This window comes from Vidua macroura, chromosome 1 (genome assembly GCF_024509145.1).
Source record: "Vidua macroura isolate BioBank_ID:100142 chromosome 1, ASM2450914v1, whole genome shotgun sequence".
In the NCBI taxonomy this organism is placed as follows: domain Eukaryota; kingdom Metazoa; phylum Chordata; class Aves; order Passeriformes; family Viduidae; genus Vidua; species Vidua macroura.
Window position 1 is genome coordinate 88374867 of NC_071571.1, and position 72089 is coordinate 88446955.

Consider the following 72089-nt stretch of genomic DNA (forward strand, 5'->3'; position numbering starts at 1 on the left):
ACGCACTCTGTTTCAAATCAGAAAATAAAACATCAGAAAGGAAGAATGAAACTAGCCTGGCTAGAACCTGATTAGGCTTTGGAAGTTTCTGCAATCTAGAAATTGGCATTCAAAACAGATTTTAGGTTCAGGTTGTGTTTGCAGTAGATCATCTTCACCCAGCTCATTTACCCAGTAACTACAGCTGGCTTGGTAGGTATTCAGATGGTCACCAACAATCAACAAACAGTGAGCCAGTAAAAGCTGCAGTCAATTTTAAAATACTGAATGACAGAAATTCTCAGTGATCCACTACCAACTTCTACAATTTCAATCCATCCCATGGCCCTCTGCCACAAAACCACTTAGGGGAAAACAGGAAACAACACATTTAAACAAGCAACTATCCCCATCAGTTCACGGTCTAGTTTGTGAGACTGATCACTGCAGTTGCTTTAGGGTCTGGGTCTTTGGATCAGGCCAAATTCCTGAGCCTCTGGCTAAATCTAAAACCTATGATACACAATGAAGAAAAGCCTTTCTTTTCAGTTTATGCCCTGAAAAGAAAGATTTGCCAGGACCCTTATAAGTTTTTGGTCTACCCAATAAAGCCTCAATTACTACTACTTATTATAAAAGTGCCTAATTTTATTTTTTTTTTAATTACTCTTGCTATCTATTTGGCTAAGTAACATCTTCTGACATAAAACTCCATAAGTTGATTATACGCTACATTAAAGAGAACTTACTTTAAATGCATTTTTAAATGCTGGGTTTTTATACTATTTGCCAGATATGTAGCATTTCTTCATTCTGTACCTTCCCAGACACGTTCTTCTTTCCTCTCAAGTATACTGTACAGAAAGCAGAGGATGCTTCTGCTTCTCATCTTCACACTATCTCCACTAGACTAGGTCTAGGACAAGAAAACAGCCAAGGGTTTTTCCCAGTATGAACAGCAATGAGATGGGAGTCTGAAAGAGTGAGTTATGTCAGCACCAAGGTGTACATCAAACGAATCTAGCACTAGACAAAGTGAAGCGGCAGGGTGCTTCTCTTTTCTCTCCTAGAGGAAGCTGAAAGTACACATGGTAATTTTTAAGGAAGTACCTCTTCTCAGGACATACTTTAAAGGAAGTGTAATAAGCCTTAATTCTATCTTTCTGTTTCCCACCTGTATGTTGAAGCAGTATTTCTCAAAAGGTGTGAGGTAAGATACCAGTGAAAAATGCTCTGTAAGGTCTAAATACTAAGTCCTCACATGGCATTTATGTACTTGCTGCTATCACACAAATTTTTTAACTAGCATTCATTTCAATAAAGTAGAACCATTTAATGATATGTTGTTCTTGTGCTTAATATTGGATTTACATACAATTTCCTATGTTTATTCTTTTTATCTTGTTGTCAAAAAGCCAGGACAGTGATTTTAATTGTATGACACCTGGCAGAAATCCTCAGCTACCTTTCTGTTACAACAGTGGGAAACAATAGCCACTTCATCAAAATGTGGTTCACAACTGAGCAAAATGCTAAATTGTCAGAATTAGAGATTTCTACCCCTGAGTGACATTTCTCTAGAAATCTAATTATTTCCAGAAAAGTTATATTAGGCAATAAAATACATAGACTTTTATATCCTTTTTGAATCAAGATGTTCAACCAAGACCTGTTTCTTACCAATCTGTCTGTTGAGTCAGTGTTTAGTGATCATGGAGCCCTGATGAAGATGCAGGATAAGGGTCCCATGCTGTAGACTAGGTCAGATAGTACTCTGAGATGTGGAAAAGCTATTTAGAAGAGTAGCCTCAAAATCCACAGTTTCATTAACAGGATGAAATAAGAGCCTGGGAGAGGCTGAAGTCTCCTAACAAGATCCAAAGGATGGATTTTGCATTCTAATCTCCAGTGTTAAACATGCAATGATGCCAATCAATCCATTTTAAACAAAAGAGTTGCACCACAGAGATTTGTGTGACCTACTAAGCAAGCACACATGTATGTCTAGTTAGAGAACATATCCAGCAACCACCTAGCTGGACAAGCCCCAGACTTCAAGCAGTTGTGAAAGCAGACAATACATTTGCCTTTCTTTTCCTTTGAGATGTTTATTTAAACAACAATTTACTCCACTGCACTACTGATTTGAACTACACAAAGACATGTGTGTCACTTTTAATGAAAATTCAGTACATCGTGTTTGGTTTTTTTTCTAAATCAGTTTTTAGACAGAAAATCACTTCTGAACTGGATGGACAGAATCTATCTTCTGCAAGGTTTTTCTGACTCCTGTAGAACCAGAAGATATTTCAGCCTTCAAATAATTTTTCTCCTGAAAAGATAACTAAATTCTTGCTCCTGCACAAAGAGCAAGACAGGGGCTCAAAATCAGAGCATCTGGAATACACTCACAAAGACATAAAAAAGAGCAGAAATATTAGGTGAAGACTGAAAAAACCAGTGGGAAGGTATGCAGAGACAAAGAACAGAACTTTGGTCTCTGAAAGATGGATTATACGCATATATATGATCTAATGTGTTATCCAAAAGGGCGCTAGTCTTTATTGAACAACTTGATCAAAATTCTTTCAAGAAGTTTAAGAAACTAATAATGTACAATGCAAGTTCCCATTGAACACCTATAGTTTGGTGGATTGTAAATCTTAGATCATCTGTTTGATCCCCCCTCCCCTCCATGCTTAAATGATTATTTGTTATCAACTTTGAGGCACTTACAGCTTAACTGTATGTGCTACATATAGATGTTCTTTCTACCTACAGTACACGAGTAAATAAGTTTATAAACTTTATTCTGGAGGATTTAATTCAGTACTGCTATAGGGCCAAAATGAGCATTTACTCAGTTGTTAACAAGGAGTCGGTGGGATTCCATGAAAACTGTTGTGGCTGCTCATGCATATCGAACGGCCCAGAATAAAATAAAAGTAAACAGAAGAAAAAAAAAAAGTTTAGAGCATTTCTGGAGGAATAAAAACCCTTTTCTTCAGGTAAAAAAATGTTTTGAAAGCAGCAAGCAGGATTCATCTAACCTGGCATTTCCGGTGTCTCCTTAATTGAGGTCATAGGAGACCTTTTGCCTCTATTACTTATTGTGTTTGTTGTCAGCAGAATAGCATTTAAAAATGCCCTCAATATTTGTCCTTTTCTGCTTTTGGAGCTTTGCCATGGCTCAAGTTCTCAATTCCTTCTGCTGAGAAGTCAGTAAGACAGGAGGCTAATGGTCAAGCCTATTACATGAGGGCTGAGTTTGTTTCCATGGCATTTGGCATTTCTTTAGGATCGATTCAAGTTTGAAATGACCAAAGCAAAGGTGTAGGGAAATTAACATCAAAAGAGTCAAGCAGGGAGGACATCAGCCTTTATCCTTTAAAGACTTTGCAAGGAAAAGGGGGCTGGAAAAAAATCAAAGGGAAGAGAGAAGTACAGAAGGAAGAACTACTCTCTCACCTGCTTTGCCAGGAACAGACATACAAAGGGTGCATTTAAGAAAGAGTTTCCAAATATTTTTTATTTTTATTTTTTCAGCTTATTTATCACCTGAGCCTACAAATAATCGAAGCTTTCCTTCAGTTTTCTTGTCTTTTATCATGTATGGACTTGCTTGTACAATAGCTACAAGGCAATAGGTCTTTTTCAGCATAGGGCATTTAAATAAACCCTGTGTTTACAGTTCAAATGGAACAAATCCAAGTTCATCCTAAACACGTAATCCTCCCATCCAATTATTCTGAGAAGCTCAAAAGCATTTTGCATGGAAGAACGGTTGCCAGAGCACAGGGCTTTCGCAGTGGTGCAGTGGAGAGGCACCAAGCGCTCGCTGGCAGGGTAACAGCGTGCTCGTACCCACCTGCCACACACATGTCATGTCCAGGTGCCAGGCAGCACAGTGGCAGGATCCTACACCCCAGCAGCAAAAAGCCAAAGAATGACATCCAAAGCCTTGCCCAGATCTGCTCTCTTCCAGTCCCTTTGCCAATTTTTAGCTCAATACTGTCCTGCTTTCATCTTGAATGCAGAGAAAAGCAGATTAAAATGTCTTCTGATGTCTTTTCTGAACTGTTGCATCACTACTATGGGATATTTTCTTCAACACATATAGTTTTTAAGATCCCCTTGCCCTTTTTAAGATCACAATGAATGATAGATCAAGATGCCACCACATGCAGCCCAAAAGCAGTATACAGCATCAGCAGGTACATACACTGATGTCTTTAAACTACTCCTATGATTTAATTCCCCATTTTCCAAATGTGCAGATATCTTATGCCTCTTTTCTCTGATGCAGTTTATCATAACACAATCAAACGGACAATTGTACATCACTGCAAAGGCAACACAATTTGCCCACCTAAGGCATTACAAAACACAAACAACAGATGTCTATTGGCCGTTTCTTACCCCCTGTTTCTATCGAGGGGAGCTGTTGTGTATGTAAAACATGGAGGCCTCGGGAGGCTGTGGCAATGCCATCCACTCCATTAATCAGCTTATGTGTTCTGCCCTTGGAGATGAGGAAACCAGATCACAGCTCAAATTCCCCCAGCCTGCTAGGGGAGATACCAGGTTTACTAGGACCTTGGGGCTTCAGTGTCTTTCCAGCGACTGTTGATAGTCATCTGCACAAATCTCTTTGTTACTGGTTATGGCAGATAATAAAAACAAAGATACAGAATCACACAGCATAGGCATGTATCTTTATGTGCCACTAGTGATCCATATCCTAGGCTGGGTGCAGCAGAAGAGGCCACAGGGAGATACTTTGATTGTCTAAAATGTAACAAAAATGACAGCTAAAAGTTTTCTCCATCTGTCTGGATCTAAACAGAATCATGTGTGCATACAAATTTGGAACTAAAACAGCAGCAGCCATGAGATGAATGCATTTACTATAAACACTGATTATTTTACTCTTCTCAGTGCAAACCTGCTAATCCAGTGCCCGTGAGAAAGTTATTCTGTGGCTGTGCAGGGCTCTGGACAACCCCATGCCTGCCATCCTTTTGGCCACCACATGGTCTCTCTTTTCCCCACTAAAAGAGAAGCCTCTTTACTGGAATCCCAAACACTAATCCCCTGCCACCAGACACAGGTCAGATGTCTTACAGAGCAACTACAAACCAGCATCCTCTTCTCATGCCCCACATCTCATAACACATCCATCCATCCTTGCTTTTATCTTGGCCTAATGTCTAGTGTCCTCAAATTTCTTTCCTGCTGAAAACAGTTCAACTTTGAGAAGCTTAATATTAGCTTGTTTAATGTCTTCCTTCCTGCTAAGGCTATGCAGCTCTGCTTATGTTATTAAGCAGAGCATAGGTTCACAAGGAGAGATTTAAAAACTATTCTTTTAAATGCTTCTGTATCACAACTTGAATAATTTCTTTAGAAAATATGTGAATTGTACAGAATGCAGTGATTATGGCAGAAAGGATTTTTTTGGCCCTTATTTAAGAAGACTTTTTCCAAGGCTCTTTCACTTTTTGGTACCTGTTCCAAATTACTGTCAAAAGGGCCACCTGAAATCTTGCCATCTGAACTACTCCATGTATAAAAAAATTACTGCCCTGATAGGAACTGAAGCATTTAGCAGAAAATGAGCATTCTTTTTTTGGTTTTAGAATGAAATTATCCAACATTCTTTTTATGATTGGTAAAAATAATTTGTGCTATCACATATCAGAATAGAAATTTCAAAATGAAAGATAAAATACAGATGATAAATTAAAACAAACACTCTTTTTCAGAATCTTTTGTTTAAAATATTGAGCAAATTGGGCTCTTGGTCCTCTGTTCAAACTCTATTTGTTAGTTGAAAATCTTTCATTTGACACCATGAATCTTCTCATACTTTGCATCCAATGTAGCAATGCATACACAATATTAGTAACACAGATGCACCTTCAACAGCTTTTGCATTCATGCCTAGTGTAGGGTCATCTTCTCAGCAGTCACAGAACCTGCTTCCAGCACTCCCAGGAGACAGAAGATTTAATGTTGCCATGTTGGATTTATGGGCCTGGACAAAAAATCCTATTAGATAAGTTTTTTTATAGGTCTGTGTATGTGGCAAGGGAAAACAGCAGTTTCCATAGCAGAGGCAATCTACTGTTAATTTTTAAGGTGGCCACCCATTACAGATGCTGCAGGAACTGTGCTCTCCCAGGTGAGCCATCACCACGGGGGAAAGGCACTGCTCCCTGCATCTTGCTGCATTGTGTTTCCACAGAAGCTTCCCTATGGCACAGGTCAGTACTGACAAAAAAAAAGGGACCAGAACTTCACCTCATACACTTCACCTGTGTTCACATCATCACACAGCACGAGATCATTGGCCAAGCAAAGAAGGTTTCTGCTGAGAACTTCTGAGCATGGTCTCACAGCAGGTTAGTGCTACTTGGCATAAGCTACAGTTTAACCTATCCAATGCAGGCTACAATTTGAAAAAGGACTTTTGGGCCACTGAACTTAATTGTTTAGACCTGATTTTGAGCAGCACATTTTAATGGATGTCTCTTGCTATTAGGAGGCAAGCACAGGGAATACAACTATTAACAAAAGCTTTGCAAATTATTAAAGACTCTTCTTTATCCCAGCTGAAGAAACAAATGACTCCCAGACCAAAGGGCATGCAGTTCCTCTCCTAGCAGCAGTGGGTTTCTCTCAGAGGGAGAATATTTTTATTACTTTTTCAAAGGGCCTGGTATAATACTGCTGCACTTACCTCTAATGTGCTGTAAAGAGACTTGAACTGCTGCCAGCAGGAGGGCTGTGAAGGGACTTTTGAGGCACTGTGACAGGCTTTCAATTGACTTTACTAGCAGCTTTTACACATCTCTTTGGAACTCCATTAAAACAGTTTATTTAGTGTTATTTCAATTGCTTTCATTAAAGATCTGTTTTGTGCTGTTCCAGTTGGAGTATTCTCTCAGTCTGGTACTTCTCTGAGGTCTCTGGCTGGGATGCAAAACTATTGCAGTTATCCTGCGGACTGCAGACCGCTTAATTTTTACATAAGTCTCTTATCGTCACATACTTTGAAGTACTTGTTCTTTACATGCAAATCATTCCTACCCACAAATTAAATCTGAATTGCTGCAGCAATGCTGGAAAGGCAGTTATGAATAAGGATATCTTTTATTAAACTTCAGTACACATGGGCTATGGATCTGCTTTACTGACATCAAAGGGAAATACTTCAAGTGAGCCCTGGTAAACTCAAGCTAAAACTGCAGGACAGCTAAGAAGAGCATTCAATGAAAAAGGGGGAGCAATGGGCTGCTCTGAGCCCTCCCTAATTTCATTTTTATGTGGCACGTCACTCTCCATGTGCCAGGGCTGAGTTCAGCCACCTCTGTCTAGTATGAGGCAGAGCTTCAGCTCCTGGAAGAGTCAGGTCTGAAATTACTCTCACTCTCTCTGTTGCTTCCACTTGGGATCTGCAAAGTTTACATTTGTTCTAGTCATTTCTTCCCATCTTTCCCAATCTCCCCTTTCTTGATTGTTAAGTGAAACTAAGCATTTACATGAAGGATGGAGCCTTAAACATCTGAAGAACACCTAGCTTCTGTGCTAGGCTTCCTCTAGAAAGCTACAGAATTTCCTTGGATTTTTCCTACAGCGCAGTGCCCATTTTCATAATTCATAAAAAATTTCACATGGGTAAGCTTTCATGTTCTCTGAGCACACATTTTGGGTTTTATTTCCTTTTTTTTAAATTAAATTTACTCAAGACTCATGAGACTAAAGAACCAGGACACCTTTTGCCCCCCCAGATTTTGTGTGTGCATCTTTGTATAGAACAAGGAACACCATTGTCAGAAGTAGTTTATGATCTAGCCATTTTTCCGACATAAAGTAGCATAAACATCATTAGCAGACACTGCTGAATTGCTGCATTCCTTTTATAACTTTTTTGAAGGTTCACTTTCCTTAGGAAGATCCTGACAACAAATTCTGGACTTGTTTCCAATGACAGCTGGCACCTTGCTGCCAAAAGCACAGTCACTCAACTTCAGGCTGTTCGTGTTCTTTACCATTTGCTCTCCCATGAGCGCATTTGTTGGGGAAAGAACTGCGGCTTGGCTGAGTATCTAAACAGCCAAAATATTTGAGAAGCTAAGCAATCACTCTTGTCATTTAAACAATTCCAAATCTGCATTTGTACTCTGCAGCTCAACTGTGAAACACGCAAGTGATGCAACTAGAAAGGAATATTAAACCTTTCTTCCTCCCTCTCAGTTCCCCTGTGGAATATTTAGGGGAAACTTAGATGATTTTCCAGCTTAAGTGAAAATGAGCCATTACTTACACTATGGGGGCCCAATCTATTACCCTCAGGACATGAGGATAACACCCACTGACATCACTGGAGATTACTCATCTGTAGGGTGGGAGAACAGGAGACAAAGATATTTAGTGCAGACTGCATGTCTAGATCCCAGAGCTCCTCCTAATTTGTCTTGAAATTTCCAGCTGTCAAGCTACTTTGCCAAACCACCCAGTTTCTTGGCCTCTCAGCTCACCTGCTCTGCTTTTTTACCCTCAGTCTTGCTTTTCCCCATTTCATTAGCTACAGTTTTTAATGTGGGTTTTGCAGACTCTATAACTACTCACAGAATCATCAAAGAAAAAGGCAAACACCCAAAATATTGTGTTCTAGAGTGTTCCAAAAATAATAACCATGAAAACCTGCTAACAAAATATTTTTAAAGCAATAGTGAAATATGAACTGTTGCTTTTTAAGCAGTTAAACAGCCACTCCTGAAAATATATTGCTGTTTGGTATTAGAAAGATTTCTATTCTGGATATGTAACAACAGAAGTAAATGAGAGTACAGAAATGGAAAAGTGCCCAGGCTTAGAAATGTTGGAAAGAATGCTAGGAAAACAGGTGATGAATGGTTGGCTGGAGATCCACTTTCAAGGAAGTAGCATAAGGTGAACAAGGCATCTAAGAGACAGATGAAAAATATACTTCCTTCTAAACATTTTCACCTGTGAAAGAAGCTTTGAAACGCTGAGAGTTTTTTCCTTCTAATAACATCTCTTAATTATTGGTTTTCTATTTTACTCTTTTTCCTGAAGAAGAGTCCTAAAATTTGAGTTTACACCAAGAAAAGATCAGGATAGGGAAAACAGCAACACGGGATTTAAATAATAAGTTATTATCTAAATTTAGCTGGAAGTGCACCATATATCCAGCTGCTAGGTGTCAGCCAGTCCCTGGGGCTTTTTTACTCCTTATCTCACCAGCTTTCACCCACGTTCTTCTTTTAGTTCTCTTCCTCTTTCAAGCATCTCTAACACCGTCCCCTTCCCACAGACATTTACAACACTTCCCACTTCCATTCTCCTAAATCACTTGCCCTAGCTGTTGACCTTACTTTCTCCCTCACTTTGTCTCCCTCTGGTGCCTGTATTTTTGACATGGAGAGCAGAGCTGAGAGTGTCCTCATGCCATTGGTCATGGAAGTCATGCTCTACAGGCAGCAGGTGCTTCAAGCAGGGCACGTGTTTTCACTGCTTCCCTCAATGAAAAATGCTTCCCTGGATGATGTGAATGGAGGATTTTTTGAGAGTCGATGGCAGGAAGCTCTCTCTCATGCCTGCAGACAAGGCAAATGGACCAGTCCATCTGCAAGCCAGCCAGGAATGTATAATCCATCACATGCACAGTAATGCAGACACTGAGTAGGTTGCCAGCAGGCTGGCTCTTAATCTGAAAGGTTCCCTAGGTAAGATGACGGATCATCTCCTACACTTTCCCATTCTGGAGGGTGTAGTCCATTGAGGGAAAGCAGTTGTGCCCAAATAAGTAGCAGAGGAGCAGAAAAAAAGTAAAGGTACAGAATTTGTAATGAATGCTAGGAAAATATGCACATTCATCCCCTCCTGAGTAAAAGAAAGAAGTAAAACATTAGCATCTCAGGCCTGCAGATAACAAAATCTTACTTTCATTAGAAGCCCAGTTTTAATAGTAGCAAAGCAAGGGGGAACAGGATCCAAACAGTGCCATTCCTAAGCAAAACAGTGTTACAGAGTAGAGGGCCAATGTTCAATAACTGGAGAGCTAATATTTACCACAGCAGTGGGGTATGAATTCCTGAGCAGTCACTGCTTATTACAAGAACAACCAAAACAAAACACAAACAAATAACAACAACCACAGAAGGATACTCGATTCAGCCCTTTCTCCAATAAAAATCTTTCTGCAATACCATCCTTCTGTCCTTCAACCAGAGACAGGAAAAAAATAGAAAGAGATGAATCCTGGGGAGAACCAGGGAGGTTTATTCATAGAGAAAGATTAGTGAATCAGTGATCCCAGTACTTCACAAGGTTTGTTAAAGTCATGGCACCAGGATGTCTTTGGCAGAGGAACACGGTATCAGATGGCCTGAATGCCACCATTGTCCTTCTGTCCTAATGGCTAACCTAATGGTTCTGGGACAAGGTAACATTTCTTCCACTTGAATCTGGGCCAGAACATATTTTACTGTTCCTCACTGGCTGAGCTACATGTTGACACCCAGACTTGTGGTAATGATGATAACTGCTAACTACTGAAGGAGGAACAAAATCGAGTCTGCTCTTTGCCCTAGCAGCACTTTTTTGTCTGCTTAGCAGTAACCCAGCACCCCTCAAAGAGCACAGAATGTAAGGGGATACTCCAAGCAGGAGAGATCAGCAGCTTGTTAATGTTGGTGTGGGAAATGAGGCCACGCTGAGCTCATGACAGCTTGTCTGTATTGCCATCAGCTTCAGCCAGGAGAGGAATTTCCTGCAGATCAAAGAACTAGCTGATGGTAACCATTGGTGTGCTGCCTCCAGCATAACCACTCTTCCCCCTTCCACAGAAATGCAGAGATGTAAAAGGTCCCCTGACACAAAGCAGGCAAAACACTTCCTAGAGCATCTGTGACAGCACTGTCTTGCACCAATTCTTTCTGAGGCAAGTTCACAATCTTCCTAGTCAGTCTGTTTCACCACTTTGCTACCCTTATAAATACAGTTTCTCTAATACAGGAGCTAATCTCTGCTGCAAACTCACTGGGTTTATTTCCCCTGTGATCACAAACCTGCAGAACAAGTAACTGCCGACCTCTTTATGACAGACCTTGCTATACTGGAGGCCATAAGTGTAGATCATCTCTTTTTTGGATGGGAAAGGAGTAAAAAAAAAAGGAAAGTTTCTCATGTTTTCCTTATAGGTCACTTCTAAATCTCTTGTCATTCCTATTTTTGCATTCTGGACCTCCTCTGATTTACCTTAAACTTTGTCATACTGCTGGGAAAAGGTTAAGCACAGAACTGCAACCAGGATCTCACCGGAAAGGGGCAAGTAATCTCCTATTGTATCATCTGTAGAAGGAGTTTGCGCTCCACTAATTTATTTTTTTAATAAAATTATCACACAAACTTCAGTGCCTTGGCCAAATTCTTAACTAAAATTACTCTGGAGGATAAGGCTTAATATATACCAATGAAGTATTTCACTTCAGATGTCACTGATGGGACAGCAGAATGAGGAGACTGTTTTGTTTAGATACTCAGCAAAAGAGCTCCTATCTTCTAGATGGCTGAAAAGAAAAGATTAGCAACCATGATGACACAATAACACAGAGATTCTGGAACAGACTGGGGGATGGCAGAGAGCCCAATGAAGAGACAAAATGAGCAAGAAACAGACGGTGAACTGAGAGGGAAACAATGAATGAAATAAACCCCTGGTACTGATGTGAGTGTGGCCTAGGAAATGTGTGAACTACTTCCACTCTGCATAAAGTCATTTGCACATACCCAGGTTCAGATGGGATAGAGTAAATTTACTTCCCAGTAGCTGGTACGGCACTATGATTTGGACTTAGGATGACAATAATGACACACTGCTTTTTTGGTTGGTGCTGAGTCAAAGGCTCTTCAGCTCCTCACCCCATCCCACCAGCGGAGAGGCTGGGGGTGCAGAAGAAGCTGGGAGGGGACGCAGCTAGGATAGCTGATCCCAACTGACCAAAGGCATATTCTATGCCTCTGTGCTCATCATGCAAGCATCAGGCATCATGCTCAGCCTATAGAGCTGTGGGAAGAAGGGAGAAACGAGGAGACATTCAGAGGAATGGCAATTGTCTTCCGAAATCAGGGAGTCCTGCTTTCCTGTGGATGGCTGAACACCTGCCTTCCCATGGGTAATGGCGAAGGAATTCCTTGTTTTGCTTTACCTGTATCATTCACCCACAAGTTTTTTCTCACTTTTACTCTTCCAATTCTCTCCACCATCCCACTGGGAGGAGAGTGAGCTAGTGGCTGTGTGGGGCTTAGTTGCTGTTTGAGGTTAAACTGTAACAGCATGTCCTGTCATAAAGATGTAACAAAATTTTAATGGAACATTTCAGCTTCTCATTGACAACGAGAGGCTCCACTAGCCAAGGTGAAAATTTGGGGCAGCTATTTCTAACTTAAATTTTGTAGAGAATGGAACATGAATAGATAAATTACTAGCCCAAATCAACTAAAACTCATTTATAACCACAAATGTGAGTCTGGAAAGTACAGGCATGAACTGTACCTGCAATTTAAAAGCTAGAAAAAAAAAAACCCACCCCAAACAGCCCCATTGTCTTAGTCATTATAAATATATATTTGACTTTGAAAAACTTGTCAAAACACTAAGAGTCTGGCAAGCGAGCAGTGAAGAGTTGTGTCTAGAATTACCTGCCCAGAAAAGGAGGCATGGCAACTGAAAAGTAAGCAAACAAGACATAAAGGGGATTAAAATAATTTAAAAATACAAAAAAAGAAATAGATTATTTAAAAAAAAAAGAGATGGGAGCAATCTTTTACTAACCACCAACCAAAGCCCATCTATCTTTTGCAGATAAACAGATCCACTCTGTTTCTATTTTACAGAAGCATTCTTTCCTATTTTTCCTTTCTCTGTCAGTTTTGCTCTCCTTACTCTGTTTATATCTTTCAGCTTGTTCTTTTCCAATCTTAATGTGTTTGGAATTACTTCAGAAATCAAATAGCATGGAAATAAAACTCCAGTCAGAGATTTGCTTAGTGACACCTCCAGAATTCAGATTTTGGCAGTGATGAAAATGAATTCTGATACTATTCAGCAAGACTCAGACAGAAATAAACAGGTTTACAGAAATAACTGCTTTCACAGAGAGTGTCTACCATCTTCAGAATTTCTTGACTACTGTCAAAAGCTTAATCCAAACATTTTTGGCTGCAAATAAGAATGAAGAAGAAAGTGTCAGTGGTTGACTTTTTCAGGGAAGGTGTGTGAGTGGCAGCCTGTCAAATAAAGAGATTATATTTTCCAAGGAAAAAAGTTACAATCTGAAAAAAAAATTAAAAAATACAAGCATAAAAGGCAAACAGTAGCCAAAAAAAGGCTTCCAAAGATTCATTTGTTTCTAAATGCAGATAACTACAGATTTCTCATCAGTTCTTCCCTCAGGCCATTCTCAATTTTCTTTGAAATTCTTCAACTACAGTACATATTTTTAAACAGTGGGGATATATAATGATTTGAACAGTTTATCACATGATGTCAGATTTTGCAGCAGTAAATACATTTAAAATCAGGACCAGATTGTTTAGCCATAAATATTGTTACTTGCTTCTCATCCAAGAAGGTAGCAGAAATTCAGGGTCAAAATGTCATTTTATTCTAAAAAAGAAGTTGATATAGAGGATGCACATCTCTTACATGGTCTTGTTATTTACAATGAGTGTACTAGAAAATCTATTTCCCTGAACACAGTAGGAGATAGCTTATTTGCTCACTGTGCTCAACTTCCATCTAGCTGACAATGAACTCAACCCCCTCTCTTTGTAAGTTCCCTTTCATCCCTCAGGATTTTCACTTAATGCTTGTTTCGCTTGACTTCTTGCTTCTCTTCTGTCTACTGGTCTGCAGTTATAATTGCTTTTTTCATGGCTATACAAAAAGTATAATCATCAAATCACAGAATCTGCTGAGCTGGAAGGAGCCCATCAGGATCACCAAGTCCAATTCCTGGCCCTACACAAGACACCCCAAGAGTCACACCATGTGCCTGAGGGCGGTGTCCCAACACTTCCTAAACTCTGTCAAGCTGGTGCTGTGACCCCTTCCCTGGGGAGTCCATTCTAGTCCCAGCCACCGTCTGGGTGAAGAACCTTTTTCTAATATCCTATCTAAACCTCCCCTGACACAACTTGAGGCCATTCCCTCAGGTCCTGCCACTGGTCACCACAGAGAAGACATCAGTACCTGGCCCTTTGCTTCCTCTCACAAGGAATTTGTAACTGTGATGAGGTCTCCCCTCAGTCTCCTCCAGGCTGAACAGACCTCAGCTGGTCCTCACATGGCTTCCCTTCCAGAGTCTTCACCACCCTCCTGGCTGTTCTTTGGATGCTCTCCAATAGCTTAATATCTTTTTTATGTTGTGGCACCTAAAACTGCTCCCAGCACTCGAGTTGAGGCCTCCCCAGTGCAGAGCAGAGCAGAGCAGGACAATCCCCTCCCTTGCCTGGCTGGTGATGCTGTGCCAGAACACCCCAGGTTGGTCCTCCTGGCTGCCAGGGCACTGCTGACTCATGTTCATCTTGACACAGACCAGGGCCCCCATGTCCCTTTCCAGGGCACTTCTTTCCAGCACCTCATTGCCCAGTCTATACCCATGTAAACATTTTTGCAAGCAAAGATATATGCTCGAGCTTTCAATTAAAGCTGCTACAATTTCAACTGTTTTGTTCAGTGAGGAGGACCCACCATTCATTACAATTTTGAGTATCACAAAAGGATATCAGTTCACCTACTGGTTACAAAAAGGCTTAAGCTGACCCACAGTAATATTTCTGCATCCTACCATAAATTACTGAGACTAATATAGGAATTATTAAGTCACATTCCAGAATCATAATGGTCCCCCAGACTTAACAGCTATGAATGTGTGTCAACAATACATGAAGGGTCAACAATATATAAAAGATACTTTCCGGACAGATATTAACTATGTTTTAAAATCCCATTTCTGTCTGTAATTTTCAGGAAAGAAGAGTTGTTATTGTGACTTCCCTGTCAGGCAAATAAAAATAAAAGAACAAAAAGTAACATTTGTGAGGGTGCATATTTTTGATGACTGATAAAATTTTCAGTTGGAGTGAGCTGCTCTACTGTGCAGAAGTGAAACTGGTCTCTTTTAGACTTTGAGAGATTACAGACTGCCACAAATTAGTTAGACTAAAGTGAATTAAAAAAACTAGAGTGGTTCAAAACTCCAACAGAGCTGAAATACTCTCAGAGTGGGTAAATAGGGATTTAAAACAGACATGTTGGATTTGTAAGGAATGATACAAACATACACAAAATGTTGCTTGAAGGTAAAGTAATTTTTGACATCTTGTAGGTGGACTTTTAAAACTCTTTTGGTTTCTTCAAACACTGACTAAGAAGTTGCATTACAGAAAGCTGAGGAGCCTTGCACTTTGTACTGTCAGAGATTCCTTTTTATGCAAGAGTTCTCGCTAGAAGGAAAATAGGAAAAAAAGGGGGGGGGGGGGGAAGAATTGCAGTACACCTTTGAGTAAAGACAGGCCAAAGAACTATTTTCCAAAGGAAGAGCTCCAGAAAGAGCTGGGGAAGATGCTTAAATGACAGAAAGCAAAGTTTTTGCTGGAGGTGGTTTATCCCACTTCAACAGAAATGGTTGTGAAAAGCTGCTTCCATAAGATATCCTCTCCATTTCTGCTGTCTCTCCCAGAAGCAGCTTGGTCAAATTGGTTGCAGTTGCCACAATTCTGAAGAGGATGAACACATTGCAAAAACCACAAGTACATATAATGAATGAAAAGATAAAGACAGCACAACTGACTTGAAGGGACAGTGGCTAAAACTGCAGTCAAGGTTGATAAGAGTATCCTCACTGAAAGCCAAAAGACAATTTCTTAAAGTTCAATTTACTTTCAAAATGTAGATATCTATGTCAAGAACTGTCAGAAAGTTTTATACTAAGCATGGGAGAAGGCAGGAAAAGGAAAAACAAAACCACAGTCAATTAAAGGTGGAGAAGTAAAACAGAGATTCTCTGATGGTGAAGTTTCCCACTTATTAAAGAAGTCTGTTTCCAAACCAGCCAGATAAATAAATGGGGAAGGATACAAACTGTGGCAGCAGAAGAGGAGAAAAATCCTCAAATGCATGAAAAATTTGTCAATCCCTTTAGCAGGGTTATTTACAATACAAAGTGGGCAACTGAAAGATGCTATCAGTTTCAGATCAGCTTTCCTTTCCTCAAGACTCACAGACCCCTGATGACTGGAAGACAGACAAGGTCAGGGAAGGGTATTTCTGGTTGCAGTGAGAACAAAGTGGATTACCACTGTATTAGTTTTGATATTAAAATGCAAATTCTCTGCTATTCCCACACCAAAACAGCAGCAGCCACTGTCACACCTGGAGATCATGGGGGCAGTCATCCTCCAGGAACACCAAATTATGGCTGGAAAGAGAAGGTGCTCAGGAGAAGCAGTCTCAGTTTTGCAGAGAACACCACATCTCCCTTACCTGAAAGACCTGCCATTCCTTTGGGCGAGAGGTGCATCCCCAATCACGTTGTCAGGAGATCAAAGGGACTGATAAGTTCTCAATTTTCACATCTTTTCTTGAAGTAGCATATGTTAAAAACCCTACACATTGCTTTGATTTCTTATGATACTTTCCTTGGCTTTGCAAGGGGCTCTGCTGATGTCAAATCCCAGAAAATTATTCAAGGAAAGAGACCTAAGAAACCCTGGCTTGAACTAGGAAAGCCTACCCAGAAGAGACACATTTAAATTCCCACAGTGATGCAGTTATTCTTTGCTATTTCTGTTTCTTTTAAGTACCATTTTCATAACAAAACCACACCAGGGTATTATATAGTGGCTGCAGAGAGATTTTTAAGAACATCTGAAAAAAACTACAGTAAAGTAAATGCCACTGTATTATGTACATACTGACCTGATTAAAACAAAACATAAGAAATCCATCTACCCTCAAAAATAAAGCATCCTGGGAGGAGGCTCTGCATAATATAATTAGCACCTGAGATAGAAAAAGGAAGCGTGCACAGGTCTCTAGAGACAATTTTGTTCAAAGGCACCAAAATATCCTACAAATATGGGTTAAAAGGACACGTGAAGATCATTTATAGATAGAAAAACCTAAACCCAGAGTCAGATGTACTTCATATTGGCCTCAAAGGCACACTGACAGACAGTAAGGCAACTCTTTACCTTTTATCACACATCCAAGGTATAATCTGACTCTCACAAAAGAATTCATGTTTGTGATATGGGAAAAAAAAAATCTTTCTCCAGAGCAGAGATGGGGTGGGCTTCCTAAAGAGCTAGAATGATCTAAGGGAATGCTCTTAGCCCCTGCCATCAGCCTTCCTACAGAGACCTCAGCTAGCCAAGTCTTTTATATATCTAAACAGCATTTTCACTAGACTACATATAGTTTCTTTCATACATGGTGCTTTTTTTCCTGAAGTAGTCATCACTGAAGCACAAATTCAGCAATATTGTAACTGCTTTCCATTACCTCTAAACTTAGGAATATATAATCCAAACAGGAGAGTTGGCTACAAAAAGTAGGCATGCTGAGACTGCAGTCTGTATTTAGTTTTGTTAAATTGCAGATTGGTTAAAATAGAGCATTAAGTGTTATAGACTACATTTCAATATACCTGTCTTAATTATAAGGATATATTATATCTTTTGACAGACTAGTGCCAAAAATCTTCATGAGAGATGGAGTAGAATTGTGGTCTGGGGTTTCAAAAAGGGACAAAATAATTCTGTGAAAATTTGCATCATAGAAATAACTGAGAACCACTACATGAAGGAGGAATATCCAAGGAAACAGACTGAAGCTGTGGGAGATGGTCACCTGTATCACCACACACTCCTAAAGATTGGCACACACCTTCTCCATATCACAAGGAAATCAGGATACAGGCTCAGTTGCTTTGTCTGGGAAAGCATTGAAGTGGTGATGAGCAAAACATGTTCAGAGGGCTCAGCTGCAAGGCACAGGCCCAGCCAGAGCAAGCAGATTTACTACCACCCAGTAGCAGTCATGTCCACCTCTCAGAAAAACTCCACAGGGCTGTATAATATTGCCGGGCAACTTAATGCCTAAGAGCTTTTGACAGATTTTCCCTCAAAAATTTTGTCAGGGCTAGGGAGTGTCGCTTTCTCTCTGTTGAAAATATGATGGGAACACACCCTCAGCTGCTCCCATCCACATCCAGCATCTTAGTTCAAATCCTCTCACAGGGTGCAGGGCCTTCTGTCAAAGCCTTTGTTGCCACTGTCACTTAACAAGGCTGTTTAGCTGAAATTCTGTTCTGTGCCCATGGTGATCATTAACAGAGCTGAGGATAGCCCTCACAAGTCCTGACCCCTGCCAGTACTGCCAGACTTTTCTTCTCACTATTTTAGTGCTGTTCTGCTAAGTGCACATGGCTGCTGTTAAAATCCCAGCCAGCTGCTAACAACTGCTGGGTTTTTCCCAGTTCATTAGGGGGCTACAAATAGTTTTAAATCATGAAGCTAATTAAGCAGAAATAAAGACTGCCAAATGGTGTAGGCCTCAAACAAAACACACATCTAGAAATTGCTGACCTGGTAAAAGACTGCAGGAAGGGTCATCAGACTGAGCCTTCAGTTCATCAGCTTCCCCTGTGCACATATTTGAGTGCTGTCTTTGTGAATTGCTGCCTTGGTGCTCCTCACTGCTGGCCAGGAACAGTAGCTTTTGGCACCACAGACTGCTGTTAAAGTGGGCCAAACACAATTCATGCTTCTGGTTAGCCCATCAACCCTGTCCTGGAGTGTGTCAGGCACAGCATCACCAGTCAGGCAAGGGAGGGGATTGTCCCATTCTGCTCTGCACTGGGGTGGCCTCACCTCGAGTGCTGGGGACAGTTTTGGGTGCCACAATATAAAAAAAGACATTAAAATATTAGAGAGTGTCCAAAAGAAGGCAGCAAAGATGGTGAAAGATCTGGAGGGGAAGTTGTGTGAGGAGCAGCTGAGGTCACTTGGTCTGTCCAGCCTGGAGGAGACTGAAGGGAGACCTCACTGCAGTCTGCAGCTGCCTCAGGAGGGAAAGCAAAGGGCCGGGCACTGATCTCTTCTCTGGGTGAGCAGTGGCAGAACCCAAGGGAATGGCCTGGAGCTGTGTCAGGGGAGGTTTCCAATGATTATCAGGTGAAGGTTCTTCACACAGAGAGTGGATAGGCACTGGAACAGGCTCCACAGGGAAGGGGTCGCAGCACCAGGCCTGACAGGGTTCCAGGAGCATTTAGACAATGCCCTCAGGTACATGTGTGTACCTGATGTGTGATTCTCGGGGACAGTGCCATGCAGGGCCAGGAATTGGACTCGGTGATCCTGATGGGTCCCTTCCCACACAGCTTGTTCTGTGATTCTGTGACTAATGGCCTGCTATGAAAGCCCATATCCACACTTGCACAATGCTCCCCATACTCCCGGCAGCCTGGATGTCCCCAGGCAGCTTCTCTGGTCACCCTGGTAAGAGTAAGGTGCAGATCAGCCTGCACTTGTATCAGCAGCTACAAAAGGCAATCTTGGTGGTTTACATTACACAGTTTTCATCTTGAAGGCCTGCAATAGGTATCTGAGTTTCTTAAGCGTGATACAAACCCCAGCACGTCAACACTGTGAGATCATGGTGCAAAGAGCCACCCAGAGACATCACCCAGCAGAACTAGAAACCACCTTTGGTGCCTCCAGGCTGAGTTTAGCAGAATGGAAGCAGCTTGCCTGGGGCTGTTCCCATGTGGCCATGTGGCTCGTGGCAAGTGCTGTGCTCCCTTCAGGTGGTGCACACATCCCCTTCCAGCAGTCATCAGAGATGTGAGAAATTATGTACATCATAATTATGTGTGGGAAACCACTACAGCTCACTTTTTCCACAAGTGATAAAATATAACTGGTGTAATTCATAACTGCTAAAACCAGACTAAACTCTCTAAAATTATTATTATTATTATTACTACTACTACTAGTAATGCAATATTAAATATTGAACACAAATTCAGGAAAGAAACCATTATTTTTCATTAATGTCAGACTTCAAGCACTTGATTACACCATGTTGGAAAAGCAAACTATTAGATTTTTAAAGAATATCTTTTAAGAAACCGAACAGAATTAAGAGTTGTCAGATTGAGAAAAAACATTTCTTTTTTTTTTTTTTTTTCCTGGTCCTTAGAGCTGGTATGTTAAAATAAATTAAAAATGTAAGAAAAATATGCAAAGTGAAATGCTTGGGGATTTTAATTTCTCAGCTGCACTGGATTAAAAAAAAAAGGTTCTCTTAAAATTTTTAGATAATGTATTTAAAATCACATGAGAATAGAATTACTATATCCCCTGTATTTCTAAGATAGGTGAGAGACTGCAGACTGAAAGATAAGAAGTAATATTTCATTAAAGTCAATGAGAGTCAAACAAAGAAACATCATTAGGAAAGAGATGCTAGGATTCTGCTGCTTCCCCAGAGTCTCAAGCACATTTCCAATTTTGCTCTTCCTTTAACCCCTGTTTTACACATACACAGGTATTGCTTAGGGTCATTTGTTGAGATGTATGCAAGATGAAATCCCAGAGTGATCTGTAGACTGAATTTGGTTTTAGAGGCTGGTAAATAAAGATCTGTCAAAAACTGACTCTCACAAACAATGAAAATCTAACTGTGCCAGGCACATCACAGAAAAGTGAACCTGAGACAGAGGAGGCTAAAGCAGAAAGTCTGTGTCCCTCATGCAGCTGAATGTAAATTGCTGTCCTCCAGGAACACATTAGAAGATGCATTAATCAAAAACTTAGGAGTAAATACAAATCTTTCCAGTAAATCCACTCCCGGTGTGATAAAACAAGCAAATAAACTGCTCCACTAGCCAGAAGCCATGACCAGAAAACAATGTTTCCTGGACTTGCAACAACCCAGTCCTGAATTTCAGCTTAATTCAAGGGTAAAAGTGGAATCACAGTGTAATGGGAAACAAAAAATTTCAGCTTTCTCTGGGATAAGCAAAATATGGTTTTGACTTAGGAGAGTCCTAAGACTCTCTAATTCAAGGTCTCTTTGTTGTTGCAGAAGCACATTTGAAATGTATAAACTTGTTTGTCCATGAACTAGACATAACCAAAAAATGACAATACTCACGTGAAAAGAAGGAAACTCCAAGATGTTTTTCTGCCTTGCAGGAACACAACTTGTCCTGCCCAGCCCTCAACTGTTGCTGCAGGTGTGAAGGAGCACAGTGTCCTTTGTGAAAAGCTATGGAGTGTAAATCTTTACACAATCATCTCTTGCCTACCAGTACACATGTCCTTGGGACTTTTTTTCGGTAGCACTGATTTACCCAAAGGTTCTCAGTTCTTTCCAAACTGAACAGTTCATATCCTCATCTAGAGCTGCTCCAGTCCACTGAAGAGATATTTCAGTTGAGTGCTAAGTAAAGTAACCAAGTAAATAAAGATACCTGGAGTTCTGAGAGGCTCCTCCTTGTCTCACCTTCCTGCATCAGGACCGAGAAGCACTGACAGAATGAGAAGGGCATTAAGACAGCAGATCTTCACTTTCTTTTTATGGTTGGGGTGAAAAGGGTCAAGCCTAGCTTTTAATTTTTGTTCTTACTGCAGGAGCTTGAGCCAGGATGCCCTGGAGCCTCTCTTTGCTAGCAGAAGTTTTCAAACCAAAATACAGATACCTCTTTCATTGGTATACATTTGTTATATGTGGCACATAGAGGCCAGACAGATAGGGCACAAAGATCTTAGTGACACTTGTTTGGAACACCACAAGTAATTCTTTCTGGCTTCATCCACTTACAAGCACTCTTGCTGTCACAGAAATGCAAGCTGATAAAATCTTCATGCTGTAAAGTCTTATTTCCCTGTGGGTGTATTGCACACAGGTCTAGAGTAGGGTTACAACACTGGTGTATTGCTTGAACCAGCCTAATTCCCTCCTGTGGATTTCCATCTTCCTCTTTTTTCACTAAGGCAAAATTAATGATTCTTAAGCTTGCCAATCCACACTCATTTGGAATAAGGTTTATTTATCCTGGCTTTGCTTTTATAGTCCCCTTTTCACAGATCCGTGGTACTCCCAAAGAGAGGAGGTTTACAGTGCATTTTAATGGAGATTTTAGAGGTTTTGCAGATTCAGAAAGGAAACTCATATCCACATACAAAAGCCAAGCTGAGAGCTGTGTGTTAGAGGGAACATCTCTTTTGTGTGCTTGCCAGAGAATGCAACTGAAACAAAAAAACCCCAAAATTCCCAAAGATTTACCAAAGCAATCTGTCATAGCCAGCTGAAATCTGCTGGTCACTTTTCAAGCAAGTTAAATTAAAACCAAAAAATCCTTATTGATTGATTGATTATACATTAACATGTATACCTCTTCCCCTGGCAAATTCCCTTCTGTTTTAAGAAACTTATGCCAGAAATGTATTTGTATAACTCTCACCCCATTCCTTTCCCAGTAAAATGTTAACCCCTCAAGAATGTCTTTTTTTTTTAATTTGTTGCTTCTATTTCCTCTGTGGTTAGCACAAGAATTAACTTGAATACGTGTTGAAGGCCAGGAACAAAAGCCTACAGAGAAGACAAAGGGATAATGTAATCTTGATAACACACTGGAATCCTAGGTTAGAGTGAAGAAAAAGATAAACTACAATCAAGTGAAGGAAATATGCAGGAGACTAAGCAGCCAATCTGATGAAAGTCCTTAAAGATTTCCCACAAATAGCAGGAACATGGAGAATAACCCAGGAGAACATAATATAGACAATCAGAGTTCTGACTGGGACTGCATAGGATAAATAGCTGGATAGGAGTTTGAATGTAACAGGGAATCAAAAAGACAGAGGTGGTATATTGTATCTAAGAAACAAAGAAGCAAAGTAGGAAATAAGCAAAATACAACAGAAAGAAAATTGCTCAAAAGGTTGCAAAGAGTTTCAAGGCTGATTTTCTGAATGACCTTAAACAGGTAGATGACCAAATACAATGCTCTGAGGTGGATCTCCTATTCAGAAGAATAAGGCAGGGAGGCTAAGCATCTGACAGAAGCCTCCCAAACCCAAAATCTGATTAATATGGTGGGCATTACCTCCCTATATACCTTCCAGATAGTCAGTATCCTAGAGCTTATCATGCCAATGAAGTTTCTGGGAAATGTTAGGTGATTTTATACTTTTTTCAGAAGACAAAAGAACCTACTGTGAACTAGTCCTGATCTTCTAACATCTTCTAAGACTCTGGAATAACTAGGTGAAATTATCCAAAAACAGTAGAGGAGTAGAGGTTTTTTTGTTTTGGTTTGGTTTGGTTTTTTTGTTTGTTTGTTTTTGTTTTGTTTTTTTTTTTCTTTAAGAAAAGAAGAAAACCAAGAATGATAGAATAAGACTTAATTTCAGTTTCTTGTGCAGAAGTTGTTGCTTAAGTCCATGTTAATAAATGGCCTCGAAATTTTTATCCATTGGACATTTCTTTCCCCTCTTATTTAGTTGTTTTTTGAAACTGGAATGGGAATCAAGTTTCCAGACACACAGACTTCCTCCTATTGTACCTGCACTCTGGCCAGAAGGCAGAAATTATGATCCATGTAAAAATCGACCAGAACTGCAGTATTCACTCCAAAAGTGTTATCTAACAGTTGTATGGTAGGCCACAACTCATATACACTGTTAGCAGATCCCAGTGCTAGTTTTTGAGTTGCAAATGCCATTGTCATCATGCTCTCGAATCATCACTGCTATGCTCTATCCAGGCTCCCTGGTCACCCTGACCTGGAGTTCCCTTCTGAAACAACTCCTACTGCTGCCACTCATTATCCATTTATTCTCTCTTTGGTAGGCTCAAGTACTTTTTTTACCCTTTCAAAAAACTTTTAGCCATCTATCATCAGAGGTGTGGTGGGATTCATTGCAAGTTTAGGGGTTATGAGGACTTGGTTCCTCAGCTGACAGTTTTATACCACCATAGAAGTTTAAGCATCTACAAGAATCTGCAGACCAGGTTCTATCCCAACACTTTTGTCCCAAGAATCAGAAAATTTAGTGCTTAAAAGCAGTTAAGAAAAGAGCGTAATTCTGCAATCCCAAAATTGGACCAGTAGTAAACCTACAGGATTTAGGTGTGCCAGGACTGCCTCCGTTTTTGCAGGAGAAAGAGATAGTGTCCAAAGCACTGAGCTAAATCCTAACTTCCATAAAACACTGATTGCCGCTGGGAAATACAGTGTAAGAGTTCCTAAAACCAGCCAGAGCCCAAGGGACACACTGTAGAGGGTAATAAAAACTGAACGAACTAAAATGGGAGAACAAACATTAAAATCAAGCAGGCAAAACACAATCTCAGTCCATCAGCTTGTCCAGCTTTTGTTAGCTGTTTCATGGAAACCTTCTCTAGAAAAGAAAAGCTACCAAGAATACCATCACTACATCTTCCCTAAACCTTCAAATTCCAGCCCGAAAATGTGTGTCCAAAGAAGCATATATACTCCTACCAAAAGCTCTGAGAAGACAGAACAACCTACTTCTGTTTAAAAATATCATCACCTCCACCAAAAATGGAAAAACGCAAACCAAACAGCAACAATAACAAACCAAAAATACTTGCCTTTTGTCTGCACAAAAGAGATAAATTAAAAAAAAACATTTTTAAAAAAATCCCAGATGTGTTCCAGTGTCTTTCTGGCATGTGTGGTCACTTCTCAGTTTGGGGGTCCTTTTACAGATCAAGATGATTCTTATTAGAAACAACATAAACAACATAATGAGAAAAAAATCTGTAAACCCTTTTTTTTTCTGTAGCAATAAGACTGTTCTCTTCCACCCTACAGTGCACTCTGTCTTTTCCAGGAACTTCAGGCCAGACATGGCCCCAGATGAAAATTCTTCACACAGTTACACTAGCAACAGTAATTTACAACCATTTCCATAATATATAACTCTCAAAATGAAAAAAAAAGTTGAGCTGACAGTTAATCTTCAAGCAATTTGGCAGTCATATGGAAGGTATTATGAACTTGAAAACACTCTTATTTGTTCTTGATGTCTTTGTTTCATTCTTTGCAAAGTTTAACATTAAAATCTATTACAGCTTTGGAGCAAGAAGAAGCCATCACACCTAATTTAAGGCCCATAAGTTCCCACAAATAGTAGGTATTATGACTAGGCAAATAGAAATTAATCCTACTGCACAAGTGAAAAATAGCTAATATGTGGTTTTTTTCCCCTCTCATGCATTGCCAAGTTTGCAAAAGAACAATTCAAGCAGAAACAGATGCAGCTGTATTGGAAATCACTTCTATGTGAACAAAGCAACAAACCCCCAAACCTTCACCAAATATTTTCTGGGTACTCCTTTGTTTGCTTCTGTTCGTCATTTATCTATTTAAATTTTTTCAAAAACAAACATAAAATTAATAGCTCAAACTGAGAGGGAGACTGATGAAAATGAAGGTGGCCAGTGAGAAACACTGAGGAAGAGGAAAGTGGCTTCCAATAAGTAGGCTTATGGGCTCTAAGAAGTTCACATCAATAACTGTCAGCATACTGAGCTAAAAATTATCACTCCAGTACACTATGGGAAAGCAGCTAAAAAACCAATGAGGCCAAGATTGAAAGCAATTGCAGGGAATGCACATTAAGCCTGGCTGAAGATACGAAGGATCCCTGCCCTTGTGCCAAAACCACACGAATCTAATGACATACTCAGTTTATATGAGGACATACAACTCAAAAATGCCTCCTAGCAAGGAACTTCTGCCAAGATGTTCTCTGTTCACACTGGTGACAGGATTTGCTATTAGTTTCAAAACTGCACTTGCAAAAATTTTTTGCACTTATCTTTATTTAAGCACACAGTTTACTGTAGGTGAATAAAGGAACTAGTTACTCATAATAGTTATGGAATTTATTCACTATCTATAGACGTGTAAAAGCAAGTAAAATATTCTAATAATCTTAAAAACTAAGTATGCCAGGAAACTTAAGGGGTTTTTTAGGCCCATAAGTTTTTTTGGGCCCATAATAAGGATTGACACTGACATCAGTTACATAGGGAATTTGCAAAGCTGAAAACTAAGTTACAAATTATCCACCACCACACATCTCCTTTAGCCAGTGAAAATAAAGTGACAGACTGTAACAGGATGAACTGGCAAGATGACCAACATTTTTCCTCAATGTGCCTCTGCTCAAGTATATTATTTATCTGTGCAATGGGACAAATTTCATTTTGAAGTAGCAATTTAACAATGGTAATAAGAACTTACAGCCTTCGCCCCAGTAAAACCAGCTGTCAGTAACACTGAGACAGAAATGCTTGCTGTGTAAGCAATTTCTCACTCATTACCATGAACTTGCTTAGGTTGATACAACTGGAGCTGGCAATGACTTTTATTTAGCTAGGACAAAGCAGCAGCTCCCTTTTCTGCAGGAAATCTGCCAGAGAAAAAGACCTCCATGGGATAAGGGCAAGACAGGTCCCAGAAATCAGTGTCCAAGGCTTACACTGAGATCTGAGTGTGCTGTAGCAAGTTTCCAGTGTCTGCACACAGCTGTCAAAGACTTTCTGGGGCTACAGCAAGTTACCCCTATAATTCACATCTGAAATAGGACTCATTGCCTAAAAACATTTAAGGAGTGGTATACCATTGGATATCCCCTCCATCATCAGGGAGAACTGACTGCCACAGATTCCAGGGAAGGTAGTTTAGATAGGTACTACTACAGCTAAGCTCAGAATCGCCAGAATCCCCTCCTACGGGCTGCAACTACCTTGAAAACAAGTAGTGAGAGAAAATATATCCCCACACTCACAAATCAGATTGAAATGAGCAAGAGGGAAGTTCAGAGTTGGAATCACAACTGCGTAGCTGCAAGAGTCCTCTTCCTCTTGTCCTCTTCCTATTTCACCTCTCTCTTGGTTTTCCATTTCCCATTACGGAACATCCCAAGCTACTTGTGTTGTCACTAAGCAGCAATTTACAGCTGGGCATATTTCGATAACTTTTCTTGGGTTTCAGTTCATTTTCAAAGAACCCTGAACTACAGAGGATCAGAGATTATACACAACTATGGAAGCCATCCTATGCAAGCGGGAACTTCTCCAATGTAGTAAAGGCAGCTGAAGGCAATAAGTACAAGTTATCTCAGGTTACGGCACTCAAACCTCTCACTCGGGCCCTCAAATGGCATCCCTGTAGTACAGTAACTTTAAAACTGTCTCTCACTGACTGTAACCAATGTGATCTACAACGTGACAAGCTGAACTCAGCCCAACAGACAGCAATAGGACAAGGTGCCTGCTCAGAATAAATAATTCTTCAGCAGTGAACCAGCTGTATGGATAGCTTGGCCTAGGCAGTGTTTTCCCTGAGGGTTGATCTCAGCAGTTGAGAATGAGGCAAAGAAGGCATTCAGTAATTCCTGCTTCTGTCTTCTGCCAACACGACATCCATCTGATTCATAGCGACCCCATATTTTCTCTAAGCTTCCTTTTGCTGCTCATGCACTTGTAGAAGCCTTTCTTGTTGTCCTAGATATCCCCTACCAGACTCAATTCCAAGTGGGCTTTGGTCTTCCTCATCACATCCCTGCATATACTGACAAATGCTCCTGTAATCCTCCCATGTGACTTCACTCACCAACACTACTCTTGGAACCAGCTCTGGTGAGAAGTAGTCCAGCACCTTCCTCATGACAGGGATGGAGAGTTAGCAAGCTGTACTGGATTCAGCCTAGCTCCACACTGAGCTAGCCCAGCTATGTCTGCATTGGGTTATAAGCAGCAGCAGCTTGCAGTGACTCAATTGCTTCAAATGAAGCCAGACTCCAGTAAAATGAGCTACTGGAAAATGGAAGCAGTAGAGAGTAGGAGCAGAGCTCTGCCACCTCTTGGTTACTACAAGGTCCCATCCAAGGCCAAATTAGCTTCCTTTGTATATTATGCTTCATATCTCCTGCAGCATCTTTCCCATGCAGGTCCCAGGAATATCATCTGGCAAGGGTGGCATTCTCTCACAGTGCACAAAGGAAGTCCAGCAGAGGGACATGTTCACTCTGAAAGTGGCTAAGCTTTGGGGTGCACCTGGAAGGTCTGCTTTGACAATCTGCCAGTAAGGACAGAGGCTGTGTGTGCTGTGGCTAGCCCCTCCTGCTCTCTTTTGCTTCAAAAATAGATATGGGCATGCAAGGGAGTGATGGGTACCTAGATCCCATCCTGTAGTATGAGCAGAGGATGGCCACGACTATGGGGGCATGATGAAGGGTCCTCACACTGCAAGAGAGCCACAGAAAGCTGCAGTCTTCAAGGTGAGAGGGTTGTTGGGCTCTGGGGCAAGCAAAATGTAGAGACATGCAGAGCTGCCCACACAACAACATCTCAGCAAGCACCTGGGGAAAAGGAAGGGATTCCAGCACATGGGTATTTCGGAGTGCAGTAGCATGCATGGAGTGCCTACTGTGAGTGGTAGACAGAACACTTTCCTGCTGGAGTGCAGCACTTGTTGCCTAAGTAACCAGAAACAAAAGGCTGCACCAATGGCAGATGGAACAGCAGGAAGCTGCAGTTGTGAGGAGTCTGCTGTGGAATTACACAGCCTGACCCAGCAAAGGAGGAGTCCCTAGGCACAGGCCCATCAGTGAGTATGTCCAGCTGGCCCTACCTGGTTATTTCCACTAGTCTAACCAGGGAAGAAGCAGCCATGCAGACACAGTTCTCTTCACCTGAGGATATAACAAAGGAGCTCAGCAAAGTGTGGTCTGAAAGACACTCTCATCCTGTTAAGTAACAGATGACATCATATGCCTGACACAATACTTCTGGGGTCACTTTGTAAAAAACTGCTTTACCATCAAACATCTGACACTTTACTAGGATGGCAAAATAAAACCTTATGATAAAAAAGTATGCTCACCAGGAATCTACTGCATGGAAACACCATACATTTCTCTTCCTACAGACCATAATAACTATAACTAGTTTCATCTGGAAAGATATACTCTGTCACAAGATGGGTAGGAGACTGCCAAGGAAAGAGCAAGTTCTATGCAATTACTCTGAGCAGAAAAGCATAAATCTGGTCATGGGTTAATTATGGATTGTTTCTTCCCCCCACCAGGTTCAAGCAGGGACCTGCAGAGAGTGTTCATGGAATCAGCCGCAGAGAAAAGCCTCTTACTTTAGAGGAAAGAAAATGTTAATGAAATTTTTAACATACAACACAGTACAATACAATGAGTAAAACCATGCAAATAAAAAAAAAATTAAAAAGCAAGAGACTAATGTATTACAGGAACATTGAATGCACAAATTTGTGATTTTCAGGTGAGGAGGAAAAAGTGTTGCAGAAAATGGATTTCTATTTTTAAACAAATACATTTATTTGAAGAGTACTAGCAGGTACCGAAGGGAAAAGTCTTCCTATATTTAGATTTCAAGTTCTTCAGTTTGAGACTGTTAGTTTAAGCTTTTAGTTTAAAACTGAAGAAAGGTTAGGACTTCTACAGGTGGGAGCAACTGTAAAAATACAAGTGAAGTATCAAAGAAACAAGATATTTAAGAAATAATTTAAAATTATCCCTAATATAAAGTTGCCTCAGTCACGGGCCATATGCTCTCTAAAATTATCATTCACATTTTCTAAACTGCCACCCATATAGCTCTTTCTCTTAGAACTACCTTGTAATATTCTGTTTCCTAAAAAGTTATTCAGGAATGTCAGGCTTATACTCTTCAATTCTCTGGCCACTGCACCAGCACAAGGCAGAGCAATCTGGAAATTAAACCAAACAGTACCAGCTGTCCTCACAGGAGTATTTATCAAGTAAAGACATTTCTCATTGCACAACAACAAACTGTGCCTGTAAATACAGTACTCTCTCCACTTCTGCTCCCTCAGAGGAGTCTTCAGATGCAGCTACACTTCCCAAAATGGTTTGCAAGGCCTCTCCTGAACGTGGTTGTTTGCACTTCACTACTCACAGAAACCAGTCTGATCACATCATTCCTTCAGGGAAAGCAAAGCTTTCATAAACCACTCCATAAACCAAGTGTCCATCCTGTAATAGTCTTACATGAAAATAAAAATCAAATTGTCACTGAAGAATGTGAAGAGGCAAATGCAAAAAAACTCTCAGAACCAGAAACAATTCCCTGAAAGATCACTAGGATAGTAATTTCCTTTTGTAAATACAGAAGGTGGTGGGGTTTTTTCCCAAAGAAAAATCCATCTATCTGAACTCAGGATAATTCTGAGTCCCATTGCTTCCATCACAGCTGTATCAGTCCTATGTTACCTCTGAGATTTAGAGAAAGCAGCACTGAAACTGTCAAAGAAATTGTTTTAGTCAAAAGCTCCTGGGATCCTCTGCTGGTTTTGGATGGGATACAGTTAATTTTCTTCACAGTGGCTGGTATAGTGTTGTGTTTTGGATTTGTGCTGGACACAGGGTTGATAATACAGAGATGTTTTTGTTATTGCTGAGCAGGGCTCACACAGAGCCAAGGCCTTTGCTACTTTTTGTGCTGCCACACTGATGAGAGGGCTGGGGATGCATGGGAGGAGACACAGCCAGTGACCCTAACTGACCAAGGAAATATTCCAAACCATATGACATCATGCTCAGGATATAAAGTGAGGGAAGAAGGAGGAAGGAGGGGACATTTGGAGTGATGGTGCTTGTCTTCCCACAAGCCGTTATGCATGATGGGTCCCTGCTCTCCTGGAGGTGGCTGAACACCTGCCTGCCCATGGAAAACAGTGAATTAATTCCTTGTTTTGCTTTGCTTCCTTGTGCAGCTTTTTCTTTCCTTATTAAAATGTCATTATCTCAATCCATGAGTTTTTTAGCTTTTATCATTCCAATTCTTTCCACCATCCTGCTGTTGGGGCAGTGAGCAAGTGGCTGCGTAGGGCTTGGTGCCTGGTGGGGGTTAAACCATGGCAAATCCAAAAGAACATTTAATCATTAAAGAGTTCATATATATATATTTTTCAGTGTTTCCAGTGAAAAGCCCACAAAATTTCTAGTATACCCTCTGGCTTTTTATTTCTTTCTCTCTGAAGCCTGTTAGACATTGCAGCTAATTTCCTCTTTCCATGTACAGTAATAAAAGTACTTCAGTACATCAACTTCTTATCAATCTTTTGTTGTAAAATAGATAACAGATCACAGCTTCAGGAGTCACTGTGTCTAGGAAGAGTTAATATATCCAGCATTCTCTGCTGTCTTTGGCTAGCTTATCTTTTCCTGCCCATTAGATCTCTGAACTTCCTTTGTATTGCTGACCAGGTGAACTGAGATACCCAGATCTATTTTCCAGTTCATGCTGTTGAATGATTGTGGACCAGGAGTTCACTCAAATAATAAATGCAGAGGAAAGCCTCAATACCAAATTTTCTGAACAGATCCTCCATTCTAGGGACCAGGAAAAAAAATCTCTTGTCAGCACAAGAGGTTCACCTGCCCAACAGCTGTGGGCAACCCTCACAGAGGACAGAAGTGAGATTGGACCAGAAACAGGATTTCATCATTTGCATGTCAATAAACAAGAATCTGTATTGAGCTATATCAGCAATTGCTGCAATAAATAAAGAAGTACAGAGTGCCTGACACATGTACCACTGCCCCTTTCAGTCTCAAGCACTTCAGAGGACAAGCAGGACCCATCTTGGCCACTATACAAATGGGAAGGGGGGCTCTACCTGCTTTCCTATTCCAAGCCTCTCCAGAGGCAGGTAGTGTGCCCAAAAATTATTTGTTTGAACACTCACCTATACCTTTTCACAACCAAAATCATAGGTGGAGTTAGAGAAAACCAAGAGAGGGAAATCTCACCCTCTTCCTTCTCTTTATTTCCAGCCAGAATATTAAAAAAAATTTGCCAGCTACCCTGATCTAGCCTTGCTGCTTTGAAAATCCACATAGAAAACTAGAGGAAAAATAGTCTCTCCCTTATTTCTCACTCTTTCTTATCCACACTGTGTAATCCCCCCAAGAAATGACACGAAAGAGAAATTTCACTGTGTTTTGAGAAAACATGGTGTTGGAAAATCTCAGGTTTAAACTGGACCACAAAGACAAGAGACCTCCATGAATGCAAGCTAAGCCAGAGTGCTATTTTCTTACATAGTAGTGTTAGCTGGTCAGTTTGTGGCAGAGTGAGAGACCGGATCAAATCCAAGGTATTGGGAAAAAAAAAAGCTCCAGAAGAGAAAAAATGGTCCAGTGGTCCAGTGCGACTGACTAAAGGTACGGGCAATTTAAGAGGTACATATTGAAGATAAAATATGGCAAGGAACCATAAAAACCCTTCTAATTTAGCCTTAACTGTTTTAAAATTCTTTGTGGGCTAGACCAGACTGTGACTAAACTGTTTCACCAGGGTCTTAAAGTGCATAATAGCATCCAACAATGTCAAACAAATGGCTTTTTAGAGCTAAGACCATGAAGAATTGCAGACTTCTAGCAAGGGAAAGGCCATATGTCACAAGCTAGAAGAAAGGAGAAAGAAGAGCAACTTTCAGACATGTAATAGTTCTAGGCTGCTAACATTTGGAGTGCTTACTTTAATCACACAAGCAAATCAAGCATGTAAACTGTATGCTGCAGTGGATGTGAGGAAAGCACAGTACATTTCCAGCACCATCCACATCCACACACCATCTTTAGGGCAGTGCATACAGTGAGATGACAGCTGGGAAAATACTCAGAACCATGGCAAGTTTCCTTGCAAGTGAAAAGCAGAATATAACTTGAAAGAGATGAAGACCTGGACTTTCCACAGGCCCCAGTACAATGAAAGATCAATTTCCTTTTTCTTGTCCTTTTTCTTCAGTTCTCTCATTCCTCTTCTTTTAGATATCTGCCTTAATCACCTGGAATCAGCTGAGATGATGCCAAAATAAGCTGGAATGCACATGGGAGGACAACTATTTGTCTTGCTTCCTACAGTATAAACACACTGTTTTCAGAGAAAGGCCGAACAATTCCAGCAAGTTCTCTAAGAGCTTAAGTCTTCAATGTTATCAGTGGCATTAACAACTAAGAAGTCAGGTGCTGATCATACTTAATGACAATTTTTTTTCTGTATAGCATTGCAAGAGTTCTTAGGTGGTTGCTCGCTAATGCAATGTTCAGGTTGTAAATGAATTTTAAAAAATATCTAAAAACTTGGAGAAAATAATAAAGTAAATAGTTATCTAGGTGACTTAAATAAGTTGTCTGCCAGTTAATATATTCAGCTCTCACCTTTTAGCATAGAAGGTGGCACTTCTGTCTGTTGGGCATTAAAGCCATGTAAAGAACTAGGCTGACACATCAGCGTGCACAGCTTAGCATCAAACATGTTGGTCAGATAATACCATTTACAAGTATCATGTGATAGCCCAGGTAACAGCACCAGGGCCACTTGCAAACAAAGTAATGTACCCTAAATACACTATGGAGATAAACGACCAGGCAATTTTTAAAACATATGTATAAAGTAGATTATTTATGAAGCTAAAGAAAAAAAGAGGAAGAGGTAGAACTTTTTGACATTTTCCCCTTCTCGTTTCTGCTCCAATCCCCCAACCCACGATCATCTGTACCTGTCATTCACTGATTCCTGAAGAGTCAGGAAGATGAATGTGTGATAAAATAGTGGACCTGCCATCACTCTCTGCTTTGCGTTAGCGTGGTTACTTTGTGTTAGCATGGTTACTTCTCTGAATTTGACAAGTCAATTTGTGTCTCATCTTGTTTCTGCTGAGCAGAGACATTATGTGCTCATTTTCAAGTGACTTTTCAGAGAGTGGAACTAATCACTTCTAACTTTATCTGCTTGGCAACCACACCAGTACATGCTGCATTATTACACTACAATGCAACAGATTGTTATATTAAGTCTAAATAGGACTGTATGTGTGATGACTCTCTCATATATCATGACAGCAGTAATTCATAGTTCAAAGACAGAGAATGGGTAAAGGCTCCTCCCTCATTCTTTGTTTCCACAGCTATGGATTTTGCCTCAAATCCTCTACAAGTTCTAGTTTAGACTGGGATTTGAATAGTATGCTGATCTATTGTTTAAAATATACACAGCTTAAAAGTTGTACTGAAAAAGACAATTAAACTGCAAATTCCTGTTTCATGTCTTCTGTTCCCTTGCAATGAAGGATGCTAAAAAATCTTTTCTTCTCCCTCTGTGGAAGACCCATTGTGCTTTTCCCAGTTCATTCTCATACAGTTCATTTACTGAAAGGATCAGATTCCCAGAGAGAGGGAAGAAGCTCCAGGTGCATTTTTCTCAGCATTACTCCATTTCAACATATACTATAGCAAACACGAGACTGGCGCTGCTGTTGCTTCCCTTACAAGGCTGACTTCCTGAATACAGCATTCCTGGTTTAGTGATACACATTTAGTGATACATGTATCAATGGACACATGCAGTTCTCAGCAAAACAGAAAACAGAAGTTTCTTTCTAAGTGCTCAGTGAAAGTATGTAAGAAATGAAAAAAAAAAAAGAAAAAAAAAAAAGAAAAAAAGACTGTTTACTGGAAATCCACCTTCATGACCTTTATACAGTGGGTTTCTAACATACCAAAAATGGTCAAGGGACACAGAATACCTTGCCTGCTCTAAAAAGAAAAAAAAGTTCCTCAAAAAGACCCCTTGTTTGTCTGCTGGGATGCCGGCATCTGTCACTAACACTCCTTCCTAAATTTTCTCCTTTTCACAGAACCATTTCTTGGTAAATAAATACAGAGCACCTCTGAACAATCTGCCCGTCTCCCGGATCTAGGCTCAAAGAAAATGCAAGTGATCTGGAGTTCTATATTCTATAGTATGAAATACATCTTCAGTCTGACTAAAGCTGTGTTACTATTCTTAGACCATATGACTTTAATAGTAATAATCCTTCCAGTGTTGCGAAGATGAGGACTGTACAATTTTCATCTTGTTACGAGACAATGGTTGTTCCATAAAAATAAAAGTGCCAACACTGTGATGGATCTGCTGCTGAGAGCACACCCTGTGTTTCATTTCAGCTCTAGTTCTCTGTGCATATCTTCGGAAAGATTCGATATTCCACTCACCTTTTCCCCTTCCCCTCTCACTTTCTCGAGTTTTTGATTAAACATGTGTTCTACACTGGCAATCTGATATCTAAATCCCATCCCTCAGTGTAGCTACACTACTATTCTGTTAAAACTATGTCTCCTGGCTACACATGGCTCCCTCTTCTATCAGAAAGATGTCATGGCTGCATGAAAACCTCTCCCTGCAAAGCCACAACTGTTCTTAGGGCCAGCTACTGCTGGATCTATCATCTAGCCAGGGAACTATCAGCCCCTCGACACTGTTAGGCAAGTAGCAGCTGGTTGTAGCCAGGCTCTTGAAAGGTCACTGTAAAGATTAACAATCAGCCAGAACCATCCCGAACTATCCTGCCATCACACTCCTACTTTCTTTACAGGAAAACAGAGACCAAAGATGCACACTGTCAGATTCTAAATCTTCAACATATCCTTGGTACTGTCAGAGTCTCCACAGAAGGAAATCAAGAAAGGAAAGGTAAAGTAACCTCCACAAGGTCACTAATATCCAGCAAAGTGTGAAACCAGAGGTAAGAATCCAAGATCTTTAATGGCTGGACTCAATGATCTTAAAGGTTTTTTCCTACCTTAACAATTCTATGATCTTTAAAAGAGGTCTCCCTGTTGGGGACAGAGAGAGAAAAAGTCATTGATTAAATGTGACCTCACCCAAATGAGGCATCAGCTCCAAGCTCTTGTAACTAAATGGAAGCATAAACTTTACCAAATACACCTGGACCACTACATAACAAAAAAAGGAAATTGAGTTTCTTCTGATATACAAGATGCATTTAACAGTTTCCCTCTGCAGCTGTTAATGTCACTTTTCTGGTAGAAGCATTAACAATACTTCTTCCATCCCAGCCATATTCATTATTTTTCCATTATTCCATTATTATTCTGCTGTGCCTGCTGCAGTTCTTGAAAACTTATTAACCTCCTTCTTGGAGCTAATGGCATTTTTTTATTGCTATCCAACAATAAGAGTGCAATATTTATCATGACTTTTTGCCTACACCTCTGACATAAGCCCTGAGCATATGAAAGCAGTGCATATGCCACTCTGGCTCATACTGATGACCCTTTTTGTTTTCACAACACAACCCATCTCCTGCTTCATCTGTAAAAACTTCCTTTTTTTTTTTTTTCACAGTATCACATAACCCAGGTGCTACTTTGTCTCAGAAATGGGAAGCTTTTGACATTTACTTTCCAATATACAGTTTCCACACCTTTAGTTATATAAGTGAACCAACTAGTCTGTCCAAATATTTTGCTCCTTGCTGCTCTCCAGCACCTCTTATGAATGTAACACAATTGAGTGTGGACTTACAAGAATTTAGTAAATAAAAATTTATTCCAAATAGTTAAATCTGCAAGAAACGTCAGTTAACTAACTTTACCGTGTAAGACACAAAACCACTTATGCACAAATATAAAATATGTTCAGTGGTCCAGTGGCCTCTCCTCCCATGTTCCCCTTTTTGCTGCTCGGCAAGAGAAAGAGGAGCAGGCACGCTTAGAACTACATCTGGATATACAGAAGTAACTGCAGTGCCTATCAACGAGTTAACCACACACATAGCACTCCCACAGCAGTGCAGTTCCAGAATCAATCATCAGTGAAGACTAGGCACCTCAGAAATGAGTCTTGCCTCCTGTTACTCCAATCTTTTACTGCCTCCTCTCTATTCTCCCTTTTAGCAGGAGGCATCAGTTTCTTTTTCCTTTGGGGCAGAGAATTTTCAGTCAATACTTCATCTCTTCCACAGGCTGTGCAGCTACAGTTTGGGAAGCCAGCAGTTGTGTGAGTGCCGTGCTCAAATATGCCCAACCTCCACATTCTAGTCAAGGCCTGCAGGGACTTCATGGTCCTGGGGCAACCTGGATGGAGACTCCCACCCACCCCTTGCCATGGGCCCAGCGGCTGCAGCTCAGGTCAGGGTGCGTGCCCAGCCCTGCCCTATGGCAGATTCTCACAATGGGCAGCCTGTTTCCAGCCTGCCCTTGGGGCCTTTCACCTCCACAAATCTTGAACTCAGTGCTGCAGGGTTCAACTCCAGGCCTGTCTCCTGCTGCTCCCAGCTGGACGCTGGCCATGTCCGAATTGGCTCTGAAGTCTGCCACCTGCCTCAGGCGCCAGGGTACAGCTCCCTATCCGTAAGGGCATGGCCTGTGATGGGGTCACCCTGTCTCAGCTCAGCCAGCCCACAGAGCAGCCCTGCTGGCATGAGAGGAAGGGTGTCAGGGAAACAGCAGAGATTATAAAGATGAAGAAAAATTGGCAAAAGAGTGTCTCAGACTCCAGTGTGTTCTCCCTCCCAGGACTAGCACACTTGACAGCACCTTTGAGCCAAAAATGTGTTAGCTCCTGCCTAGTCCAAACAAACTGGCAAATCCAAATCCTGCCATAACTCAGAGGTGAATTAATCCTCTAGCATTTGCTGCTGCCAGAACTCAGGACTGCCTGCCTTCTGCAGTGTTTTCTTTTCCTCTAGCGCTAGATCACCCTGGAATGGATTGTTCTGCTTAGATTAACCACAGGATTGCTCATGCTGTAAATTAAAGATCCCTTTCTGTAACTTTGCATTTTCTGGTCTTCATGCCACAAATCTCTCTAGCTGTGCTGTTGATATACCTGGCACTTGGCAAATCATTTTCCTGGAAACATATTTCAATAGCTACAGCTGTGTCCATAACTAACTTGCTGTCACAGCTTGTGTCTGTACAGCTTGTGTCTGTAATCTTTCTATGCTCTTTTGAAACTAGCAGTGCTGTCAAATGGCTACCTCTCTCTTCTGATGAGCTCTACAAGCAAACAGCAAGGGATTTTTAAAAACCTCTGTCCTCAAACTCTGTAATTCCACTGTCTGGTTATAAGGCGTGGTATCTAGCACAGCAATCCTAGATACCTACCCATCTGCATAAGATCTATTGAACACATCAGACCCATAGTTCCAGTGGTTGTCCTTTTCTCTTCTCATTTTTGCAAGCAGGGACATGACAAATCCTTGTCTCTCCAGCAGTAAAATGACTTTCCTGTAATAGGCAACAAAATCGAGAGTTGATTGCTTTCTCTCACACTGAAGATTTCTCCCTTCTAGTGATGGAACATTTTTGTTCTCTTTTTATTTTGTCTTTGAATTGCAGTCAGGTATTCTAATAGCACAAAAAGATGAATTAAATCAGTCATAAAAGCCCTGCTAGCCAGAGCAGAAACACCATACTTGACCTTTATTTCAATAAGAAAGCACTTAAATATTTTCTTTCCCCCCAGAACTCTGCAACACAACTCCGAGCAAAACTAAATAACTTGTTTTTTCTATAATTTTAACTATTCTGTTAAACAAAAAGTAGTGTACGGTCTCTCTAACTGCTCACTCTGAAAATACCAGACAAAAACCACACAGCACCTCTTAGTTTTGTACAGAACATCCTCCTGTCAATGGGGGAATCACATTTAAGGTATGTAACAAGTGTGCTGACAGTCCCACAACACACTTTTGAGTTAATCTCTCCAAAGACTCACAGTTGGAGCAGGGTATGTACTCACAAATATAATCTTAGGAGAATATCTTCACAGAAAGATAACCTACCTGTCAAACCATGCCCATGAAATTTTCTAGAGTCAATCTGCCCTCTGACCCTTGCTAGCTGAACTTAGCTTGTGTTTTATTTCTGATTGCATGGTATCACAACAAGAGGTACGGTATGAATACGGAAAAGATTTTCTGAGATTTCCATCATCCAGAATTCTTTTCATGACATAAAAATGACAAGGCTTGTCAGCACCTCCTCCCAACCTACACCACTTCTCTCTCTGTCACCTAAAAGCTAGTCAGACTATAACCCAAAGAAATGACAACCAGCCCTCCAAGGATGTGGTCTGCAGAGCAGCTGTGATAAAAAAGCACAAGCCAAGGGGAGAAAAGAAACTTTTAAATAGCTGAGAGATGACACATTTCCTCATTAGTCCAGCAGACAGCTTATCAATGGGTATTACCTTACGTTTCAGCATGATTTGTGAGAGCAAGGAGTGGAGCTGCACAGGATAAAGGGGTGCCAGGGGATCTGCCATCACCATGGTAATGCAGGCATAACACTCACACCTCAGCAGCCTTGGTCTCCCTTGTCTTCACAGAACCCAGCAAGACTTTTTTTTTTTTTCTCTAGCAGATTGTGATTCACCACAGAAGCAAGACAAACTCCTCTTTTTACTCTTCAGCTGATGTTATGCTCTGAATGGCTTTTATTTTGCATGAAGTACATGGCAATTAGCCACCAGGGCAGAGGCATGCAGACACCTGCATCCCTTCACCTTAAGCACTGCCCTGGAGAAACCCTGACAGAGATAAACCCTGTCTTAAGTACTTGCCTAGAGAAGAAATGTATGCAGACCACAAGCAGCCTGTGACATACAAAGAGGTCATCTGCAACCAGACAGCAAGGGAAAATTCATAGCTGTACTTTAAAACTCAAGTATGTGTAGAAATAATAAGCCCTGAAAGAGTGGATGGCTTTCCACTGGCAAGGCTTGGCACCTCATGTCAATAAAGAGCCAGTGGAAGTGGGTACCTCTGCCACAGGGATGACTTGGCACTACACCAGTGCACCCTGGCTCCATTTCTGAGGTCACAAGAGTGGCATCACAGGAGTGACTGGCTGGCTCCTTACCAGCAGCTCAGCCTCGGCACCTGCATTACCTGGGAGAAGGCAAATTCTATGGACTTGCTGGCTCACCTGCAATATCTTCCAACAACCAACAGTTCTTTTGTTGACGGTCAAGGGTCGCATGGCCCTTTCTTTCCCACCCCTTCTCATGAAGAGGTTCCATCTCTTCAGCACTGAGGCTGAAGAATTGGGGTGAAGAGGGCCTGCCTTCTGTCAAACTGCTGCCTTCCCCATGTGGCAAGGGGCATTCCCATCAGCTGTCCTGCCTTCCCCAGATGGGAAGGGACACCCACAGCCATGCAGAAGGTGACCTGTCCAACCACCACCCAAGCCTTGACTTCAAACCATCATCAGCTACAGCCCCATCACTGCTCTGAGTCATACCAGCAACAGCAGCATCTCCAGAGCTGGGATTTGTCCTGCTGAGCACACAACAGAGCTCCTACAGCCATCCCCTTCTCCTGCCCATGCTCACCTAGCTGGCTACTGGAGGCTGTCACAAGCCTTGCTGAAATCAGAGAAAGTGGTAATCACTGCTGTCCCCTGGTTTCACTAGACAGTCACCTCCTCCAAGCAATGCTCATGCTTTTTCCAGCACAACTAGACCTTAGTGAAGTTATACTGCCTGGTGAGAATGGAGGGGTGATCAGCTGGTTGCTTCTGGGATTCTCTTATTTGACTGTCTTGAAGATGGCCCCAGTGCCTGCCTTTTTCAAGTGCTCATGAACTTCCTTTCATTGTCATGATCTGTAAGGTGACAGCCAGCAGCCCTCACAGTGACTTCCACCAACTCTGTCAGCAGCCTGGAATACACCTCCCTTTCATTACCTGGGTTTGTGGATGCCCATTCGGTTTAGCCACTCCCTGACTGTACCTTCTGTGGGCAATGTTTCATATCACACCGTTAGTAGACTTGGCAAATGGAAGGCTTGAGGGCACCCCTTACTCCTGGGAACTGAGGGAAAGCATAATTCTGCAGTTCACTGATCTGGTTTCTTCTTCCTGATGACTCTCACTACCTTATATATTATGTTGGAATTTTGCCTCTCTTCTGACGTGGTCAAATACATTTCCTTTCAATGGAGTAGAGAGCATTTAATCTCCTGGACTAGAGCAGATAACTCTTTGCTTCCCTTCAACACCTTTGAAACTGCGGTGATATCTGAACAGTTACATCTTACTTTCTCCCACTGCAGGATATTTGCAGAATTTTTTTACCACCAGTATCCCTAGCCACTCCCACAGCAGTCTTACCTGTTTGTCATGAAATTCTAATGTCCCTTTCGTTACAAAAAATATGTTTTCCTTAAAGCACAATATAGAAATTTAATTCAAAGTCCTTCATTATTTCTGACCAGATGACAAACAGATCAAGACATATCCTACAGAACTGCTATCTTAAATAACTACTTCTATATTGAACTTCTAGACATTAAAACTGTTGGTTTTTTTTTTTCAGCCAGTACTGTGTAGAAAATCATCCTTTTTAACTCCCACATGCACTTCACTGTTACTACTTTTGGTGTTCAAAACAAGAAATGCATTGTATCAAGAACAAATAGAGCTTGATTTCCCTCTACCTTGCATCCCGAATCTCTTTGGTGTGATACAAACCATTATTAACTCTACTATCTCCTTCCTGGACATTAATAATCAGGAAAATTTCAAAGTTGGACTGCTTTTTTAGCTGTACTCCTCTTACTTTGAAACAAGATAGACATCATGTGCACAACATTTTTTCAGCTTCATATTTATGTACATGTAAATAACAGATTATGGACAGATCAAGATAGGATTAACAACAGGAAAAATATTATTTTAGGCTCAGATGAATCAGACTTTTAGTAAGATACTGGAAGGTTCTTGCAACTAGAAAAATTTCAAGCTTCATGTTTTTTAGAAAAAAACAAATTAATTCCACATCAGTTGCTTTGCCTCCCTTTTTGTCTTTCCATGCTGAAAGACTGGTGTGATGGAATTATTTATTCCCTAGTCACACACACTGCAACAGTAGCCCTTCTGGAATTGTTCAATGGTACAGCCTCAGTATTTTGAGGGGCACAGCTCTCATAAAGTTGGTTAAATAACTACCTTAGTTTTAGGAACAGATTTCAAAGTTTTCCTCTGAATAACACGTTCCCACACAACAAGAAGAAAAGAGTGTTTAAAAAATTCAACAACAACAACAAAATCAAACAAAGACCCCCCCCCCCAAAAAAAAAAAGAAAAAACAACTCCAGAGCCTGAAATTACTAATCTTTACATGTCTAAAACAAGCAGGCACATAAAGATTTTTTTGGGCTTATGGTACGAGTTGGATAGCTTATAGTTTGCTTTCTAGAAACTTCTACTCTGATTTAAAATGCACAGAAAAGGTTCTGTGTCCAAACATACAATTTCCAACATTGATCAATCCATTTACCTACCTCAGAACTTCAACAAAACATTCTCACCTTCGAGGAGAAAAATGAAAATAAACAAACAACAATTTAGAAACCATTACTGAAAAGCCTCATATATCCTCAGATTAGATTTAAGACCTTCTTTTATCTTCAAATATTCAATGGCCAACAAAAGAAAGAAAAAAAGAGGAACACTCACTATAATGCTAAAAGAATCTGTTTCATCCTTCATATTTAACTCACCTAGCTTATGGAGGTTTTGCACTAAGTTAACAATAATGTTGGTTTAGAGAAGTTATCTTTAAAAAATAGCAGGTAAGGAATATCTATGGGCCAAAAATAGATTTTTTTTTTTTTCTGTCCTTGGAGAAAATTTTTGAAAAAACAACATAAAATTGGACTGGTGAGGGATTTTTCCCTGCTTGTGTGGATGGTAACTTACACATGCATAGTGTTGTAGAGGGGACTTTTATGTGAAAGGGATGGCACAGAAACCTACTGCAACACTGGGCACTGCTGCCTGTTCTACTTAGAGACCTCAGGCAACATCCCTTGCTCAGTTGACACTCAAGACTATAGATATGTAAGAATTCTGCAAGTCTTGGCAATATTTAGATGCATGAGAGTTATTCCTGCACATCCACAGAAGTATCAAAAAAAAAAATTCAAATAGATTACCTTGGACTATTGTTCATGTGTCGACACAAATGAGAAATGACATATTCTTTTGCCTTAATCCTTGAGAGCTTGCTCTTGTCATAAACTTCAGAGCTCACTGGGTATTTCTCAACAATTCAACCCCTGTCCCACAAGATTACAGCTTTTTTTGAGAGTGAGTTCACAGGAGAGGTAAAGGCATGAAACACTGCTATCAAAAAAAGAGCTCTGCCTTTGGAAATAGGATTCAGAAGTTCAAGTCCTTCCTCATTTTTTTCCACAAGTAACTATTCCTCAAGCAAAGCCTAAAAATAATTTTTTCATAATAGAACAGATTTAAAAATGGTAGCTTGATCTCTCTGAAATTCAAGTGTGGAAGGAATATTATTTAGCAGTTCCAAAAGAAAGATATTACAAAACAATACAATCCAATTCAGGTTTTTGGAGTATGTAAAAGTAGAGCTTTTATTACAGTATTAATCTAACTCAGTACAACACCCATGAATATATTTTTGTTGTTCAGACTTCTAATGAAATCTTGAAACTCCCTATACAATCTAAAATAGTAAAGAACACATAAAATATATCACTATAGCAGCACAACTGTAAGCTCTCCTAAATGTGGGGTATAATTTAAATCCTAGTCTCTTTGAAGTGTTTATATCCTCTTTCTTCCAAAAAACAGATGAATTTTGACCATAATGAATTAAACTCATTTAATCTATATACTACATATTTATATGAGGCTACTTCAGTAATTTCCAGATGGCAGTCTTTAATCACTGGAACACTAAGATTCCCTCCCTCCTTGTAGTGTCAATGTCTGTACAAAAAGAAAAAAAAAAGGCAATTCATTTTAAGATACTTTAGTTTCAGTTTGAATCTTGCAAAAATGTTAGCTGGAAGATAACACTAACAGCAAAGGTGGCAGTTTCTATTCCTAGCCTTCCATGTACCACATAAACTAACTCATATCCGACTTATTTCTAGGACTTTGGCCCAAGCAAAGCACATATGTCATTTTGCTTCTTACAGTTCTTCCATATGTCACATACACAAGCCTCTATAAAGGAGACAGCCTGATACGGCTTAAGTAAAAACTCTTAAGTTTCTCTCGTTTCAGTCACCCTTCTACTTGGAATCCAAAGCTTTTGCATTCAGACTGATGATAAAATCCAGAGCTACATACATCACTTACCTCCAAAACAGCCCATTTTTAAAATGGATGTTTTTAAAATGGGCCCATATTTAAGGAGGAGGCTTTTCTGATTAAATATCATGGATCACAGTAATTTCAACAAATGGGGTTGGCTGTGGATATTCCTTCACTCTTTCTGTGGCATTGATTACAATGGAGAAAAACCAGAACAAGTTCTCAAATGAAAGCATGTCAATTCATAGTTAGGTACATCCCATACAAAAAGTTTCACATTATTTAACATCAGTGTTTGCTGCTGCTGCAGTTTCTTGTCTCTTAGGTTTTCCTATAATTATCACAGATGTGCAAAACAAAAACTGATGAAGGGTCTGGAGAAAAAGTAATCTGAGAAGTGGCTGAGGGAGCATGTTTCTCCTGGAGAAAAGGAGAAAAGGTGCAGGGGGCACCTTATAACTCTCTAGATGGGAGTCGGTCTCTTTTCCAGAGCAACAAGGGACAGGACAAGTGCAACCTCAAGTTGCACCAGGGAAGGTTTAGGTTGGATATTATCAATTTCTTCATTTATAGGGTTGTCAAGCACTGGAACAGACTGCCCAGTAAAGTGGCTGAGTCACCATACCTGGAAAAATTTAAAAGATTCGTGTAGGTGTGGCACTGAGGGATATGGTTTAGTGCTGGACTTGGTAGCACTGAGTTAATGGTAGAACTTGATGAACAAAGGGGTCTTTAACAAGCGAAATTATTCTTTGCCTCTTTCTTTCTCTCAACAATCCTAGCAGGCTCCTTTTTTCTGTGTTTGGAAAGACTAAAGCAGCACCAGCAGAACAAAAAGTTGAAAAGCCAAGGGAATAGAGTTAAAAAGGGGATAAACTCAGCTTCCCTAAATGCCCAGGCAACCCTGCACTACAAAACAACGGCAATAGCTGCCCAATGGAAGAAGATAAAATGGTATCCCCTTTTTGGGCAGGCATTTATCTGAAAACAAGCTTTAAAGAACCAAGTACTAGTTCTTTCCTCCTGGAAAGGCATTTAGATTTCTGTACCAAAAGAGAATAAAGAGACTTTCAAATTTTTCACACAAAACATTCAGTTCATTCTGAAGGGAAAAACATAAAAAGGAACAAATAAATCTCATTATTAAAACTTTAGTTTCATTCCTAAAGACCACAGCTGAACTGAGTCACATAGTAAGCCTGCATCCAAGTATCTCTTGCCTTCTTTGAGTAGTGTCTATATCAATCAAGCATTTGGAAAGTTGTCACTGATTTTTAGAAGTCCCACATGAAGTTTTGTCATTTTCCTTTTGTTTTTTAAACTGCTTTAAGTTTGCTCTCTTATTCCATTTTCTACATAGAGTAGAATGTCCTATTCTAAAACTTTCTCTAGCATATGCCAGTGTAAAAGCACCAAAAATCAGATTCATCTGTATATTAACAGGTGAATCTAATTTTTAGAGTAAAGGAGTTTGCTGCAGGTCAGGAAAATGCCTCCTGTCTTCTTCACTCAGCAAAAAACCTTCAGATTCTGCAAGACCATATTGTTTATCTAATGTCATTTGTCTCAGATCCTGAGAAGTTTGTTTTAAATCCCATTTTCTAGAAAGCAGAATCAAGTGGGAAGGGTACCTTTCATTCAGAAATAAATCAATGCTTTTCTATAACTTAATTTGTGGAGATTTTGGCCATATCTAGTAGAGGAGGGGGGAAATTCCAAACTCTTTAATATGTCTTGATTATATACCAAAACTACATGAATATTGTTCATGAAGACTCTAGATGGCAACATGAAACAAACTATATTAATTTATTATTGACTAGCACCATTCTAGATTCACAACCAGTCAGTGTCAGCAGTGACATGGGGTGCAGTCAAGCTGTCTGCCTAAGGTGTGCATCTACTGAAAATCCAGACTCCTTCCTACAGTTTTTCCTAAGCTTCTGAGAAGCCTCTGCTTCTCATATCTGCCTGCCAACTCTTGCTAAAGACAAAACACTCATGTTGCACTACAACACAAAATAACTCACACACGTATGTTAGATGCAAAAGAGAGAAGAAGAGTAACAAGAGAGAGTTTTATTTTCTGACTCTGAAATATATAGAATTCCAAAAGTAACAGTAGATTAGATGATGAAATTGCTAGCTCTCCAGCTACCCTGGTTAAACCAACCATCAATTCTCTCCACCCACAAAGAAGAATACAAAACAATTATTTACATGAACATGCATGAAAACTCCAGTAGAAATATGTAAACATCAGAAAGCATAAAAAACATTTAGAAAAACTTGAAATTTAAAAAAAACAAGGCAACACACTCTCTGTCAAAAAGAAATTCAGTTGTACTCTTCAATGTCCTGTGGAAACGTTGCTGATCAGTCTTGATGTTGCATGCAGAAATTAAGTCTTGCCTCCATAAAGGTATTCTCTCCATAGTAGAAATTAAACTTGAAAGAAGGAAAACCAGAGTGACTTCTTCTCAAGCCAACAGAAGAGATAGGTACTAGGGACATTAGCAGGGCCATGAATTTCTTATCTCTGCATTTCACCTTTCCTGGCCCCTCTAGTTCCAGGGGCAGCCATGACATTAACATCTACTCAGGAACTTAGGTGGGATGTTCAGCAACAGACACAGGCTGAGGTTCTTTCCTATTTCCTTGTCATGAGAAGACCATCTGAATTTTCATATCTCTCACTAGAAAGGACAGGAAATATAAATGCTAGAGTAAAAGTGAGCAAGGAACCAGCAGATAGCAGCCAAAATAATAAAAAATACCAACTGAATTGGAAGTAGTCATTCATTCATGTATTTCCAGTGTAAGATGAAAAATTCCACAAAGCAAATGGTACTCCATCAATGCCACAGGGAGTAAAAAGTTTGGCTGAAAAAATCGATGAAGACCAATATAATTATTATAACAATACAAATAAATGGCTCCATGAATAGGCACCCATTTAGTGCTTAATATTGCAATATTACATTTTTGTTGCTCTTCTACAGAAAAGCTATGCAATGCTAAAAAAGGATTTTTTTTTTCCTATGTGAGTGACCATGTACTGAAACAGGTTGCCCAGAGAGATTGTGGAGTATCTCTCCCTGGAAATACTCAAGAATTGTCTGGATGTAGTACTGTGGTCCCTTCCAACTTGACCCCTTCTGTGATTTTCGTTCTTTCACCATAAAATTTTGAAAACCATCCTTAAGTTAAAAGTCTGTGCCATTAATGAAATCAGAGTGAGCTCTGATGACTGAGAACATATTCTATCCATCCTTTTCAGCTGCCTACTGTTCTCTGCAACAGATTCCTACCATGACTGCTTAGCCAAGGGAAGGCCTCACGAGACTGATTTGTCCTCATCTATAAGTAAAACCAGCCAGCTTGATGTTGACTGTGCTCAAGCATGAGCCTCATGTTGCAGTTCAGATTATAACATCAGCAAACCCAGATGGTACCCAGATGCTGCTCACCAGCCAGCCCAGCCTGCTTTCTCTTCCTCCCTGGTAAACTTTTATTTCTTTCTCAAGAAGGCAGGCACAGACTTGCAGAACCCAGTTCAGCCAGAATGGTCTGAGTTACCCAACAAGAGGCCAAGCTCACATGGGCAGAAATCCCTGTATGCCCAGCCTGTGAATGAATGCCTGATCTCAGCCTTGAACAGTTTCATCCAGTGAACAGGCCCTTGGAATCAGAGTAGGTTTCATGGGATGGTTAATAGGAGTTGATGGCTTGCTAGTATGGAAAGGACGAGTCCCATTCCCAGTCATATCTCCCCCCCAGCCTTGTCCTACATGGAACAAGGTCTTTCTGCCAACTGGCAGGCAGGCCTCTCTCTTTTAGTGACTAAGTGCTAGTAGCTCCATTTAGCATGGTATCCTATGTCTTGAGGTGAATTGTTCTGCATAAAATACAACGTATTGTCATAACAATAAGAACAACAGAGCATGAGAAGATTTGAATGCACAGAAGAGCTGCTTTCATCTGTATTACCCGTTAGGCTCAGCCTTCCTCATACTCTCTCCCATTCTCTGGAGCCACTGGAAACTCCTCTCTCAGAGGATCTGCCCCTCTATGAAACATCTTCTGAAGAGTGCCAGGTCTTTGAAACTCTCCAAGATGTATTAGCTTCCCTCAGTTACAGACAGGACAGCCAAGCTATCCTGCAGAATATTTGCCATTCTCAGTCCATTGATGACTGAATCTGGCATTGCTGTTTGTCAGAAGACGTGAATGTCAGGATGAATAAATGCTATCCTGAATGTATTTTCCGGCAAAATTATTAGCTAATTAATATTATGTGCAGCAAACAAAAACTTGCTCAGCACATGGTATTTATAAATTACTCTCTGCAACTACAAATCTGTCACACTAACAAATCCGTTAATTAAGTCATTTAGTGATCAGAGCCAGGAACTCAGATCAGAGACTGCTGAATACTGATGTAATCAGCAATTCAGTTGCTGCACAATAGTTCAAAACATACAATTTTTCACCTCGGCAAAACTCAACATACTCTATGAAAACATTCATCTATGAAAAGGATGCCTTGTTTGCTTTGCAAACATCCTGCATGTTTAAGTTAGCCTTGTGAATAAGAACACCTAAACATCAAAAGTTTCTCCTAGACACAGTTCAGCAGATTTTATCTTTTAAACACTAGAAAGAGACATTTTTCAAGAGTAAATTTAACTCTCCTGCACAGTTTTGACCTGGTAAAATGCCATATATTTTCCATATGCTAGCTATTCTTTTGTAAGGCCATTTCATGGAAACAAACCCGTTTTTTCAAGTAAATGGATAACAGTCCTACACATGTGAAAGATAACATTACAAATTTTAGGCTCTTTAATCTGACTTTGCTGTCAGGATCATGCTGAAATTGCTCAGTAGTAAAAAAAACCCAACCCCCCACAAAACTTGGAAGTTTATCTCCTGATGACACAATAAGGTAGGTACCACTGCAGAAGTAAACTGACCTAACTGCCAGAAACTGTAAACAGCCCAAAATTAATGTGTTCCTGTTGGTTGTCAGTACCATGCAACATATCTGAGAGCAAGAGAAAGGGAAGTGATACCAGTGGCCTTGCGGCAATCAGAGGTGCTGATAGGGTGGTGATGAATAATAATCATTAGAATGACAGAACAGATGTTGCAGGCTTGTGGTTTCACTTCTATATCTAACCCTTGCAGGCAACAAATGACGTGCAAGTAAGGCCGTGAAAGAGCAGAGATGCATGGGAGATTTGGCTGTTTTCCTGTCTTCCCCTCGCATGCACACCCTGGCCTAGGTCATTCCCAATTTTCATTAAGAGAAATTCATGCCACAAGGGCTGTGATGTGGCCCACTGTTAGCTTTCTGTGTCTGCCTACCAGAGATACTGACATTCCCAAAGCTAACTGAAGAACGCTGGATTTCACGGCTAGGACACAGCCTGAAGACAACGATTTGCACTAACAAGGTCACAGGAAACAGCTTTGCCGGATTTGTGTAACACTCACCTCCCATGTGGAAGTGTTCAGCCAAAGCTCTCCAAGTGGGGAAAATGGAGGGGGTGGAGTGTTAAGACAACTAATATAACTTCTTACAAGTGTTGCTATTTACACCTTTATACACTTTATACAGTTACTGCCGTCTACAGGGGAAAATCACGCTGTTTATATTCACACATCTAACTTAGGTGGTTCGGTGATAAATCTAGACTTTCTGGCCAAGGAAGCCAGTTTCAGAATAGGCCTGGTTGTTCTGGCATGTAATCACAACTGACAAACCAATAATAAAAAAAACTGGGTGAAGAATTTTTCATCAGTGCAAAGCTTTAAATCCTCGGAGAATTAACATTCCAACACCTACTTTATTCCACATTACACCTCTGACTTCCTATCCCAGTTACACCACCTTCCTTCAGTGGCACTGTTTCTTCTGCCTCTGCTTTTACCACCCTAATCAGCTGGTCCATTTTCAGTTCTTCTTCAGCTCCCCATGCATTTTGGGCTTAACTTGCTGGGTGCTCCAGTGATGTCTAGGACCTAAAAGGGTCTTTGTGAGGAATAAAGAGGAACATCCAGAAGGTAGAGAATAGAGCAGAGGCAGTGCTGTCAATCACGATCCACTTACAGGAAAATAGGTTATCAGCAAAGGGGGCCTCACTGAACTACACAGACCTCTCCAGTTTCTCTTGTGGGATGGCCAAAACTCCTACTTCAGGCATCTAAGAATGACTCAGTTTAGAAAGTGTTGCTAAGACCTGCCAGCATATCTCCCTGTCAGAGCAGGGACAGATGTCTCATCTCATCTAATTTATTAATGTTTCTCAAATTTGATTAAATAGCCTAAGAAAATATCTCTTGGATATCATCCCACTGAAGTACACATCACAGCTGGAGATTCTCTGCATGTCACATGGTGATTGACACATTCCCAGCCTTTCTGTGACAAGAATCTCAGATTCTATTCTCGTTCTCTATAAACAGTCTTTATTCCTCCCCATACCTATACTCTTTCACTTAAAGACAGAACCTTTCTCTTTTCCTGTCTCATTCTTCTATGGAAACTGCTTTCCCATCCTTTTGTGAAGGACCATGCTGTAACTCTAGAGATATGATTGGTTATCCACATTACAGGAGACCAAGCAATTGTGTATAACTGGACAAAGAATTCACTGTTCCTGTGATCAAGGAGTATTGAATCTTATAAATCTATTATGTGTTTATTTTCTTGTTGCTGCTCTGAAATGGGGAGACACTACCCCTTCTTGCAGAGGCACAGACAGCTACTGCAGCCATACCTAAATGACTGGGGTCTTGCAAAGTGTCTCAGAGTTTTGATACTCTTGATGTCCATATCAAAAGCCCTAAAAAAAAAAAAAAAAAAAGTATGAGGCACATCAGAAAATATTGTGTGCACAGCTCTTGTCTCAGCAGTCATGAATGTTCAGGGCTAGCAGCTGCACTGGTTTAAACATACCAAGTGTGACCAGTATCCTCTCTGAAGCAGACATCAAGCAATTCCTGAGCTCTTAGGGTATGTGTGCTGCTTTTGAGTTTAGGTCACAACACTGGGTAGCTGACAGATATTACATGAAATATTCTCCATCCCACACTCTTCAAAATTAATTCTGTAAAAGCCTTTGCAGTTTCTATGGGAGATGGCACATCCACCCCTGCTCTGCTCACCCTCGGGTGGTCTCCTACTTCACTCCACAGAGGATTCCACCTCCACTTACTGCTGTTATTTATTCATCCCCAGTGGAAAGTGAGGGGACTTCACTCCCACCTGAGACAGAAACAAACAAGCCAAGCAGCATTCAGCATGATTAAGAATTGTGGTCCCTTTTTTCCAACCCAGAAGTCATACAGTTGAAGATGACCAGAATGAAGCTCTGCTGTTCTACATTCATCTAATCCAGGTTTATGGAGGAAAATTGGCACAGAAAGAGAGATTTCCCTGGAGAAGGAATCACATTCTAGAGCACTATAGTTATGTGCAGTGTTCATCTTTCCTTTTTGTACCATGCCTGGAATGTTTATATGCTAAAATCATCTAACAGCACAGCCTACTGACTGTTCTCTCCATCAGACAAGTTATATTCCCAGGATCACATTGAGAACTGGGAAGTAAAAAGGAATTTGAGACAGTTTTCAGAAATTTTCATCTGTGGTTTGAAATCCAGTCTGTGAATCCCTTTGTATTTAGCCAGGTGAAGATCTGGCTCTTCCTAAAGCTGTAGCTGAAGAAATAACCAACAGCACCTCTGCTATCCAAGTCAAAAATTCCAAACCATTTCATTCGTACTTACGGCTGCACATGAGCTGCCCACCATCAGACAGGGAAGCAGAGTTACCAATTAGCCAAATTCTCAGCCTCTTTCTGATACATGCACCAATGCTCAAACTCTTTGAGGGTGTAAATCCAGTTTCCATAGGCATATCTTCAGAAGCATGCCACTTTGCACTTCACAGAACCTTGAAGCCCAGAATGCAGTCAACATGAAGACAAAGCTGATTATTTAGAAGGAAGAAGTATAGCAGGAATTTTCCTCTCCACAGCTTCAAATGGTCACACGGGGGCTTCAGGCTGTCTAGACCTATGCAAACAAATTCTCCATACAGCCAGTTCTGTACCACTTCAAATGATACCCTGAAACCCCTAATTCTGTTCAAACTACATTGGTGTAGCTGGAATTCTCTCCATTCTTTCAGTTTATTTGGAGTTACTAGCTATTTATTCTGATATACTCTAACACTGGACAAGTAAACAAACAGGAATTCATTACGGTGACCCTGTAAAAAATCCACCCTCGCTGTTTTCCTCAGAAGTTAGATTTGTGGTTAAATTTTCAGTACCCATAAATATTTATAACAGGCTTTCAACATTTTTTTCCAACCACATCTCTTAGTTTTTTATGCTACTTGTATTTTCAAGGTGATTTCTCACTTGCAGAAGCAGGTCAGAAAAATTCCTTGCATCCAAAGAATTACTTGGAAGTTAGAAAACTCTATCAGTGACCACAACAGATGATTCCTAAATTACTGATAGATTTTAGGAAAAAATGTGGCAATAACTTTAAATTATTCCAAATTAAATAGGAAGATAATTTAACTTGATCAGATGAAGCAACTCATTGTTAAAAAAAAACCAACCAAACAAACAAAAAAAAAAAAAAAAAAACCCTTAAAGAAAGGCCACAATATAATAAAAGGAGTAAACAGGGAAGCCACAATATAATAAAAGGAGTAAACAGGGAAGCCACAGGAAGATAATCAGTCATGGAAGCCTCATTTTCTTCCTTCTTAATTTTCTTCTGTAAGTTATAAATGTTAATGAAGCTACTAGAGGGATCTATGCCACCCTTGAATTCATTACTGCTAGAGAGAGAAAAGGAAGTGCTATTGAATAAAAGTCAACACTTTGAATGGCATCATCACAACTGCAACACAACACAACAGATTTTCCCTGCAAACTACTGCTGCTATAAGATAATAAATCCTGGAATTACCCTAATTAGAAGCAGATGAATAGGAGCTGAAAATGACAGTATACTTGTCCTCTGCATTCAGTTCAATCAGCAGTCACACTGGAATGACAGAACAGGACCACAGACAAAACACTGTGCTCACAGCCTCTCAGAGACAGGGCAGTCTCTCAGTTTCTCTCTCTGCTCCAAGTCTCAGCCCATGGCACACCTCTGCTGGAACTCAGTCTGTTAAGGAATGCTCTATTTGGAACAGCAGCACCATACTTCAGACATACAGGCAAACAGGTAGCTTCATAATAGGTCACAAAATATTTTAAACCATCAATATTTTCTTTTATTAGTTAATTAGTTCTTGAGTAACAAAAGATGGCAAGTCAGAATTGCATATTTTTGCCAGTCAGTTAAGACCTGTCTGTGTATTTCTGAAAAAACAGTTTTTCCCATCTGAAAACATAATTCCTGTTACAGTAACACTTTTATTTCACTTCCATGTTTCTTTTTTTTTTTCTTTTATTTTTTCTCCTCAGTTTTGAATACACAGTTTTAGTGACATTAACTGTTTCTATCCAGAATCATTGCAATGTTTTCCTTGGGAAACCTAAAAATCAGCTTTTTTATTCAAATTGTCTTGCAGGGAAAACTTCTGCCTTTGCAATTAGCTCTGTTCTTAGCTGAGAGAATAAAATATTGATTGAACATCTCAACACAATGAACATCTCCATTTCATGCAGCTATCTTATATTATAACAACTCCTTCTGAGTAGTACAAGTATTGGTCTGATATATAGACATTCATATTACGACAAAGTCAATCATTGCCTTCAACAGGCTTTAGATGCTAACTTCAAATTTTCCACATAAAAGCTGTGGCACATCTTCCCATTTTTCTCACAGATAAGAGTGAGAACCCACTGATAAGAAAAATCTAAAGCTGTATAGAAATGTAATCCATGCTAACATTTATCAAAATATTCTCATTTATCTTGGAAGGAGGCTATTGATTTATACCTGCTTAAATTAAGACAGTACATCTTGAAGATACAAAATTCACAAATATTACATTGAGGTAATTATATAAGGTACTGCATCTTTTATAGGGTTGTACATGTCTCTCTGTTCACTCAACCTGCTTCCTACCAACATATGAAATCCTCACAGTTCTTCTTATGACCAGATTTAGACTTGAAATGAAAAGATGCAAATTATGTTTCTCTCTGTACAGATGTCTTTCTTCAACATCAACTGTGCAATGTAAATCTTAGGAAAAAAAAATCCATAATGGACGAAACATTTGCACATCATGAAATTTAAGGTCCATTTGGTAGGAGCAACACTTAATTTATGGGTTGCTTTTATTTTTTTCCCTTTCCAGCTGCATGTGACTTTGTCATGGGCTCTAGTCATGCTTGCCAGTGTCAGCATACAGCTCCAGATCAAGCCTTATCATCTAACATAATCAGCTTAGAACTTCTCTGTTACAACCTATTATCTCTCAGGCTTGATGAAGTTCTGCTATCATAATCCACCTCATTTTATAACAAATGGAAATTATTTTAGCAATCATTTCTGCAGATCTTGTATTCACTCTCTCAAAAGCTTTTCATTTCTTAAATTTGGAGATAGTGATCTGATAATTTAGTATTGGGTTTGTTTTTTCTCAACTAGGTTTTCAAAACCTGGCAGGCCTCGGAAGAAAAAATAGCAAGCAATATTTCACCCTTTTGGATCAGGTTAGGGTGAAAAGCTTACACCAAGCTGGTTCACATTCAGAAAACCAACCACAGAAGTTACTGCATACTCCTTTTTTCCAAGTAATATCCCATTCATCAGTGCTAGAAACCCTGACTCCATTTCCTGCTGAGATTGTTTCAAGTACATGGCAAGTTTTTTCCCAGTAAGGTCAATGCTGAAATATATAGTGAAATCACAAAATAATTTAGGTTGGAAGGGAGCTAAGGAGGTCATTCAGTTCAACCTGCTGCTCAAAGCAGGGCCAGCTATGAGATCAGGCAAGGTTGCTTAGAGCTCTCTCTGCTCAGGTCTTGACAAATTCATAGGGTAGAGACTACACAAGATCACTGGGTATTCTGGTCCGCTGTTAATCATCATCATGATGAAAGAACAATTCCTTCTATCCAGTTGTACTCTCTCAAATTTCAATTAATTTATCTCACCTCTCAATTGCTGATCATGCACATCTATGAAGAGACAGGATCCATCTTCTCAATCCTCTCCTCAAAGGTATTGAGGTAGGCTACTATTAGATTTCTCCAAAGCCCTCTTCCTCAGGCTAAACTCCCCAGTTCATTGAGCCTTTCCTCACGGGCACATTCTCCAGCCCCCTGACTATCTGATGATCCTCTGCTAAGCCTACTCCACTTTGTGCTTTGCTTGTGCTAAATGGCCCAAAACTGAATAGTGGTGATGTAGATGTAGACTGACAAAAGCTCAGTAAAGAGGGAATAAACCATTCCTTCAGTTTTCTGGCTGTGCTTCTCTGTGGTGGGGCATCTTCCCTAATTCCTTCCCCCCCCCCGCCCCCAGGCTGCTCTATGATCTGAGAAATGCTTATTAGACTTCAGTCTTGATGAATTGCGCTTGAGCCTCTCAGAAACACTATCTGTTCCCAGGGAACTAGTGCTGTTTAACAAGCTCCTGTTTGTTAAAAACTAGCTTTAATAACTTACTTTGCTTGCCTGAATAACAACCCAAGTAGAACATTTTTGTTACGGAATTTGCAAAGAAATTGCAGCCTGGATGGAAAATTACTATGACTACAGCCCACTCTTTTGCAGCCTTATAAACAGTGGTCCAAAATGAGACCCTTTGAAATCCCCTGGACCTCCACGGGCTGCAACCAGCATCCTCCTTCTCAGCTCGACACCTCTTTGAGCCAGCACACTCTCAAGTTTGCTATACTTGGAAGATTGCCAAACAATGGTGATGGATCCCTGGGCTGACACTCCTCATTCCTCAAGACTCAATTCCTCACACACTGAGAAGATGTAAAGGCATCCAAAATGAGTCACTGAATTTAAGGGGAGTTTTTCACAGGTAGCTCGTATAGATTCTTCATGTCTATGTGTAGGCAAGTGTGCATATGCTACAGCAAATGTACTAGGAATGTTGCTCTCCCAGATTCTGAAGTACTTTAGATTTGTAAGTTACTGTTGTGGTACAGTAAATTCTATATGAATCCTTTGCTACTTGCTTAACTTCTTATGGATTAAGTTTAAGCTAAGTTTAAATAAAATTAATTGCTGTTTGTTGGGTGTAAACTGTTGATCAAGTTTAGTAGATTGGAGTCTACTCGGAATGTTTTGTCTCAACAGGAGGTTCTTCCGTATTCCTTTTTATCTTTATCCTTTCCTATCCTTTTCTCTTCCTTCATCCTCCACATAGATCGTTTGGGATTTATTTCAGTTTGGATTGATTGATTTTAGATTTTTGTTTGCTTTTTCTTGGTGTGCTTTAACCATCTAGTAAGTAATAGAGTCAACGTTACCAATGAACTTTCTCTTGCTTTTATATTAAACCTGGTTTTGCCCATACCTTTGCAGGTGATTCTTTAAGTGACCTTAAAACACTAATCCTCAACATCCTCTTAGTACAGTCCCAGATTCATTGGCCTTCTGGCTGCCAGGGCACTCCACTGACTCATATTTAGTTTGCCGTCTACCTACAACTCCAGATCCTTCACAACAGAACTTCCAGCCCATGCTGTTGCAGAAGACTCTTCCTTTCCATGAGCAGGACTTTGAATTTGTTTTCGTTGAATTTTTAAGAACCACACCAACCACCAAACTTTGAATTTGTTTTTGCTGAACTTTTAAGGACCACACCACTCCAACTTGCCTAGATTCTTCTGAATGGCAGACCTATGATCAATCATCGCAGCTCTTCCCAAATTTGGTGTCAATTGCTAAATTCATTGGAAAACATTGTTGCCTCCTTTAGGTTAATTACTGGGAATTAATTAGTTGCTGATCTTAAGAACGTGATCTTCTCAAAGACAGTAGATTTCTGCTCTGGAAGGAATCTTAAATGCAGAAAAATGCGCTAAATTTTTGAAAGGCAGCAATTCCTTGATAAGGCAAAAATAAATTGCAAAATCATTTGCTGAAATACCATCAAGACCTCTTAATTCTTGTTCATTTTGGTAAATATGTTATGTTTGGTAAAGAAGATTTGATGCTTGCAGACTCAGCAGTTACTGCTGGCATAAATACACAACATAAGGCACAGAGAATATTTGTTTCTGCTAGGGAAATGCTACTCACCTTTCCAGTCTTCAGCCAAACAAAATGTTGCTGGAACATACCATTCCTTCATTTTGCCAATAACAGAGGGCTGATAGCAAAAAAAAAGTCCAATTTTGTTTTCCTTTAGCAGTAGCTGTTCAGCTGAAGTAATAAAATGTAGACCCATATTGAAGACAGAAAAATGTCCTTGAACTAGAATACACAGAGGCTATGTCTTCTGCCAAAAGAACCAATTAAGGAAATGATATAGTGAAAGATAAGCATGAAGTAACCTCAGGAGATTCCATCTCATTTTAACACTTTTCCTTTACCTTTTTATTGCACTACAGAAGCATTATATTTAACTGGTGGCACCTTACCATGTCTATCACTTTTCTCTTTTCCCTTTGTAATGCCACAAAGTGTTTGAAAAAGCAATATACAAAACAGACATCACCTTTTAATTCACAGAACCCTGACTTGTAACAGCAACAGCACATCCATCTAAGGCTAATCCACAAAGGGCATTGCCAACAATCCCCTTTCTGCACTCAAGCCATCTTATCTTTTCCATAGCAGAACAAGAGCTGCAATTGCCAAGCAAGCTGTGATTGTGTCTCACATAGATTTATTTTTTTATTTATTTTCCCTAGGCATTTTTCTGCAACTGAAGGAACATTTCACAGACAGGTTAATAATCTGGAACCTAGATGGCCTGTCTCTTCCAGATACTCTGGGACATTCTGATCACATAATACATTTTGTGCCTCTTTCTTCTCCTGTCTTTGTCTGTTTGGACTGAATATGTTGTGTGACAGAGTCTCATATATGTGCAGGTCACATACAGACAATAAGACTTTTTATTGGCAGCTGTTTTGCAGACCAAATGACCCATGAAATACTATTCCTAACGAGATCTGAGATCCTCCACCACTTCTGACACAAAAATGCATTAGCCCTCCTGAAATTACAGTACTCATGAAAGAAAAAAAAAAGCAAGCTACCTTTTGCTTAGTCATTCCAAGCTACAGATTAGGGAAGTGGCAAAAAGTACAGGGTGCATCAGTCACATTATTGGCAACAAACCAGCATTTTGGGATCCCTTTCTCTCGTAAGACATGAGGAAACAGCAGCAATGGTATCTGCAAAGTACAGGCAGATTTCTTCTCCTCCAATTTCTTCTCCTCTTGCCCCAGGAATAAAAAAACCCAGCAGCTCAGATGGTGCAATTCTTCAGTCTTCCCGAGAAAATGCATTCAGTCACCTGCTTGGTATAGTAATAACCTTAAAGTTCCTCTTTGCAGAGTGTCTTCCCAAAATGAGCTAAAATACTAAGCACCATACTCCTATCCAATCCCTTCCAGTGATGTTCATCACACTCCCTCCTCAAAAGAAAACAAAAAAAACCCAACAAAAGCCTATGTTGTAAGACTTTAGGGCCTTTTCTGGCTGCCAGCACAAGTAAACACAAATATAAAATTCTTATCTGAATGCAATTAATAATAAAACAGGCCTTTAAAAAAGTGCTTTGAGGTTACCTCAGAGTGTGTTATGGCTGCAATTTTTGCTGGAATAGCATTTTTCTTATATGGACCAAAGATTAGGAAATACTAACATAGAAAGACTGTCATGGAGACTGTCAGCATCACAAGCAAATTTGTGCATTTGATTCCATGTTAATGTGTGATCCCTGCCCACACTGAAATAAAACTGCAACTCCATGCACTTTGTTCACTTGCATGCCAAACAAAAAAAAAGTCCTTCGAGTATATGCTGCATTTATATACTAAAAGTCGAATCATAGCACTCGGCTGCTGGCAATATGAAGTTACTGCCCTTCTCAGAACTGGTACATGGTAAAGCATTATAGGAAGAGGCTGGGTCAGAAAATGTATATGCATTGAACAGTTACTTCTCTTTCAGAAATGTTTTTGAAAAGATACACAAATCTCTGAGATCATCAGTATCGTCTACAAGTCAAAATGTTTGTTGTGGCAGTATTTCAACCACCAGAAAATGCCCAGACCTTGAAAAAAAAAAATGGCACCCTGCCTTGCATCACTCCAGTCCAGTGGCTTGTGATGAATGACATTTTCAGTAGCCAACCCTGTCAAACACCACAGTGAGTCAGCAAGATGCAAAGATGAAAACCTACTGAAACAGTATGATATTAGATGGATTTGCTAGAAAACTTCTCTAATGAGTACTGTGCTGAAATGATAAAACAGAACTGAAGGATGTGGTGAATATGAAAAAGGGCCCAAATGTTAGGAGACAGAAGAGGTGCAACAGTGTGAAGACAGCTACAAGACTGGGTGGTAGTCACAGGTGAAGATAATGAATACAAAGAAGGCTTTGTTCCCACACTGAACATCAGACACCAAGAGACATGAACCAGATCTGCACGTCTTAACTTTACCTTAGCAGCTGGCATCTGTGTCAGGGGAAATGCCTCTAATGCATATGAATCTACACATATTGGAGAAGTGGCCAAAATGTTGAAAACAGTGAAGAGACAAGCAGGTGACAGTGTTTGGTTCAGTCCCTCATGAGCTACTAATCAGAGAAGGAAAAGAAGTGCAACTAGTGGAGTGTGATTAACATTGGTGGGATAACATAACTGACATCCCAGCTGCCTGTGACCAGGTCTGAGTGACACCAACCTGTCCTCCTGGCACCACAATGAACTACAGAAAGACAAAGAATGAGGTTACTAGAGACTAAGAGAGACAAGCAGACAGAAGCATACAGACACTCCTAGAAGTGTCTGTAGATGGACTGAAGATGGCCAGTGTGAAGCTCGACCCACTTCTGCTAGAGGCAGAAAGATCTAGGGGAAAGAGATGTTGCTGAAATCTCAAAACTGTCAGTACTGAGAAGCAGTGAGGAAAGGCTAGAACAGGGAGATTTTAGTGCTCACAATTACATTGGAAGGTGGCAATGCCTGCCACCTAGTGACTCGAAGTCAAAGATACCACAGACCTTTGAAGGTTTTGTAGGAATGAGGTTTATAACAACTGCTTTTAGGATTCTTCATGGCAGGCAGCTACCAACATAATTATATAACCTCTCTTTGCAGTCAGTGGAGAGGAGCAGGCACTTCTCTCCACAGATTTTAAAAAGACAGTCCTAGTGACCAATTAGAAGTTACAGTAAGCAAGAATTTAAAAAAATGCTAAAATTTGCACACATTTGGATGACTTCAAGAAAAGAGGGCTACCATTCCCACTCCATAACATAGAATCATAGAATATCCTGTGTTGGAAGACATCCACAAGGATCATCAAAGTTCAACTCCTGGCCTTGCAAAGGACCACACCATGTGCCTGAGAGCACTGTCCAAATGCTTCTGGAACTCAGGCAGGCTTGGTTCTGTGACCACTCCCCTGGGGAGCCTGTACCAGTGCCCAGCCACCCTCTGGGCGAAGAACCTTTTTCTAATATACAACCTAAGCTTCCCCTGGCACAGCTTCAGGCTATTCCCTTGGTCTTGTCACTGGTCACCACAGAGAAGAGATCAGTGTCTGCCCCTCCTCTTCCTCTCACAAAGTAGACTGCAATGCGATCTCCCCTCAGTCTCCTCAAGGCTAAACAGACCAAGAGATTTCAGCCGCTCCTCATACACTCTTCCCCTCCAGAAATTTCACCATCTTTGTTACCCTCCTTTGAACACTCTCTAATTATTTCATGTCTTTCTTATATTGTGCCACCCAAAACTGCCCCCAACACTCTGGTGGTGAGGCTGCCCCAGTGCAGAGCTGAGCAGGACAATCCCCTTCCTTGCCTGGCTGGTGATGCCATGCCTGATGCCCCCAGGACAGGGTTGGCCCTCCTGGCTGCCAGGGCACTGCTGACTCATGGTCAACTTGTCCTTTCAGAGCCCCCAGGTCTTTTTCCAGTGTTGCTCTCCAGCATCTTGTTCCCCAGCCTACCATGCTGTAGATCCAGATGAGAAATAAGGAACCTATTTGCAAGATGCGAAGGTATGTTACAGCTTGCATGTTTGTTCAAAAATAAGTTGCTAGGGAGCCATGAAGAGCCATCATGATGCTCGCACAAAATTGAGACACTTGCTGTAGACATGTAAGATCTATGGGTCTTGCAAACTGCCTGCAATTGATCCCTTCTGTATTCTGGCAGGAAAAAGGAAGTATTTATTAAGAAAACAAACAACAAAAGAATATTTTTTTCTCTAAGGTAAAGTCTTCAGAAGTCCCAGGTACTGGTTGAGTATTAAAGTCAAAGGAACTGTACATTTGATAATGATTTGCAGATACAGAATTAGGATGAGTTATATTGAAACCTATGCGAGTGTGTTGTTATCTCTCAAGGATTTTTTTGCAAGTCTTCAAGAAGTGCCTTTTATATGTCTGCAAAAGAACTGTACTCTACAAGCAGAAGCAGAGTATTCACCTTGTGCTTATTTATGGTGGCATTCATCTTTATATTAAAATAAACCCTCAAAATACAGGAAGTTGAGATGTCTAAGTTTTAAATAGCAAAACAGTTAGCAAAATAGTTTTCTGTATTAATAACTAATATCTGCACTTAACACAGCTGTGCAGCAATTAATCTTCCTACCAATATCCTGATGGACAACATTCCTACTAGAGGCTTTTCCCAAACACTACATGAAAGAGAATTTTTGAAAGCTCAGTTGATATAGTAGAAGCCCTAGCAGCAACACATGCTTAATTTGGTAGAACACTATCATTTTTTAATCAGCCTGCTAGAATTTAATTGTTTCAACTTAAGCTACAGTGACTGGCACTATCTCCGGTTAAAGCAAAATTTTTTTGGCTTAAATATTCTATGCACTACACTACACAGTACTGTCTCCATGAATGATAACTTGCCAGGACCACTTAGGAATGCTATTAGAGTTCCTCATTTGGAAGCCAGGAACAGACATAGGAAATGTAACAATTATGAGCTTATTTCATTGATTCATGCACAAGATATTAACCAAACATTTTCAGTGATGTTTGAATTTGCTTTACCTAATCATATTCCTATCATAATTAGGGATTTAGAAACAAGATATTTAAAACAATTAGAGAACCTCATTTGGTAAATATATCTTTGCTAACAAACTTTTAAATTTAATTTTAAAATTATCAAATGTCTAGTGCCTTAAACTGAGTTTGGAAAGAGATTCGGCAGATGAAAAGAAAAGCCCCAAATAGTAGCTGAATCTTCAGTCAAACAATCAAGTCCTTTTCTAATCACCAAGATTTAGAAATCACTCATCTCTCTTAATGGAAGTCAAATAACCAGTTAGACACTGCTACTGGTAACTAAAGCATCTGATCTTGTGACAGGGAATTACTAAAGCAATTAATTATGTGATAGACCTAATACACAGCAACATTACTATAATCCACTGTAAATGATAACATGGCTAGCCAAATCTAATAATTCATTGTTACATACTACAAGCATTTTTATTGTCATGAAACCAAGAATTTGAGAAGGAATTCCTCGAAAGTTATGAAAACAACCTCACAACATAGACTATTGTGGGAACTGGTGAAAGAACTTGCCAAACCACTCCCAGCATTCTACCAGCAGTCCTGGTTAACTGGTGAAGTTCCAGCAGCCTGGAAATTGGCAAATATAATGCCTTATTTGGAAGAAGGCTCAGAAGGATGATCCAGGGAACTACGGGCCTGTCAGCCTTACCTTGGTTCTGGGCGACGTTATGGAAGACATCATCCTGAGTGCCATTATAGGGCACATGCAGGACAAGCGGGGCATCAAGCTCAGCCAGCATGGATTTATGAAAGGCAGGTCCTGCTTGACTGACCAGATCTCCTTTATATGATAAGGTGACCCACTTAGTAGATGAGGTGAGGGCTGTGGTGTGTCTGGACTTCAGTAAAGCATTTGATAGTGTCTCTCACAGCATCCTCCTAGAAAAACTGGCTGCTTGCCAGTTGGATGAGTGTTTTCTTTGATGCCAGGTAAAAACCTGGCTGGATGGGCCAGGCCCAGAGAGTTGCAATGAATGGATCCAGTTGGCAGATGGTCTCCAGCTGTGTTTCCCAACTGAAAAATGGTTGGCAGAGTTTTACTATTTCCAAACTAAATTCTCTCAAAACCAGAAGAAACACAAGTACATAATTTCCTTCAGCAGCTACTCCTCCATGCCCTTTTCCGGTCATCATCATCTTTCTCCCAAACCGTCTATTTTCTCTTCTTTGCTCTACTTGTGAATTTCGCACCTCCCTTAGAGCTAAACCTACCTGTAAAAGCCTTCAGCCCACAGCTTCACATTCCATCTTTTTCTTCCTACCTACACAACCCCCAGTCTCTCAGACCAGCTCAGGCTCAAAGAACAACTTCCCACCACCATCTCTATTTACCAATGGTGCCAACAAGTCATCCTTTTCTGCACCCTCCATGACTCAGTTTCATCAAGTTCCCACCTCATGCTCCAGCTCTTACTATTTCTTGATGTATGATGTTAATAAATCCCATTCTTTGATTTCTGTAACCAAGCACTCAAATGACCACCAATATCTTGCCACATCTCTAATGGTGCTGGTTATCAAAATGTTGCTAGTTATAGTCTTCTTCACGTCTTCTGCTCTGCTACAAACACCTTCACTGATGTAGCAATTATAAACTGCTCAAAATAACAGAATTACAAATGGACCATTTTTTTTTGTCTCTAGTTAATACCATCAAATAGGGAGACAGGACTTAAGTTCTGCAGACAGGGTTATATTCCCCCCATGTTCTACTACTGACATCGTTGCTGCCAAGATGATTCAACATGTTAGGCCACACCACCAAGGCAATCATAGTTCCAAATTATCTGCATTTTACCACCCTGTACAGTACAATTTCCTTAAATTCCATGTTCACAAACTCACTTCTACCTTTTTCTTTGTGGTACTTCTCATTAGCACCAGCCACGCCAGAAGCACTTTGGGGACACAGAAATGAAAAGTGAGCAGTGAAAATAAACTATGCTGTGAACAAGAACAGTAGGATTGATTGAGACGGCTCATTTTGGTACTAACATGATTTGTAGGATGAGCAGCTTCAGAAGAAAATATAATTTTATACCATGGAACTCTACCTAAGGTATTTGCACACTGAAACCCATCTATCAAGTTCTAAAAAGATTTGCTAAGTGTTGATTATATGGTTGATTATATGGCCAGTTATGGTATAAACCTGTTTACAAAGTCGTTCATTCTGTGCTTGGAATGTTCTCAGTGCAATTTTTATTAGCCTTTAGAGCATGCTTTCCACTTCTCTTCTTTAAGAGGACCATAGGGTGACTCAGAAAGTTTTTTGCAATCCTGTTGCCCATAAGTCTATTCTGATCTAATCAATTTAGCTGTAACTACAAGGTTGTTTCACTGTAAAATCCTTGGAAGTATCTAGCACACCAGCCACTGTGAATTCGTGGTTCCAGCTTTTAAGTAGTTATTGCACCTAAATTGAGTGACTGAACTTATGGAATTCAGTGAACTGAATTTATGGAAACAGCAAAAACAGTTTCAAATAGAATAACTGCAATGAAGATATAGATACTTGCTGCAGGGCTGGAAGGTAACACTTGCAGTTTTCATATCAACACTCCTCCTAAATCTTTCCTGATCTTTAAGAACAAAGGGAAGACTTCTAGCAATTTCTGACAGAAAAATAAATGTAAATCAGCTTCTTTATCTTCTTACCTCCTAGACTCCTAATATTTGTGGGGGAAGGGAACTGTCATTTGAAAATGTGCATATTTTTGAGGTTTAAAACTCACTTGAGCCAGCAGTATGCCTCTGACCAGGGCCTCGCTATAATCCTTGTTTCTTACTGTGAATTCAGACCAAGAACTAATTTTCAGTTCTTCCTGAAATACACTTATTCTGTATTCCCAGGTTTCAATGAAATCTGGTTTCCCAAAGGCATACTCACTGCCTCAGATTAGGGTTCTACATCCTATTAACTTATTCAGTGCTGACAAACACCTACTATAAAGGGTGTGCCACCAAAAGTATAGGACATGACCATATCCAGGTTGAAAGCCTGGTCTTAAGGTCAGCCTAAACATGATCTGGTAGCAAGAAAGGTTTTAATTTTTTTTGCAAAACCTAGTGTAGGAAGACAGGTTACAGAGCTCACTTCTGCTACAGTTTGGAAGTGGCATCAATAGTGCCCATATAACTCTCTGACTGACTGCAGCTGAATGAATCAATGCTTGTCACTTGTTTGGCTGGGAGGTGCTTTCTATGCCTTTCCCCAAATTTTATTTCAATGTATTTTTCTAAGGCTGTGAGGAAAATTATGCTTGCCTTTAATATAGCATGAATCATACACTAGAAGAAGAATCTGCGGTATGTTTGTTCTAGTTCAATTAAATTAGTTTTGCTAGGCAAGAAAGGAAACTATATGTAGAAGATGCAAGTATATGCAATCAAACAGTTAAAAACCAGATTATATTGCACTAGAGAAAGAGCATTGCACTTAACGTACAGATCATTGGTCAGACTATAGAAATCAGAGCCAAATTCCATCAAACACCCCTCATGTTCTGCAAACTGCATGAAATCCTCTCTAAATTCTCCAGTGGATTCATTGCATTGTACCAATCAGCTGCCTAATCCACATGCAGATTTCTATTTTCACAATACATTATGCTCAGCAATAAGGCAAGCTTTGACTTTTTCATTTTAGTTAAGAGACGCAAGGCTTTTCACATGTTGTAAGCCTCAAAATTGCCACTCTTAAGGAAAGTGTTCCACTGCATTCAACATCCCCCCTCAAGAGACACAGTTTATTAACACTACCCAAAAAGCTCTCAGATCCCTACAGATCTAAGGCACATTGCAGTCCCTAATCCTAGCCTTCAGCAAAACCATGGATATTTATGACTTTAATGTGAATTAAGTCAAGCCCTGTATCCCATAACAGCTATGTCATGATATGATATATCCACTGCCAATTTATACTATCAGTTTCATAGCCCGGGCTTCTACAGCACTTTACTCATTACTGAGCTGCTTTAGAAATGGGTAGATTGTATAAGCCATGAGGAATAGATGTAGAGTACTAAGCTATAAGCAGAAAATAAATGAATACACAAAAATTTGGTCTGAATTTGGTTTTGCCTCATTAGCTGATCGCTCCAACAGCATTCCTAGTTGAACACATTTCCTGTTATGCAATTAAAAAATATTGAAAGTTACACAGCTTTCATGAATAAAAGCATCTGAACTAACAGAAACATGCAGGTCCCTCTCAGGCTTATTTGTAGGTCTTTGGCTCTGTGTATCAAAGGTGAAGTTGATAAATTGGCCTGAAAACCAAAGCTTTATATATTCAGTGGCCTCCTACAGACAGATGCTCTAAATGTGAATATGATCAACTGTATTTTACATAACATTCTTAACTTCAAAGACCTACAGAAACCGTCTTCTCCCTGGCCAGTTAATAACCAACCAAAACAAAACCAATTGCAATCGCATCCCAAATTCACACGCTGTTACAGAAAGGAGCACTTCATTGAGAGCTGCTCATAACAAAATAGTGCATTACAGGCTGCACTTGCACAAAAGGAACTAAGAAATTTATTGTTTTATTAAATGGCTGTCACAAGCCTCCTGGGACTTCCGAGCTAATTGGACAGTTTGGAATTTATGACCAAGGTGTGATGGGAAGTGCAAGCTGTGGAAAACTCAAATATGCCTCTTCTACAAACTACCACTAGCTTCATCAGTTTGTGCTCCGGGCGCTCTGAGTGCCCATTTGTGACTTGCCATTTCTTCAGTCCACAGCATATTCTTCCAAACTGTCTCAACCAGCATCCTAACTAATGTGTTAAAATGAAAATATCTTCAACTCAGATATCAAGTCTTGACTTAAATAACTTAATTTCCCATGACAATTTGTTCCAATGTTTAGTTACCATCCCTGTCTAAAAAATTATTCCTTAACCACATCATAGAACAACTTGAGCATTTGAAAAATAAAATATTTTTCTTTATTTTTTTAATGGTTTCAGACACTGGTCTGATGTGACCACTGAATCAAACAGTCTCTCTTGATACCTTCCCATTTTCATTAAACACTTTAAAAAACAGGAACAAAGCTGGTACATTAAGATCCCCAAACTCTGCCTGGGAGCTATGAGGAAAGAACCCCTGGTTGTGCAAGGTGACACCCATGCATGTGACGGGCAGCAAATTCATTCTCAGAGTCCCTATCCTAACAGGGAAAGCAGGCAAGAGGAGGCAAGGCATGAAGATACCCATTTAAGAGAGTTTTTCTAATAAACTTTTTAAAATAAACAGCCTTTGTCTCCCCGGAGACCATATAGCCCATTATTCCCTTAGAGGGGAGCAAAGGAGGAGACCCTCACCCAACCTGCCACACTTCAGGGCTCAGGGTAAAAGCTGGACTCTAGTTAAGTTCTGTGACATGCATAGTATTATGCACAATATCTATATAAACCATCTACTTAATGTTAATTGCACCAAAAGGTTATTGTCATGAAAAGGTTCATATCCCAGAGAAATATAACAGAGGCACCTTTTGTTTTTCTTTCTAAATCTGGTCATGCTTTTCTCTTTCTTCCTTAAGGAATTTAGGTTCAGAACATCTGATTACTAGCACAAAACGTACAAGCTTTTCTGTGCCCAAACAAAATGCTGCACTAGAGAAAGATCTGTATGTTGTAGAAAGCCCATTTCTAAATTCAAAATCAATTGATGATTTCAGTTAATAACTGAGTTTAAAATGGTTGTTCATGCATTCACCTACACATTCAGAATCAAATGTCTCCTAAATGACCTCAGAATGTCTAATGTTCGAAAACCTGATTTTTTCTTCCTCTAGAGTAAGTGTAGGGCTCACAAGATGCAGCTTAATAAAATATACTCAAATTTTGTATCAATAAAATTTAAAAAGGAATAATAAAAGGGCAAGAAAGTAACAAAATCCAATTATTTAAGAAAAACCATCCACAAACTCAGGTATTTCAAAGGCTAATGAAAGATATGTTTGTTTTTATTAAATGAAATCAAAGTAATTCCATTGTGAGCAACTTGAAAGGTTGAAGGCTACAAAGCACAAGCAGATTATGATCATCAAGGTTACCGTATTTCATACTGTGAAAGAAAGCTATAAAGTACATTGACATGAGCCTCCATCCCTCCTTCAGAGTCTCAGTAATCACGGAATAATTATATGAAGAAACATTAACGTCAATCCTCATTCCTTTAGCCACTTGAAATAAAATTAATAACAACTGGAGAAGAAGAAAACCACTCATGCATAAAAAATAAAAGAGAGGCTACAAGAATATTTTTCATTATGGCAATGTTGGCAACAGGTATAAAATATTTCAGAGCTCTATGTTAATCACCTATTCTCAGACAGAAGAAAAAAACAGAAGATTTAATACTGAAGCCTCAAAAAAGAAAAAAAATATTCACATGTTTTGCAAATCAGGACTGTCAATGAGACCATCCAGAGAAGTCATCTGATGCAACAACCTGACCATAAACACAGCCCTTAAAAATCAGAGGGCAAAAAACTTCAGTGGTGTCTTGGCAACACAAATGCACATTTTTGTGAAAATACCTTCCAATAAGAAACCAATCACTTATCTAAACCCAGGCAAAATTCTCACTGTGCACTTCCTTCTCCTGAAATTAATGGGATGTAGGAGTGGTTGAATCTCCTATGGCAGCTAAGACGCATCCTTTTAATGGACAACTGCAAGGTACTCAAATTACTGGGGAAAAGGCTGCAGAAGAACTTATGTAAAACTGCATTTAAAACCTCTTTTACAGAGACTTGTAAATGATAAATAGCAGAGCAACAGTTATTTCTTTCACAGAGTGAAAAAAAGAATTCATCACCTGGGCTGAAATAAATTATTCTCCACCAGAGCACTGTACTTCTGGCATATTACCCAAATGCTGAAAGATGCCTGCCAGGTGCTTATTAGAGTTATTCATATTAATGGAATTGCATATAAGAATGATCACTAAATGTATCTTTTATCTGATTAATCTCTACAGCACCTGTTACCATGGCTATTTATTAGAGACAGTAGTGCAAATCGCCAAACAGCAATGCTCAGGGGAAAAAAAAAACACAATTAAAAACTAAGCAAAGCAACTGAATTAGATAGCCAGCAGATAAGAAGAGGTTTCCAGTGTGTCTTGAAGATCTCTGTTGCCCAAGCACTGGTGTGCTTCCCAGTTAATGCAATTTTCTAAGTAGAAAGCATTGAAAAGAAGATATCCTGCAGCAAGACACATAAAGGGACTGGTTCTGATTTCACATTTGCATGGGATCTAGAGTAACTCTCTTGAATGCTGTGGAGCATCACATGTAGAATTATTTACCTACTCAATATTTGTGGGCCATTCCAAGATGATGGTGCTCTAAAGGAATTCTTCAGCCTCAGCCACAAGCTTGTGAGCTGTGTCCCCACAACTTCCTTCAAAAAGGAAACATCACAGTCTCCATGGATGAGCTTCCTGCAAAAGGAGGAGACATCTTCCTCCTCTGAACACTTTCCTGGGACTCAACAAGTGCTTGGAAGCAAAATGCTAAGTTGATATGCAGGTCAGCATGTTGGCTTTCCTTGCCTTTTCTGTTTTAAAAGTCTTTGAAAGACAAAGCTAACAGATTCACTGCATAAACTACAATTGAAATAGTTCTCCAATGAAAAGTAATTGGAAGGCCAGAATTTCATCTTTGACATATTTGTTGTTTTATAGACGCATGTGAGGTGCTTTTTACAAATGCTTCTAGACAGGGCCTAATATGTAATGCAGTCATATAAATTTCTAGCATAATTCTGCCTGAAGATTTGGGTATAACTAGATGTTAAATTCATATTTCAATCCTAACACCTTGTTTGGTTCAACTGAATGATCTTGACAGCTTTCTGCAGATTTAATTTCTTGAGCTTCCAGTCCTTCAGAGCAGAATAAAAATCATAAGGGATTCATTCCTCACCTGTGCTCACACCTTACCACCAGTGGGAGTGCATGATATGGTTACCTTTTAAGTGCAGGAATAAGCCTGCCTTAGGTTTTAAACTAGCAAGAAAGCTGTGGGATGCAGCAGGGTGCAAACTGTGAAAGATGCTCAGTCCTGTCACGCACCCAAAAGAGCTCAATCCTGTCAAGCACTGTACATTTGACTCAGGCATAGATCTCTTCATTCTGCTGCTGCTGACTGACATAGGAAGCATCCTTTATTACTCAAACAAAGAGCAAATCTTCAAGGTAGAAAATTTTTGACAATTAATTTCTGCATGTGAACCACTCCATCTCATCAGACAAAAGCAAAAAACAAAAGCCTCTAAGATATATTCATAAAGCAATTGCCAACTCTGTGTGTCCATGAAACACTGTTTCTAAAGTTTACTTACATTGCTGGGTAGCCATTGATTTTTCATGGAATACAGTAATTACATTCTACCCAAAAGTTTTAATGTTGCACATCTTAATTATTTACAACATAATGTGCTTAATGGTGCACTGTGTTACTTACTTTGGGTAATATATCTCAAACATTATGATACATCAAGTCAGGCAATAAAATTATTATGCAGAGACAGACAGCTTTACACTTATCCTTCATTGCTGATGTCCCTACTTGTCTTCTAAGCCTGTGAGTAATTCCCCTCTTTAATTTAGTCAGCTGCCTGGAGGGTTTTCCAGAAAAGTTTCTGATGATCTCAAACTTAACTGAATATGAAATGGAAAGTACATGCCATTCAATTTAGGTTTAACAGTTTATTACTGAGATGCTGGTCCTTTGATGGACCATCTTGCATTAGCAAACACCTAAAAAATTTAAGCCTTCTAGCTAAAAAAAGAAATAAAAATTATAGATTCCACTAACACGATGGCCTAGCAATTTCTTTTCTCCTTCAGTAATTTAAATTTGTCTTTCCCCTTTGGTAATCTAAATTTGTAGGTGATATTGCAACAAAACAAAACAAAACAAAACAAAACAAAAAAGAAAGAGAAAAATTTATTTCTAGTTAATAAGACATCTCTATATCATGTGTTCCCACAACAACAAGGTGTTATTGTACAGAATGACCACACAAAATTTTAGAATACTCAGAAAAAAATATATTTAAGATTAGAGTTTAGGCATCAAACTGAAAAGTCAGAGAGACAATGTCTTCTAGAAGTGCAGTTTTTAAAACCACCAGAATGTCAAAGATTTAAAATTAGCCTTTCTAATAGAATGCCTTAGCAATCCACAAATTTCATGCTCTGAAGAAAGAAATAGTGAGCTGAGGCCACTCTCAGCCTAGGACACCTTTTCCATCCTTACTGAACCTGTACCACTCTGCACTCCTCCTCATGCTACTCCAGCATTTCTGAGGCAAGTAGCACTCCCCAAAATGAGAGGTGTGTGCGTACATGGTGGTGGCAACATACCCAAAACATGAGGTATGTGTATGCATGTGTTTGGATATGAAGGAAGTATTTGTTGAAGCAAAAATCCAGCTGTCCAAAGGTGCCAGTCCTTACTGGAAGACATGGAAGCCACAGTGAAGTAGATAGTGCCTACAGGAGCCTGGAGGGAATAGGATCATCACAAAACAGGAAAGAAAATAGGTAATTCTTAACAGAGTAGAAAAGAAAAAAAGAAATTTCTTAGCTGAAATAAAATGTTCCCCTGATCATTCTCAGAGGTTATGCAATTTATATACTTCAACTTCCCATGGGCTGTATTAATACAATCATGATTTTAGTCCTAAAGATGAAAGGAAGGAAAACTCTTCAAAGAGAGGAAAAATACCTGATATATCATCAGCTCT

General features: G+C 40.0%; 1 long non-coding RNA gene across 1 annotated transcript; it reads left to right on the forward strand.

Moving 5' to 3' along the window:
- The first annotated feature begins 19046 nt into the window (after positions 1-19046).
- LOC128809123 (uncharacterized) lies at positions 19047-29434 on the forward strand. The gene is made up of 3 exons (XR_008437621.1): positions 19047-19183; positions 28075-28208; positions 29214-29434. It is a non-coding gene; the product is annotated as an uncharacterized LOC128809123 (long non-coding RNA).
- The last annotated feature ends 42655 nt before the right edge of the window (positions 29435-72089 follow it).